General features: G+C 43.7%; 1 long non-coding RNA gene across 1 annotated transcript; it reads right to left on the reverse strand.

Annotated features, from left to right (window-relative positions):
* Window positions 1-6,644: 6,644 nt before the first annotated feature.
* On the reverse strand, window positions 6,645-12,730 carry LOC120401922. Its single transcript, XR_005596844.1, has 3 exons — window positions 12,650-12,730; window positions 10,059-10,158; window positions 6,645-6,748 (listed from the first exon to the last, which is right to left on the reverse strand). It is a non-coding gene; the product is annotated as an uncharacterized LOC120401922 (long non-coding RNA).
* Between the last annotated feature and the right edge of the window lie 59,359 nt (window positions 12,731-72,089).

Consider the following 72,089-nt stretch of genomic DNA (forward strand, 5'->3'; position numbering starts at 1 on the left):
CGTGGTGAAATTCTATGAATTGTGTAATACAAAAGGTCAGACTAGATGATTACAATGGTCCCTTATGGCCTTAAAATCTATGAATGCCATGGGACCTACTGGAGGTGTGCATCCCACCTGAATTCCACACATGTGAAATCGTACTGAGAATCCAAGGAAAGAACACCATTCAGGGGTAACCACATAATGCCTATTTTGCTGCCAATCCATTCCCTCAGATCTATACATGACTCATCCCCATTGGCACTTGGGGATAATGTAAGGATGATTAACAGCTCACATGACTGCATGAGCACACATCCACCATTAGAATATCCCATCTGACAACTGTCATCCAGGAGTGCAGTGTCAGGCCAATACTGCCGAAGGACAACTTTCATGGTGCCTGGAAGGGAGACCTTTCTCTGCCCCTAGAAGATCAATCCAACCCACCCTCTACTCCTGCCAACATATAATTATATTTTACTTCACATAAGGTTAGGGACTTTCCCCTCTGTCTTTTCCCATGGCTGCAGCACAAGGTTAATGCCACCTTAGAAATGGAGAGATCTCCATGTTCCCAGAAGAGCAGAGGAAAGGATCCAGGATCTGCTATCAGTGTGGTGCAGAGATTGTATCCATGAGTTCTCCATCCACCTCCCACAGCCCCCTTCTTAACAATTCTGCATGTAGAGCACCTGCAGATTCCCAAAGTTGGTTGGCTAAAGTTGGTCAGAAAATACTTCCCCCTCCCCCTAAAAATGTCAACAAAATCATGTTTTCATTTTAATCAAAGTGCTCTGCAGGAAATCTTGACTTTTCAGTGAAATATCAAGGAACCCAAATACTCTGGCTATAATCCAGAATATTTAGATTTAAAAGGGTGCTGTAGCACCTCATGGAAGTTGTAGTTTGGGTGCCTTATGCTCCCATTCTCATCTATGGGCCAGGTTCTATTTGTAGACTTCATCCATCTCCCAGCGTTCACATCACTTAGCCAAGCTATAAATGTTTAGCACTTTTGGGGCCCACTTCTCAGTTATCCAAAGGCCACTATACAATGCTATGGCAGTGTGAAGGGCATAAATTACAATTACACCGTCTTTACATTGCTAGAATGTTGTAAAGTGGCATTAGTGTAACTGAGAATCAGGGCCATTATCTTTTCTCTTAGTTCAATCCCTCCAGCTACCTAACCCTTCGTGTTGCTCTGCTCTGAATTTCCTACAATTTCTGAATACTGTATCATTCTAGCAATGAAACGTCCCAAACTAAACACAGAACTCAAGTGGCAGTCACATCTTGAAATATAAAATGAAAACAACTACTACCACTCTGCTCCATAAAGTAATGGCATAGCTAAGTAGCCCAAAATTGCATGGCTTTTTTTCAAACTCACTTCCACTCTGCTTCTCATTTTAACTGTCACTGCTTTCAGGGTTCTCCATCCAATTACATATCTATGTTTCAGATTATTATTTTCCAAGAGGTATGGGCTTGTATTCGTGTTACATTGTCATGACTTGATGTTACATCCCAATGTCACATGATGACACACTATAACCTCACAGTAATAAGCAAACAGCACAATGGAATGCTACAATATCATGATACCATAATTTTGTCCCAAGCTAAAAATGAAGAAAGGGGACAGTTTTAGCTCAAAGGCATGGATGCTAAAGTGAATCATAGGGGACCACAGCCAGATTGGGGTTTCTGCAGTGCAGTACGGAATATGCCTGTCTTCGAATGGTCTAGTAGCCACCTAAGAGATACAGGAATTTAAAAAATATACCAGGCACCTACTAGCCACAATATGAAAGACATCGGCCATGATGATACAAAAGATCTGTTATTACAGGGGAAAAATCTGTTGCTAAGCTTCCCCTCATTGAAGGGGCTGCAGGGTCTATTGTAGATTCAGTGTGGTATTGGCAACTGCAAACAAGCTTTGCAGTTTGAATGGGGAAGAATTCCTTCCCACTGTACAATCACCCCAGTGCTCAGCCCAGGAACTCAGGCTCGGTGCTCGTTAATAGATTTGCCCCCCAGGCTGCAGCCTGAAATGTTATTTTCAACCCCAGAGCTGAGCAAGAGATGAGTCAGAACCAAAATCCTAGATCCAAACACCATGTACCTCAGGAAAGTTCAGATTTGGCATTTGGGGGACATCTCCCCTGGACACAATCCAAATAGCCAAGACAGCAAGAGCTGTTTAATACTCCTTGCTGTCCATGCTAGCCTATTGTTTGGGGACCAGAAACTAATGAGTGGTTATCTATCTTAGCTTCCTATATAGACCCCATCAGCATAGCATCTGAACATCCAACAGGATCCCTGTGAGGCAGGATCTGTGTTATTATCCCCATTTTTCAGATGGGGAACTGAGGCACAGAAAGGCTAAGTGACTTGACCAAGGTCAAATGAAGTTTGTGGCAGAGCAGAGAACTAAACCTGGGATTCCCCAGTCCCAGGCTGGCACCCAGTTGGCCATCCTTCCTCTCTAGTGATTAGCTGAGTCAGGGTCATATGCTACAAAAGAAAAAAGCTGAAGCAGAGGAATTAACTAGCTGCTAGCCAAAGGAATGCTTAATTGCTCAGATATCAAACTGGGAAAAAATAAATAAAAATACACATAAGCAAAACACTGTTTTAATCAGTCTTATGGTAGGAGCAATGGGCTTGTACCCAAATATATTCTGAATGAAAACAAAGGGTTATAATTTGAAATTCTTATTCACATTGGGCTATTGATTTCAATAGGACTGTGTTTAGAGTAAGGTGCTACAGAACATGAATAAGACTGGCAGAATCTGGCCCCAAAGGACCACGTGTCTCCAGTGATTACTGCTGTCACAGATATAGCTTTGTCTGTAGGTTGAAAGAATCATTTGTCCCTATGAGTTTAAACAGGACAGCCTAAATAGAGAGTAAGTGAAACTGCAGAATATTTAGGGCAAAAATACATAAATACATAATAATGATACACATGCTAGAATTTTTACTTCACAGAGTAAACCACAGTATTTTCATTTGGGTTGAAAACATGACCTCTAGTAAGAAAAATGTCTTCAGCATTATAGATTAATGCATGCAGCTCTGGGTCAAGATTTTTCAAAGTGACTTGTGATTTGGGATGCCCCAATCTGTAGGTGCCCAATTTAAGACACCATTAAGGAGCCTAATTTTTAGAGGGTGGGTACTAATCACTTTTAGAAAATCAGGCCTCTTTAAATGAATTTACTTGAAGTTGAGCACCCAAAAATGGAAGTAGTCAAAGTCACTTGTCATTTCTGAAAATCTTGGCCTTGGACGTTAGAGCCCAGATTTCAGAAATGGCTTCTAATATTACAGACCAAATTTTGGCAAATATTTGTAGCTAAACATCTAAGTTCCTATGAATTTTTGATATGGGTCTCAGCAATTAATCGACCAAAAACATGAATCACCAAAAGAGCTAAAATGTTTAAATCTGCGGGACAGATTTGCAGAAAGGCAGTAGAGTAAGAGGGCCAGGTGAGAAGTGGGAGGCACTCCTGGCTAGGGGTCATGGAGCTAAGCAGTGATTCCAGTCTAAGGGAGAGGAATTGGTGGTGGTTTCACTGGGGTAGGGATGACATAAAGAAGAGGTTTTTACTCTGGTTTATAACCATTTTTGATACAGCTGAAATTTTATTAAAGCTGTTATCATTGATAGACCAATACTGCCCCCCTCCAATCACAGGGATATAGAAACTGCCAAATCGGATCAGACTCATGGTCTACGTACTCCAGTGTCCTGTCTATAACAGTAGTCAGCACCAGAAGCTTCAATGGAGGGTGTAAGAAACCTCACAATAGAAAGGGGTGAAATAATATGCCCCTCATGAAGGTATCATCCTAGTCTTTAATAGTTAGAGATTGGCTTAAAGCGCCCTGATGCATGAGGTTTTATATCCCTCCCAGAACTCTGTTTTGCATGGAAAATTATAACTCTACCACCATAACCCTTTCAAAACATGGCTACTAAAGTCCCATTCCCTCATTATTCTGAACACATCCTCCCCACTCTGCTTCTTTGAATCCCTCCACTGGCTCCCCCTGTATCACCATATCAAATTCAAGCTTCTTGTCATCTCCTTGATGGCCCTTCACAACTCTGTCCCTGCTTGCTTATCTGTAGTCATCTCTTATTGCATCACCTGTTGCCGCCACAATTTTGACTCTACGCCAGCTCCTGGGTTGATCCGTAGGACCACTACCCTCTCCTTCAAATCCCTCCTCAAGATCCGTTTTTGCCACAACACTTGTAAGAAATCACCTACGATAATTAATTATGATTATGTTGAAGAGCAGATGGGGTTAACTGGGGATATTACTTCATCTAATATTTTAATATTTTTAAATGCAATGTATATTTAAGTGGTCTCCTACAACACGTGTGAACCCCTTATACTTAACAATCTGTCCAAACATCTTAGACACTCTGGTTGCCTTCCCAATTCTGAAGAGCTCTGTGAAGCTTGAAAATTTGTCCTTTCCACCAACAGAAGTTAGTCCAATAAAAGATATTACCTCACCTACCATGTTTCTCTCATATCCTGAGACCCACATGGTGGCAACAAAACTGCAAACATATAAAAATGAATACATCTAATTGAATCCCTCTTCACACACCATTTGTTTATCACTTGTCTTCTTGCACTGCAAATAGAGCAGAGCAGGAACTGATTCTTCATGTGTGTTTATACTATACCTAACACAATGGAGCCCTAATCCTGATCCACAACGCTGGGCATTACTGCAGTAATAAATTAAAAATTATAAAGGTAATAACAATGTATAGATAGCATACAGAGGAATATATAGAGATACAAAAGTATAGATGTGTGTATATACAAAATTCATACATTCACACGATCTATACATAATATGCACATATACATTATATATGAGATTGCATGAGGGAATATTACTATTATTATACATGAGAGAAAGTATATAATATGTCTTTTGTATGTGGTTGTGTGCATATTTTATTTTCTTCTGTTAAAGTGACGCATGACTAGCTATGACACTTGTCCATATAGCAATTTCTCTAATAAGCATAAAACAAAATACATACTACCCCTTTAAGGCATGTTTTTCATTCATTCCATAGGACTGGAATGTGTTTGAATGCTTCTGAGGGGTTTTAATAAATATGCGTGTGTATGAAATACTGCTGATTCAATTACTAAATCACTTGCAACAGCTGTGGGGCTATGATCTGTTTTGAAATGAATTATGTCATGGTGATTACCTAAAAGGATAGGTGCATTTCTTGTATGATATTGTATGACGCATTACAGATGAAATAAGGTAGGTACTGTATATTTTATTCTACAGCATGCATTTGGTAGAAGTGCTTGGAATATATATTACAGAGATATACAGGTCTCTTCTATGATACTGTTTGTGTATATATACATAAAAGACACATGTACTCCTCTTTGAATCCTAAACTAAAAATGCTCATTTCATCCATCAACTTTTCCTTTTCTTAGGACTAAACACAGCTTTGAGTAAAATCAGAGTTTTACTCTTTCTGTTTCACCCAGTGCATTATCATCATAACATAAATCTTTCCGGAATGGATTTCATTTTTATCTTGTTTCATTTAGTGGCAGTATAAAAATATATAAATGCACTGTGAGTTTCCAAAGCAATATTAGCATCTAACATTAATAAAGTAATAAATAAAGCTCTTGTTCCAAATAAACTTAGCAAATCTATAACATCAGATTCAGAGAAAGGGTTGCAACACAAAAAATACATTTATTTTTGCATAAATGGAACGTTTTCAGCAGGCATGTACTTTATGCTAACAGGATTAAACGGTGTTGTGTGTAGGTAGGAACAATGAATAATTTCCTTCCAAGTAATCCATTATTATTTATGTGCATTAGAAAGGAGATATTCCAAAGGTTTGAGAAAATGAAGAGTCACCAACACTAGCTATTTGAGTGCTATGCAAAAGTACCAAGCAAAAGTGACAAAAGCATCTTTTCTAAAAAGAACTAGAAAAAATATTAAAGGAAGAATTAAGGGAGAGGAAATAACTTCACTAAAAGTGCTCCTCTAGGGGTTTCTTTAACAGTTATGGGGCAAATGTTAAAGAATTTGAACAATATAAAAATGATCTTTTTAATATTACAAGCACACTTTTCAAACCAGCTGTTAAACTTTCCAAACACTGACACAAAACTTTTATCAAGTTTATGTCTTAAAAATGAGACTTTTGTGGCAGGCCTCTGCAGATCAGTATAAATTCAATCCAATTTAAAGCACAGTAACGATGTGGGCAGTCTCAGACTATTACTTTCAATGGGATTGAGTCCCTAAGGATGACATAGACTTAGTCCCATTGAAAGTAATGGGGTAAGCAATCACATGCCATTACTTTCAAGGAGACTCAGTCTATACTATCCATAATAACATGGTAATATAAATCTGCACTGACTCATCAGCATGAAGAATGAAAATGTAAAAGAATGGCAAAGCGTCAAATGTGCACCCTGAGACAAAAAACAGGCCCCTGGTTTCTTCACATCCATAACTCATCAACGTTGAAAGTTTATTACAGGAGAGCTAAAAAGGAATGAACACAAGGTGAGACATTAAAACAAAAATGAGGTTTCTATGTTTTACCGTAATGTTGGTCCTTTCCCTCTGTTTTCTTTTAGGGCTACACAAATGCCACAATATTTGGTTCTTAGAGCCATTAGTATCTGTTTCTGTGCCCCAAATCCTAAAATATGATATAACACAATTATTAATGGAGAATTTCTTTGTCTCATAAAAACATCTGCATTTTGGCTTCTTCTCCAGGACTAATATAGACAGCTACAAAGATTCCTGGAACCTTTCCCACTGCAATCAGACACATTTATTAATACATTAAAGGGGTGGATAACTCAGAACAGATGGACAGACGCTATGATTGATCCATTACTGTGGAGATACCTGATAATGGTGTGTGAAGACTGATACATCCAAAACAAAGAGGTAACAAATACCTGTCATTTTTCCCCTTTTCTATTTGTGATTGGTAGGAGCGTATGGAGTAGTGGAGGAGGTTAACTCTACCCTTCTTGATCTTAACCAGTTTCCAGGTCTCAAAAGCGTAAAAGCTAATGGGAAAAGAAAAGGTAAAAAAAAAGATCCTGTCTAAACTGTGTTATTGGGGTGTCCAGCGTGACTTATTTTGGTTATAAGATTGTTGCACTGTTATGATATCCCAAAAAAGCATGACTGTTATACGCATACTGCATTGTATGTCCCTCTGCTGACCTATCAACACCTTTATAAAATGCATCCTAAGAATGGTGACTAGTTCAGATATAGCCCAAATTTTTTTCAGCCTTCCAGAAAAGGAAATTGGAATATTTCTTCTTCGACAATCAAGAGATGGAGGAGATTTTATAACCAGTAAAAAGGAATATTGAGAGGACTCCTGACATAAATGGAGGATTGGAATCTTTGCCTCATGTAGCCGGGCTAAAGGCCACAACCATAACAAATCACAAGTGATCTCAAAATTAAAGGACTGATTCATCACCATGTTACTCATTTTACACCAGTGTAACACCATTGATTTCAACAGAATTACACCACTGTAAAACTGGAGTCATAACATGGTGAATCAGGCTCTAGTATCAGTATGTTCATAAGTTATAATTATTAAGGGAAGACAGACCAACGTATATGACCCTAAGGTTATTGATGCAGAACTGAACTCCAATTCATCTTCGGTCTGGATTTTATTCTGATCCACAGGAAAGCTGGATGAGATATATGCCAAAGACTGAACAGTTGTCTTGGATAACACTAACTGAAAACTACCACATAATAAAAATATAATATAAAGTTGTTCTGTATTGTTTACCCTTCTACTTCATTTGATGATGAGCTAAATTCAGAGGATTCAAGTCCAGTAGGTTTTACACACATAAAACTCTCATAGGCTACAATGGAAGTAGTGTTTGCATCAAAACTGCAGGACTGGATCCTAAAATTTGCCTGCCACTACAGCTTGTTTTTCTATTTGACTATATTTCAGAGCGGCCAAATGTCCACCTCACAGTTGTCCCCTACCTGCGGCAAGCCTTAACAGAAGGGCAAAGAAATGAAGGGGCATGAAAAGGGGCACTTCTGAGGTGGTCTCTCTGGAACATAGCTGAAGCACAGTTCAAAATTCTGCACACACCTTTTTTTGGGTGCTCAGCTCATTATATGTTGGCCGTCATATATCAAGACAACCAGAACTGATGGACATTTGAAAATTATTATTAGGGCAGTGTGTGGAAGATTGCACTACTACTATCTATACTGTACCTTTCCTGAGATAAATAAGGTGGAATACACATTAGTCTCCACAACAGTCAATACAGCAAACTTTCACAAGCACATCAAAACAAAAGGAAAACATTCATATTGTGTAGCTGCTTTCCCTTTGATCATGTTGCATCTTTGAAAATGGTCTCTGAAAATGCTGCTTTCTCTAAAAATCCCAAATCCTTGTTCTTGATTCGGATCTCATACCAATGTTATTGTATTCATTTCCATGGAGTTACACTCCACACATTTTCACTTGTTTATGTAAGCATGGAATCAGGCCTATTATGTGTGAGGAAGGCATCATTTAATGAACCTAATTGTAGAAATATCACAGATTTGTTTTTCTGATGTTTATATTGTAAACATTTTTTATGCAAACCAGCTTTTCTGCTTTGAACAATGGTCAAAAAGAGACGCTGTTCTGTGTATTTCTTTATTACCTGTTTAATTCTAAAATTCTGACCAATTGTTCTCTTTATATGAAACTTTCTCAGGACAGTGGCTAATTTTCATAGGTAAGCAATAGATATGAAATAAGAAGGGACGGATTTAAACAAACAATCTTGATGAAGTAAAAACTGATGAATTTGAACAATGAAATGTGCAAAAGGAAAGCCTTTTCTTACAGAGAAATACAAGAGGGAAGAGGACCATGATTCTTACAAGTACTTTAGCACTGCTACTATAAGGAATATGCTATCACAACATGTAAAGTATTTAAAATAGATTATGTAAAAAATTGCTTGACTAACTGGATATTTATCAAGCAGGAAATGGATAAATAATCATTTGTCAGTAAGATCCTCCCCCAATCAATTATCAGACTATCCTTTTTAGTGTGTGTAGATATACATATTCTATAAACGTGTTTATTTTTCAGTGTAACCATGTGCATTTCTGAAAATATTTCTTAAATAGATAAATGTACCCCAATAGATAAAGTACCTTTCAACCTACAGAAACCTTTTACAAAGGTGATTTGTACAGAAGAAAAGCACATGTAGCAAATATCATACTGAAGAAGACAAAACTATGTGCAATCCCTTGTTAGAGATTCTAGTTCTGAGAAATTTATAGAGAATTTGAAATATTTGTTTTGAGTAGGCAAGAATTACAAATAATGGAGAAGGAAATAAAGATGCCAAATGCAGACTTCTGATCAGCAGAAAGTTCAGTCTTTGGTTCTGACCTATTTCGGTCTGTTAGTTACTAAGTTAGTATAGCACCGTCCACTGTTCAGTTTTACATTCTGCATCGTGCAGTGGCTGTACATTAAAGTACTGGAATGTTCTCAAGGTCTGATCTGAATTTTTTTTTTAAGATCCAAATAATTCTGTACAAAGACATGAGGGAGAATACTGCATTTTTTAAAGTGGGGTGGCAGGAGGCGTGAACATAAAGTGTTAGGATAATGTGCGTTCGTCTCTGTTATTGTTTTGATAATTTACATTCTCAAATGTATGTCTTATTCAAAGGGTGGCTATGGTACTTATATTTTTATAGTTGAGTATTTGCTTGATTCTCATCTAAGTGTAGGGCGTGATCCTGCACGGAGATAGATGGACATACATACCAGTAAGCACTGGTGTTTCTTGTAATATTGTGCTCATATAGAGTAGCTGATTTTATGACACACAAAAGGCAGCGTGCCCAAGTATATGAAGACAGGATTGAGTCTTTAGACCTGTTTTGCACCTGCTAACGACACATTCTGCACTCACCCCCTTGCTGCACATTTATAGTGGTTTGTATAGTGATGATACCAGTCCTTGTCATGTATCTTTTCTACAGAAATCTAAATTCCTTTCATTTTTGGTAGATCTGAAATATAGTGATAATAAGAGAGTTTTTATGGTTTGCATATTTTAATATTGCAAATAAAATATAGTCAGTAAATAAATCATTCATACATTAAGAATGATTACCAATGTGTAAAGTGGAATGCTGAATTACCTTAGATATATTACCCACAATGCTTTTCAAGACAGCAGCTAATTAGCAGCAGAAAGGTCATGCAAAAAAATAATGTGATTAGAAGAGGTTGAAAGAAAAAAATAGCCACATATTTGGACATAGACCAAATTTCCTTTTTGCCACTGTAACTGAAAACCATTGCTTCAATATTTAATGAAATGCTTATGTTGCAGCACCTGGTCACATTGTCAGCACTGCCTAACCACTGCTTCCCCTGTGGGTCATTACTGCAGCCATCTGAAAGGGGGCAAACTGTTCATCGACTACAATAATGCCAGTCTTTAAGAATCTACAGCTACAAAACAGCAGGAGACAGAGTTACTTTGGCTCTGATCTTGGGAAAAATGGCTGGGGGCAAAATGCTGTTTCCTACCATCAGAGACTATACAGTTAGCAATAACTCTGTAAGTCAAAGCCCATGCAAGAGACCCAGCTTGGCTGCCCTGCTTTGCTTCTCTCCCTTTGCAGAAAGCTAGCAGCTCCTGGTGAGAGATCCTTGTCAACAGGAAAACAGTAGTTTATGCTACCCTGCTAATGATCCAATGCATCAATAGCTCCAACAATCACAACAAGCAGATGTCCTAAGTTAATATAGACTTTCCTGGGATTTTACTTGTGAAACATGGCTTTAAAAGGCATTAGTCTTTTGTCCTCACTAGAAATCTGCTAAATCCTGGCACCAATTCCTTGGGTACGTGAACCCCAGCCTAATGGAATTTAATTACTTTAGTGGTATTAATCATCTGTACAGTAGAGCAAAGAGTATTTTATTACCACTTTTAAGGGTTATCGGCACATTTATTTCAAATGAACTGTCAAACTACATTACGTGTAAAGCATGCCAGGTTTGAATTCTGCAGCACAGGTGAAAAGAAATTTGCAGCTTAAAACTCTTCTGACATACTAAAGATGCCTACGTGTAATGTGGATGTAGTATATTTAAAATGAAAAAAAAATAGCATTAATTTTAATGAGCTATTTTTAGTATATTTCTTATTTCTCCCATTTTTACTTCTAGCCAGTAAAAGAACTGCTCTATGGTGAGAAGACCAGAAACACCAATTGGCACCAAATAAACTGTGACACTTCTAGAGGATTTGGTACACAAGAGCAATGTCAATCTTGTCCATTGTCTAGCAACAAACACTGGCTCAATAACACAAGATTTCTCTAATTCGCTTAAATGCATTAAATCCTTTGTGTTGTCATAAGTGGCGGGAGGGGAAAGAGCTATTTTAAATTGTTGCCATTTTTAAGAACAACCCAGAGATGTTAGTCAAACCATCAATATCAGATGTATACCTAGCTATACCAGATGTATACCTAGCTATACCATTCAAACCATCAGTATCAGATGTATACCTAGCTATACCATTCCTGAACTTAAATCTCAAAGATCCTGAAAGAGAAAAGTTCGTCTGGTAGTATTCATTTCAGCTTTCTGTGCATGTTGCAATGCACTTTACACCTACATCTAGAATCTGTCAATAATTAATACACACTGAAAGTCCCTTTATCTTTCACATGTTAGAGAGTTTGATTTCCATACCACCTTTGCTTTGTTTGCTGCAAGGATCCCTTGTAGGTTTTAGATCTGTTCTACACCTGGTTAAAGCATATCATTTTGCACTCATCATCTCTCACACATTTTACACTGAGAAGCAAATGAGAGCAATTTGTGACATGAGATACTACGACACGTGGAAAAGACACATAATTAGTGTCAAAATGGATGCATTTGCTTTTTAAAGCCTATTTGTCCTAGAATTTCAAATGAATCTAGCTGCTATGTCTCCCGCAACAACTCCATAATACTATATAATGAATTAAAAGCTAATGTTGTGAAATTGTGTAAGCTCAAGGAATAAAATGACAATTGTACATGTCTCAAAAGTAGGGATGAGAGAACTTTAAAAGATGCTAAATTCCAAGGTAGTTTTAAAGCTCTTCAGAAATGATCCCATTTTCCTAAACAGAAATTTCTAAAATGAAACCACCATTTTTCTTGACAGATTACAAAGTTACTTTGACTCTGTTGCACTAAAAGGAAAAAATCTCACTTAGCCCTTCTTGATTTTAATGCATTCCCCAGGTCTGAACCCTTTAGTGCTCTGCATGAAGCTCTCACAATGACATCTCTCACCGTTCCATATATGATCTGAGGGCAATATGGATCTCTACCCTCTCTCTTTCAACCTCTCTTTCCCTTCCTCCCCCTGTCCAAATAACTTTCTCAATTCCCCATGGCCTCCCTCCCTCTGTAAACTGAACAAATATGCCAAGAAATTACTATCCACAGAAAATATACTGCATGGTCACTGGCAGTACAAGCTCCTACCTCCTGTTCTGCCAATGTCCCTCCAAAGACCGGAGGGACTGCCCATCCCTGTGGATAAGAGTACACTTCAGTCTCCATACCCATTTGCTTCTTTGCCTCTCAGCTGAGACTGTCAACAAAACTATGAATTGTGACACTGTGTGACAGGGCAGCCCCACCCAGCACTAGCCCCAGCAGCGTCAGACCAGTAGCTCTGACAGAGGAAGTCCCGCCCCGTTCGTACTGGGCATGCTCCATGTGCTATAGGTGTATAAAAGGAGGGAATTCAACCCAGTCTGGGTGGGTAGCTGCAGGGGAAGGACCTACCTGGGAAGTGCCTGTGAATAACTAGCCAGCACCCTTGAACTCGCTGGGATCTGAAGATTCCCTTGGCCAGAACGAACCCCTGCTGTGGGAGGAGCCTGAGGAGGCAACAGACCCAGAGACATGTGGAGAACCTGGAGATTTGTGGGAGACTCCAACTCTCAAAATGGTAGGAAGCTACTTGGGGGTGGGGGGATGGAGTGGTACCTTGCCCCCAGTAAGCCTCAGTGTGTTTTGGTAGGATCTCCCTACTGAGCCAGTGTCAAGGCACTATGGTGCTGTAACCAGGGGCAATCCTATGGACTATGGCCACTAGGCTGTGCTGCCTGGTAACCAGGGGCAATTCTATGGACTCTGGCCACTAAGCTGTGCTGCCCTGCAATGAGGGCCACTTCTATGGACTCTGGCCATTAGGCCATGCTGCCCTGCAACAAGGGGTCCAGGAACCCTCACACATGGACATAGGCACCATAGGATGTGGGCCCTCACTGTCAATTTCCTGTGTTTTTGGAAGGGGAATGAATTATCAAGTATAGCTGACCAGGGATAGAATTGAACCAGCAATCTAAAGAGGCTCTCTTTGCATTTAGTTGTCCTTATCTGGCTGTTTTCAGACCCTGGTCATGCTCTTCTCATGAAAATATTTATGTATCATTGTGGAATTGTATATAACATCTTTAGAGAGGAGACTTGAGTAATATAAATGCTGGGAACTGTTATGTGCTTCAAAGGACTATTTGAAACAATGTGCTAGACAAACAAAGGTAAGAGGCATTCTTAGGAAATACTTGGGAAGAGGGGAAGGCAACTCCTCACTTCTGGACCCACCCTTTTGAAGCTGTGACCTGAGGAGAGAGCCTCTGGCTGCTGATCATCTGTTACATGAGGACCAGACCAGATAAAAGGGTGACTCACAGATTCATGGGGTTGCTTCTTTTGAGCCAAGGAGATGATGAACTTTTAACCACAGGAAAAACTCTTGTGTGGGGGAGATGGGGGAGAGTTAAATGGCTGTTCATGGGCCAGAGCCCTTGCTTGAGTCAGGGGGTGATCTCTGGGTAAGCTTATTAGCTTGTGCATAGTTTCTTTTATTCATTTTAATAGGTTTTGTCTGTAATGCTTTTACCTTAAGAATAAAAGTACTTGCTTAGAAAGAGCTGAGTGGTAACATATAATGGTGGCAATTACACTGTCTATAGTCTCAGAAGAAGGCCTCAGCAGGTCTGCTTTGATTTCCATCTATCCTACTGGGGAACTCAGCATAGGCAGGGAACTGTGTGGCCTGGAAATACCCCAGTCAGGACGTAGAGAGATACAGGTCTCCACCCAAGAGAGAGGATGGCTGGGAGTTGAAAGCCCAAGAGTAGATGGTCTTCCTGGACCCTGGAGGGGGAATACAGGTGCAGTTGCCCTGAAGTGGGACACACCGTCCCTTCATTCCACTTGTAAAGGGTCTATCCTTTTATCTCTGTTTCCCTCCTAGTGTCCCATCTCTTCCATTTTTGTATTTTAAGGAATCTATCTCTCACTCTGATTTCAGAGCCCCATCGCTTCCTCTCCCCAGGTGTGAGAACAGGAATCATAGGGTTTGCCATTCCAGACCAGAGAGAACATTGGCTCATGAAGTCTGGTGTCCTGACTCTAGCAGTGGCAAACACTTTTTTCTGCAAAGAAAGGTGGAATCCCATTATAATGCACTATCTAACTGTATAATGCTGCTTATGGGGGGAGGAAGGATTGCTTCCTGGCCTCAGCAGCCTTATGCCTAAAGCATGTGATTTGATGGCCCTTATTGTAGCTTGCGTATACTAATAACTATGCAATTATCTCTCACCTTCAAAATTCTATCCCTGATATTTGACCCAGGGACATAAGAACATAAGAACGGCCATACTGGGTCAGACCAAAGGTCCATGTAGCCCAGTATCCTGTCTTCCGACAGTGGCCAATGCCAGGTGCCCCAGAGGGAATTAACAGAACAGGTAATCATCCAGTGATGCATCCTGTTGCCTATTCCCAGCTTCTGGCAAACAGATGCTAGGGACACCATCCCTGTCCATCCTGGCTAATAGTCATTGATGGATCTATCCTCTGAGCTTATCTAGTTCTTTTTTTTGAACCCTGTTATATACTTGGCCTTCACAACATCCTCTGGCAAGGAGTTCCACAGGTTGACTGTGCATTGTGTGAAAAAAATATTTCCTTTTTTTTGTTTTAAGTCTGCTGCCTATTTCATTTGGTGACCCCTAGTTCTTGTGTTATGAGAAGGAGTAAATAACACTTCCTTATTTACTTTCTCCACATCAGTCATGATTTTATAAACCTCTATCATATCTCCCCTTAGTCGTCTCTTTTCCAAGCTGAAAAGTCCCAGTCTTATTAATCTCTCCTCATATGGCAGCCATTCCATACCTTTTATAATTTTTGTTGCCCTTTTCTGAACCTTTTCCAATTCCAATATATCTTTTTTGAGATGGGGCAACCATATCTGCAGGCACTATTCAAGATGTGGGCATACTATGGATTTATATAGAGGCAATATGATATTTTCTGTCTTATTATCTATCCCTTTCTTAATGATTCCCAATATTATGTTTGCTTTTTTGACTCTCACTGCACACTGAGTGAATGTTTTCAGAGAACTATTCAGAATGACTCCAAGATCTTTGAGTGATAACAGCTAATTTAGACCCCATCACTTTATATGTATAGTTGAGATTGTTTTCCAATGTGCATTACTTTGCATTTATCAACACTGAATTTCATCTGCCATTTTGTTGTCCAGTCACCCAGTTTTGAGAGATACTTTTGTAGTTAAGTCCTAGGCAGATTGCAAAGAGCTATCTTCAGTCATTGTATATCTGCAAATTTTGCCACCTCACTGTTTACCCCTTTTTCCAGATAATTTATGAATATGCTGAATAGGAGTGGGCCGAGTACAGACCCCTGGGGTCTCCATTCTGAATAGTGACCACTTATTCCTACCCTTTGTTTCCTATCTTTTAACCAGTTACCACTCCATAAGAGGACCTTCCCTATTATCCCTCGACAGCTTACTTTGCTTAAGAGCCTTGTCAAAGGCTTTCTGAAAATCTAAGTACACTATAATCCACTGGTTCCCCCTTGTCCACATGCTTGTTGATCCCCCTCAAAGAATTATAGTAGATTGGTGAGGCATGATTTCCCTTTATAAAAGCTATGTTGACTCTTCCCCAACAAATTATGTTCATCTATAGATCTGACAATTTTGTTCTTTACTATAGTTTCAACCAGTTTGCCCAGTACTGAAGTCAGGCTTATTGGCCTGTAATTGCTGGGATCACCTCTAGAGCACTTTTTTAACAATTGGAGTCATATTAGCTATCCTCCAGTCATTTGGTACAGAAGCTGATTTAAATGATAGGTTACAGACTACAGTTAGTACTTCTGCAATTTCACATTTGAGTTCCTTCAGAACCCTTGGGTAAATACCATCTGGTCCTGGTGGCCCATTACTATTTAGTTGATCAATTTGTTCCAAATGCTCCTCTAATGACACCTCAATCTGAGACAGTTCCTCAGATTTGTCACCTAAAAAGAATAGCTCAGGTTTGAGAATCACCCTCACATCCTTGGCATGAAAATTGATGCAATGAATTCATTTAGTTTCTCCACAATGGCCTTATCCTTGAGTGCTCCTTTAGCATCTCGATCATCCAGTGGCCCAATGGTTGTTTAGCAGGCTCCCTGCTTCTGATGTACTTAAACATTTTTGCTATTACTTTTTTAGTCTTTGGCTAGCTGTTCTTTAAATTCTTTTTTGGCTTTCCTTACTACATTTTTACACCATTTGCCAGAGCTTATTCTCCTTTCTAATTTTCTCACTAGGATTTAACTTCCACTTTTTAAAGAATGCCTTTTTGCCTCGCCTGGCTTCTTTTACTTTATTGTTTAGCCACAGTGGCACTTTGTTCTCTTACTATGTTTTTTAATTTGGGGTACACATTTAAGTTGAGCGTCTATTATGGTGTCTTGTAGTTTCCATGCAGTTTGCAAGGATTTCACTTTTTGCACTGAAATTTTTAATTTCTGTTTAACTTCCTCACTTTTGTGTAACCCCCCTTTCTGAAATTAGTGTTAAATTGCTGTGGTGTTTCCCCCCCACAGGGATGTTAAATTTAATTATATTATGGTCACTATTACCAAGCAGTCCAGCTATAGTCACCTGTTGGACCAGATCCTGTGCTCCACTTATGACTAAATCAAAAATTGCCTCTCCTCTTGTGGGTTCCAGGACTAGCTGCTACAAGAAGCAGTTATTTAAGGTGTCAAGAAACTTTATCTCTGCATCCCATCCCGAGGTGACACGTATCCAGTCAATACGGGGACAGTTGAAATCACCTGTTCAGGTTTTTTTATTTTAATAGCCTCTCTAATCTCCCTGAGCATTTCACAGTCACTGTCACCATTCTAGTCAGGTGGTCAGTAATATATCCCTACTGCTTATGTCATCCTGAAGCAGTACATTCCACAGATGATTGACTATACAGAGTGTGAAGTCATTAATTTTGAATGAGCCTTTGCTTCTATATTATAGGAGGGTAGAAAGAAGGTACTGATCAGTTTTCACCATCCCCAATGTACTTTCTAATAACTCAGTCAAGTCTTCTCTAATTTCTTCTGACTTCTGTGATCAAAAATCCTAATCTTTTAAACCTCTAACCTTATGTAAATCATCACATACCTTTAGCCATTTCTGTTGCCCTCTAGGACCTTTTCACCCTGGACTAGGTTTTCCTCAGTGTGAGGTGATCAAAACTGGATGCAGCTCTCCAGTGACCATTCCTGTACTGTATAGGAATGGGTAATATCCCTTTAAATATTCTGTGAGCCCTCTAGTGCTGCTCACTGTCTTGTTTAGAAGCCTACCAGAGCAGCAGGGCTGCTAGGCCTTGCAAGTTGTGTATGGTTAGTATACACACTCATTGGGATGCCACTGTGCCCATATGGTTCCTTCCATGTTACATTTGTTGTGCAAAGAGCAAAAGAGACAACTGTGCCTTTATCTGAAATAATGTTATACTATTTTCTGAATTATTTATTACTTTTTAATACACTCAGAATTATGGGCAAACATTTCCATTGAGGTATCCATGATGACTCTCAAATCATTTAAACAGCTGAACCTTTTCAAACAAGGCTATTTTCATAGGTAATGTTTTCTTTTTAATAGCTGAACTGTGCTTTTTTTCTAAGCTGGCTCTTTTTATATGTTAAATGTTTTTGATTCAATAAGTAATACAGTACCCTAAGATATGAAATTGTAATGTTCTTAATTGCATCTACAATATTCCAAAATATTTAATTTTTGTAAAAGCCTCTCCATGTTAAGGGTGTAAACAGATTCCATTATTAATCTCTACGTTAGGCCCTGAATAAAAGCCCATTAAAATCAATGGGAGTTCTTCCAATGACATCAGTGAGCTTTGGATCAGATATATTAGTTCCTCCCTCCTCCTATTATTTTAGAGTGGAAAACTGTAGTAGCCTCAGAATTGCTAGATTAACTCTGAAGGTGAAGAAGAATACTATCACAAAGTATGAAGAAAACTAGTCAAGTATTTTGCTAAAAAAAACCCTACTTTTAACTGATACATACATTAAGTTATAGTATTTCCAGCAACAATATCCTTTAAATGAAAATAAGTAAATACCAATATTCTTAAATGCCTTGGGATTATTGTGTTGTAATGAAATATGTACTATAAGCTTTACAATAATCATGGGCTCAATACTCAGATGCTCCAAGTGTGTGCTAAGTGCTATTGAGTGAATGAGAAGACTGGGAAAAGGTGACGGCGTATTATCGCCAAGGCCAACAAGGCCTAGGCCTATGGCAGCAAATTGGCAGGGACGACAAATTTATAATAGCAGCATTTTTGTAATCGCGGCATTAGTGACGCTGAGATTCTACCAATCATAGCGTGGATTGAAACCACCAATGATGGTGCGACGCCATTTAGTAAACATACTCGCAAGAGTCCTAAACTGCACCGGACCCCCGCTTGAACGCGGGGTTTTGGATCCATGCATGGTCTCACTCTATAAGCAAAGCTGCACTATACAGAAACGTGTTCAAGCGAGGGTCCGCTGTAATTGTAATTTTATTTATAATAAAACTTGTAAATGTTCAATTATTTTAATTATATTTAGATTCATTTTAGTTCAAATGAATTTGTAAAAAAACAAGTTAATATGGGGCTGGGGGGTGGCAATTATTTCAGGGCCTAGTGGCTGCAAAATTAATACGCCACTGGTCTAAGCGCAGCCTCTCTCCCATTATCCTGGGGAAGCGGGTAGTATAGAGCTGATACAGGATTTCTCTATGCCAGGGGAATGCTGAGCTGTCCCTTTAGAGCACCTTTTTGGGTGCTTTGCACTCTCAAGGCAGCACAAAGCAGCCAGATCCAGGGCCAAGAATTGAACACCATATGGTTATTATATGGACAGCATACGATTTATGATCTATTTAGCTATTCATTTCCTTGCTTATAAGTGCTCAGGTTTTGTAAGTATATTGTTGTTAATTAGCAAATGTATGTAAGGTAGTTATTTATTTTGGGGGTGGGGGTGGTTGGAATATTTGTAAAATACCTTTATGCTTCTATCTTGTATTTGTCATAATCATTCTTGCCTCTTCCCTAACTGTCAAGAATATTTACATTTTGACAAATATCCCATTATCAACTGTCCTTTCCCCCCCTATGTTATATGATCCTGAGGCATAGTTTAATACCAGATTTGACAAGTGAGGCATTCTCATGGTAACAGGCTGTGATGTCAGTCAGAGGACTATGGTTTTCCTATTGGAGGAAGACTTGTCTGCTCTAATTCATACACAAGGATCTTACACCAGGGATGAGTAAACTTTTTGGCCTGAGGGCCACATCTGGGTATGGAAATTGAATGCTCACAAAATTGGAGGTTGGAGTATGGGAGTGAGTGAGGGCTCCGGCTCGGTGTGCGGGCTCTGGGGTGGGGCCAGGAATGAGGGGTTTGGGGTACAGCAGGGGGCTCTGTGTGTGGGAGGGGGTATGGGCTCTGGACTGTGGGTGCAGGTTCCAGGGTAGGGCCAGAAATGAGGGGTTCAGGGTGCAGAAGGGGGCTCTGGGCTGGGGCGGGGGGTAGGGGCACAGGAGGAGGGCAGGAGTGCAGGCTCCTGGTACTTAACTCAATTAGCTCCTGGAAGCTGTGGCATGTCATCCCCCCCCCCACTCCAGCTCCTGCACAGAGGTACGGCCAGGTGGCTCTGCACACTGCCCCATCTGCAGGTGCTGCCCCTGCAGCTGCCATTAGTCAGTTCCCAGCCAATGGGAGCTGCAGAGCCTGCGCTTCAGGTGGGGACAGTGTGCAGAGCCCCCTGGTTGCCCCTACATGTAGGAGCCAGAGGGGGGCACATGCCACTGCTTCTGGGAGCCACGCAGAGCCAAAGTGCACACGGAGCAGGGCAAGCCCCCGACCCCACTCCCTGGCTGGAGTGCCAGAGCAGGGCAAGCCCCCAACCCTGCTGCTTGACAGGAGCTTGAGGGCCAGATTAAAAGGTCTGATGGACTGGATGCGGCCTGCAGGCCATAGTTTGCCCACTCCGTCTTACACCATATGGGCCCTGATAGTGCAAAGAATACATGAGCATACCCCTTCACCCCACTGGAATCAAAAGTCTCGCCATCAATCCCAAGGTCTTTTGCAGGACTGGGGCTTAAAAAGAGAAATTTAGAACAGTACTGGCAAAATATTTGTTAAGCATTCTTTTCTCCATGAATTTATTCCAGCAGAACCTTTTCTTTTTTTTTAGGAGCCTATATTCTGATTTATTTTTTTTGCCTAGTCCTGCAGTCCCTATTATGCATTACCCCCACACAATGGGAGCATTCTGTGCAGAGCTTTGTAAGATTAATAGCTATAAGCAATGATATCAGTGATGAAGTTTTAGGTGTTATATGGGGTGAAAAATAACATCCTATACCCCAAAGAGAGCCTGAATAAATGAACTGTGGACAGAATAATACCACCCTGGTGGCAGGGGAACAGTCAGGGAACAGGGCAACTCTGCAATTGGCCCATAGCTACTGGGGGCCAACATACAGCCTGTTTGATCCCACATGTTCCTATGGAAAAGCGCTTTTCAGCTAGACAGCATGCATTGCACAGCATTTCCAGCAGCTCCCCAGCATTTTGGCCCTTCCACAGCTGCAGAGGTGCTGAGTGGATTTCACACACACAGACAGCTGCATGTGTGGCCAGATGACCTAATGAGCTAATAAGAAAGCACAATTTTAAATGCCATTTTATGATTAGATAATAAAACACAAACAAACATATGTTAGTGTGAGATAAATGTCTCAAGTGCATTGTGAGATACCAGGCACTGCCAGATGCCTTCAATGACCCTAAAAGAGTGTTATCTTAATGTAATGTACACCTTAGAGTGTCTTCTTGTGACTACTGCATAAAATGGCCTGAAACAGTTTTGGTGTATTCCACATGATAGGTTCAATACAAGATTAGTACGCGCTACATTTAAATAATTATAAAAATACTGCTGGAGTATGTACTAAATTACAGACCATATTTTACTACCCTAGCTGAAGCTTTCTTTTTATCACCGCTCAGGCACCAAGGACTGGACCCTGTTGCAGTCCTTGCACCAGCAACTCTCCAAGCGATGTCAATGGAAATTTTGCTTGAATAAGGAGTACAGCATCAGAGTCAGTTACTATAGTACAGGGGTAGGCAACCTATGGCACAGGTGCTGAAGGCGGCACGCAAGCTGATTTTCAGTGGCACTCACACTGCCTGGGTCCTGGCCACCGGTCCGGGGGGGCTCCGCATTTTAATTTAATTTTAAATAAAGCTTCTTAAACATTTTAAAAGCCTTATTTGCTTTACAAACAACAATAGTTTAGTTATATATTGTAGACTTATAGAAAGACCTTCTAAAAATGTTAAAATGTATTATTGGCACGTGAAACCTTAAATTAGAGTGAATAAATGAAGATTCGGCACACCACTTCTGAAAGGTTGCCGATCCCTGCTATAGTATTTCATGTACCAGGGGCAACATTCTTTGATTTTTTTAAAGTCATGATTCATTTAAAAAGAGCATAAACCACCCCACATCAGTGAAATATGAAGAACCCGTGGGCTTTTAAATCACAACATATGCCCAATTGTGGTCCCATTGAAGCCAATAGGAGTTTTGTACAAACACACCAGAACTGGGCCCTATCTCTACTTTTCTCATTATGATTTACTATTTTTTTTTAAAAGCCCAATTTTTCAGAGAAAAAACACATGTACTACCCAATTCTTGGCAGTCCGTCTCCTCTCCAGTATGTCTGTAGCCACCCTTCTGTGGCACTTGGGGGGCTGCACAACCCATAAACAGAGCAGTCTAATCATGAAGCTGACACATGGCTCAACTAGCTTTCAAAGGAAGTGTTAAAAGCATGTATGTAATGCCCTGATCCTGCCAAGACTACATACAGGCTTAACTTTACAAAAAATGAGGAGTCCGCTGGGACTACTTACAGTGCATAAAGTTAAGCACATGCATAACTCTTTGGAGGGTGGGGGTCTGAGTCGGAAACATCCCTTATTACTTTGTATTGCTCTGTGCGCTCACAGCAGTTCTACTCATTACACAGGCAGAGGCATCCATTAAATAAAATTCCAGACTGCCAACCAAAGCCTCATGTTGCATGTTTTAGCTCTGATCTACAGAACACTTTCATAATGAAACCCACGCTACTACAGCAAGCAACATTTTGCTGTTTGAAAGCACATTTTTCTAATGTGTAAGCACATCCGTTGTAGTTTCCAATCTTAGCCTTTCCAAAACAGTTTCTCTACACAATTTTTGTTTTTACTTGTTTGAATTACTATTTATTGTTCCATGTTTTCTATTCAGCAGTAAGTTAAAGCATAGTGCTTCTCTGGCTTGCAAAGTTCCACTGAATATCATCATTGTCATCTTACTGCAATTATTTGAATAGCACCATAGGCGTGCCTGCTATGGCTATTAGATTATTTTCTGTACAGTGATCTGAGTTCTCTGGAATAAGCGACTCAAATTAAAAGCATGACAATTATTCATTATAGTTACGGCATGCTAGCATTACATTTGTTAGGACACCTTATTAGGTTAATTTGTCATTTTGTTCCTACATTTTCTTAAATGCACCCACAGATGTAGTATTGACAAATTAAAATTACTGGGCCTGCCTGACAATGGAGGTCAACAGCATCACACACAGTGGGGCATGAATCTCCATTCCTGGAACCTTGCAGAAGCTCCTCTTCTGGTGATGTGCCAGGTCTGGGCTCTACAGGGCATCGGGGGAAGCTAAAGCTTTAGCATTTGATATTAATCACCCATGAACTCCAGCAGCATTAGCTTCAAGCCTGCAATCCACGTCAGAGAGGGAGCTTTTGTGCAGACACCAAGCTGGTGGCCAACAGGAGTGTAGCTCTGCAGGAGCGATTGTTCCTTGGGCCAGAGGGCACTTTAGGGATCTGTTTGGAGGCACTGGGTCTCTGAGGATGTGCTGAGGTACACACACACCTTGGGAATCTATTACAGGGCTAAAGTCTTTGCCTGTTCCCCCGAGCTCCATGTCTCCTGCACAGACTGCCTCTCCCCTACAATAACATCTGGCCCAACATTAATATCAATTAAATGGGCAAGAAAGGTACATCTTCAAGATGAAAGTGTAATACAAGTAAGCCAAAAGCTTTCCCTGTCCTCCTTAATCTGAACTGCTAGCAGTTCTAGCTATGAAACTGTTTCCTAGGCAAAAATATAAGCTATTAGTCATTAAGCTTGCCTCAGCACTGTGGGGTGGACTAGATCAGTGGTTCTCAAAGCCACTTGTTCAAGGAAAGCCCCTGGCGGGGTGGGCCAGTTTGTTTACCTGCCACATCCACAGGTTCAGCCGAGCACAGCTCCCACTGGCCGCGGTTCGCCGCTCCAGGCCAGTGGGGGCTGCGGGAAGAGCGGCCTGCACATCCCTCTGCCCACACTGCTTCCTGCAGCCCCCATTGTCCTGGAGCAGCGAACCGCAGCCAGTGGGAGCTGTGATCAGCCGAACCTATGGACGTGGCAGGTAAACAAACTGGCCCGGCCCGCCAGGGGATTTCCCTGAACAAGCGGTGGACCAACTTTGAGAACCACTGGACTAGATGACTTCAAGGTACCTTGCAGGCCTATATTTCTATGATTCTATAAGCAGAAAAAAAGAACCAAAATTTTAAAATTGTTCTAGTAAAGCACTGGGTGTGAATACAGCCATGCTGTACCGGTTATCATGGTTATAAAGGAACAATTCTTAAGAGGCGCTGAGCATGTGAAACTCCTATAGGAAGTTGCAAGTATTTAGCAGGAGTTCAGCTCCACTTAGATCTGATCCAAAACTTACTGATGTCAACTACTGCTCTTATCAAATGAGTTCTTTAAATGGTTCTAGATAAGATACTAGAGAGAAGATTTACTTTAAGACTGATAGCATGAAAACACAATCACTTTACAATAAAAATAACTGGCCAAATACTGAGGAGTGCTCCAGGCACTGAACAGGTTTCTGGATTTGGCCCATTAGTTTTAATTAGAAAATGATCAATAATATGAGTACACAACCTTGCAATAGCAACCCTGCCATACCTTTCACAGAACTGTGAATCATTCTACCTTTCTACAGCTCAAGCAAATCTTAGTGTCTCAGACAGAATGATGCATTATCAAAAATTATTAATTTTGTTAGATGATTTGTAATGAATAATCACAGCCATATAGTAAGTAAATCCCTAACTGGACAAAATTCTACACAAGTTTTATTTGGATTGGATTTATAGTCCCCTTTGTAGATTTGGTTTTCAAATAATTTAGAAAGGGAAAGTGTAGACTACAGTTCTCCCAAGTTCAACTTTCTTTTCTTTTTCTGTGGTGGAAAGGGCAGGGTGTAATCAAAATTTAAAAGTTCAATGAACAAATCTCAAAAAAATCTAAATTAAAAATGTCAGTTATTTTACTAGTGAGCTACAAATCTCTACTTTTTTCTTTTCAGCATAATAAACAGATTTTTTTAATGAATCTGCATGTCCTTCTAGGAATGGATCACCCTGTAGCACATGGTTATAGTTTCTCTTTCTCAGGGCCTGATCCAAAACCCACTGAAGACAGTGGAAGTGTTCTTACTGATGGGCTTTGGATCAGGGCCTCAATTCTCAGCTCTCAAACCCTGTTAGTCACTTAAATGCTGTCTTGAAATTCTGCTGAGATTCCTTTCATGATAGCACATTATCAGGCCCTGTAACAGGGCAGTCTGACCTAATGGTCAGGGCCAGAGTGACACCAAAAGTCAAAGCCAGAGTCAGTCACTGGAATTAGTGCAAGGAAGCAGAAACAGGGATCAAACCAGAAACCAGATGTGGGAACCAGGCAAGGAACTTGGTATCAGGGGTCTGATCAGCAGCAGGCCTAACAACTAGTTACTCAAACAAGAGATGGGACAGAGACAGAAAGCTTGAAGCCCAGTGTTGTCCAATCAGCCATCTGCTGCTAGTCACCTGACCCAGCTGAGTCAGTGAGTGTAGCCTCTGGCTGTGGGATGTTAGCTGCAGGTCCCTCATCTGACCTTGCAGTGTGGTGGTGCACAGGGTGAGATGCTCGCTGAACAATCCCATGAGCCTGGGTTTGGGATCCACAGCATCTGACACCACCCTCCCTCCCAGGGCAATCCCCAGGGGCCAGCCTTCTCAGGATGATTCCTGTGGAAGGCCTGTACTTTTCAGGGGCATGCACATGTCAAACCAGTTCCCAAGTGTGTTCTTTGGGCCCACAGCCCTCCCAATTGATCAGATAGTACCGAGTCTCTCTAAGCATTTGGGAGTCCAGAATGTTGAGGACCATGTAGTCCTCATGGCCTTGTAACTGAATCAGGAGTGCAGGTGGCGCATGTTGACTGGGGAATGGATTGCCAAGGAAAGGTTTCAGGAGGGAGATATAAAATATTGAATGGACCCTCCAGTATCAAGAACGCTGTAATACAAACACCATCAGATTAATCTGCTGTGTAATGGTGAAAGGGCCTGCATACTGATGATCTGCTTTGTGTGCAGATTGGTCATTCTGTAGGTGTTTTGTGGACAACCACAACTTTGTGTGTACCTTTAGAGGAGAGGTTTGTTGGTGGCGTTTATCATAGTGTTTGTCGGCCATCTTGGCTTTTTCCAAGCACTTCTTTAGGTTGGCTTCATTCATGGTCTGTACCAGATCAGAGGCAGCAGGAACCACTGTTGACAAGGGAACGGAGGGATAGAGAGGTGGATGAAAACCACACTTGACATAGAAGGGACTGGATTGGGTAGAGGTGTGCTGTGTATTGCTGTAAGTGAATTCAGCTAGTGGGAGTAACACAACCCCACTATCTAACAGTGGTTCAGGAGCAGCGCAGGTATTGTCTGAGAACCTGGGTGACTCATTCCGACTGGCCATCCATCTGAGGGTGATGTGCATGGATGCATGGGGCTGAATATTCAGGACAAGGACCTCCTTCAGGAACCTGGATATAAACTGGGAGCCATGATCTGTGGTAAGATGGTCAGAGAGGCGATGCAGATGGAAGACATGTAGAAGTAGAAGGTGTGCAGTAGTTTCCACAGTTGAGAGAGGTGTATCATACAAAATAGGCCATTTTAGTCAGCTGGTCCATGACAGTCAATATGGTATTGTGGCCTTCTGATTTAGGTAGTTCCACTACAAAAATCAAGTGTTATCCGAGACAAGGGCCAGGAAGGTGTCTTGGATGACATTAGACGCCCAAGTGGCCTGCTCCATTCAAACACTGGCGTCATAGGACCTGACATCGTCCTGCAGTTGTGGTCACCAGAACAAGTGGGCAGCAGTGCACAAAGTTTTGGATTGTCCAAAGGGACCTGCACTCAGCTTGTTATGGTGTATGCACAGTACCTCCAGTGTTGGGGAACCACTGGGAACGTACAGGCAACTGTTGACATGGAAGATGTCATTGACCCAGGAATAGTGGCATAGGGTGGTACTAGGAAGACCCTGCTTGGATAATGTTACAAGTTTAACGAAAGGGCCATTAGGGAGGACCGCTGGAAACATGATGAGAAAAATCCATGGATATGGACCCATAAACAAAATGATGTTTTTAATATTCCACATGGTGATTCTTGGAGGCTAGCAGTTCTGGATATTCTGGATAGTATTCCCCTTTTCATGAAAGGGCATCAGCTTTGTCAATCTTGTTGCCTGGATAGTACATGACTGTGAAATCAAATCTTGAGAAGAACAGGGCCCAATGTAATTGCCACTGACTCAGCAGCTTGGTAGATTGTAGGTATTCTAGATTCTTATGGTCTGTTAAGACTAAGATGGGGTGTTTGGCCCCTTCAAGATAGTATTACCGTGTCTCAAATCTGGCCTTGATGGCAAGTAACTGCTTGTCCGCTATTTCATAATTACATTTGACTGGAGTAAGTTTTCATTAAAAATATGTACATGGGTGCATCTCTCGCTGGGGCCCTGTACTTTGGGATAGTACTGCCCCAATGGCTACATCAGAGGCATTAGCCTCAAGAATATAGGGCTTGTCAATATTAGGGTGACTAGTGCTGGGGCAGATATGACAGCTATCTTCAGACATTGGAAGGCATGGAGAACCTCTAGGGACCAGTGAAACTTTGAAGGTTTATGGAGGATGGCAGTTACTGGGGCTGTGGCCTTTCAGAAGTCTGAAATAAACCTGATGTAAAAATTGGCAAACCCTGTGAACCTTTGTATGTCTACACTCTGGGGTTCTGCCCACCGCTGAATTGCCGAGAGTCCATCCATAGTCCATGGGTTCATTGAGTCCAAAGGGCATTACTAAATATTCTGAATCCATACCTACTTCTAAAGGCTGTCTTCCACTCACCCCTGATCTTGACTCAGACTAGTTTACAAACTCCTCTAAGATCCAGCTGGTGAATACCCGAGCTAACTGTACTCAACCCAAGAACTCCTAGATTAATGGTAAATAGTTCTGGTTCTGTAGAGTTATGTGATTAGTCTATGCAAAGCCTCAGACAGCCTTCTTTTATACAAAAAGTACTAGGGCGCCTGTGGGGGAGGTAGAGCGGCAGATGAAACCTTTATCTAAGTTTTCCTGAAAGTACTCTCTTAATGCTACTAGCTCTGATTTAGACACAGGATATATATGCCTAAATGGAACTGTGGATTTGGGCTGTAGGTCAATGGAGAAATCATACACAGTGAGGGGGTAGCAAATCTGCATTGAGGTTTTTTTAAGACATCCCAATGGTCTTGGTATTTCACAGGAGGAAATGGTTCATCATGTGGAAGTGCCATTTCCAGGTCTGATAGGGTTGCCACCATTTGGGGGAACATCTGGATTCTTGGAGTGGGATCCTCTGGCTTGGTTTTTAGGGGTCTAAGTCTGGAATGGGAAGGCAGTTTTTCCTACAGAAGCTCAACTATAAGGATATTGCACATTGGGACCATAGAATACAGTATCATGACAGACTAGCCAGGGAAACCCTAAAATCAAGGTAAAATGCAGGGATGAAATAAGCTTAAACTATAGGATTTCCTGGTGTTTCCCAGTCACCACTTCCAGCAGATGTGTAACTGGACCCAAAGCCAGTGGGGACCTGTCTACTGTTTCTACCAGAACTGTAGTAACCTTGGGTCATACTGGAAGACCGAGGACCTGGACCATGGGAAAATCCATAAAATTATCCTCTGCTCCTGAATCAATCAAGTCTCATTGTATGGGAAAAGCCTCCTTGACCTGCAGAATCCACCATTGCAGAGGAATCTGTAGAAGGGGAGATTGATGAACTCCTGGTTTAACATAATCTTGGGTTTTCTCCCTGGTGATACCCAGACTAAGGACCTCTACCAAGTGTGGGGGTAGTCCTTTCCCTGTCATCAGGTTAGCAGGGGTTTTGACAGGATACATGGATACTGTATGCCCAGCTCCTCCACAATAGAAGCAGAGGTTCTCCTGTCTTCCACACTCACTTGCCCAGAAATAGCTGAGGCTGTACTAGTTCAGGCATGGGCACAGGCTTGGGCAAGGCCAACCTTGCTTGGGCCTGAGGGCTGAGCCTTGGGTAAGTTCAGGAGGGAGGCAGGGCCCTGCTACATTCCAGTTGCTGTTTATGCAGTCTGCTGTGTATCCATACACAAAGATCCATAAAGGATTCTAAAGTGGCATTCACCCATGCCAGCTCATCTTTTAGTTCTTCATAAAGAGTGTACCAAAACTGATGGAGTGCAGCATTGTTCCAGGCAGTGTCTATAGTCAAATGTCTCAACTGGGGAACATAAAAAGAGGCTGACCTCATGTGGGCTTTGCGAGGATTATTGAAGTCTTATGAGAATGAGTCCCAGTTGATCAACGCTGGGTGATCCTGCTCTACAAAGGGAGAGGCCCACAGCAGGGCTTCTGAGGTAAGCAGGCTCAGTATTAGTCTCACCTTAACTCAATATGTGATGTATTCCTGGAACTGGAGCACAAACAGGAGTCTGCATTGAAAAAGGAAACCACTAAACTTACTGCAGGTGTCATCATATCTCTCCAGCAGAGGGACTCGGGGGATAGTCACCCAAGCTATACCTTGCTCCTGTGAGGAGCAATTTTTCATCTGGAGCTGTAGTGCTTGAGCCCTCAAATTCTTGTTTTCCACCTGGAGGGCAAAGATCTGCTCCTATGGAGTCATGGGCTCCTGGGGTGACAGCAGGGTGAGAACTCTGGCAATGTCCATATTTAGTCCAGAGGTTCAGCAAGAAGTCCCAGATGAGACCAAGAGGGTCTGAACAAGCTGTTAGGTGGGGCCCTCCTATGTTCCTACATAATGGGGCGGTCTGACCTACCAGTAAGAGCTGGGGCAGAGGAGGGTCACTGTTGGAAATCATACCAAGGGTCAATCCAGAGTCAGTCAGGAGCCACGCCAAAGGTCAGTGCCAGGTTTGGCCACTGGGATTAGGATCAGGAAGCAGGAACAAGGTAAGGAGGCAGGAACTTGTTCTCAGAGATCTGGTCAGCAGCACACCTAACAACTAGTTGCTCAGACAAAGGGTGGGACAGAAACAGGAAGCTTCATGCCAAGTGGTGTCCAGTCAGCTGCTAATCACCCGACAAGTTGAATCAGTGGTTGTAGGCTCTGATAGTGCCATATTAGCTGCAGTTCCCTCATCTGCCATTGCAATGCAATGGCACCCAGGGTAAGGTTCTAGCTCACAAACCCAGGCCCACAGAGTTGAAGATCTGTGGCACCTGACGCCCACTGCAAGAGGAAGGTATCTGGCTCAGTCTTTCCCCATTTCTTGATAGACAGTTATGAGACTAGGTAATTTTTAAATAGTATGCCAAAAAGGTACAGCCTGCCAGTAATAGGTGAATGTGAATGAGTTATCTTTAAGAAGCTGGGGGATGGATATTAAAATGTACCCAGAATCCCAAGATGGTCCTAGTTCCTGAAAAGAGCTTATATAGCCTTTGAACAAATGAGGGTCAAAGAAAGAGGGGGGGGGGAAAAACAATTGGCACAGAGAGAGAAAATCACTATCACTACAAGAAGTGAGAAGTTGATTGTATCCACGCCTAGACTTTGGAAGACCTACAGAAATTTCAGCAAACATCCACATTGAGGATTTCTAGTGTAAAAGACTTTCATACACTTAACAAACTTCATTACATAGGTATTTATGTCATCCCTCACAGAGATGGTTATGTGCAGACTACGTGAAAAAATATATATAGTATATGTGAATGATTAAGTGTCTTACCGTGTACAGCACAGTTAAAGGTAAGTAAAATTATTCTTTGGGTCCAAATCAATGTGTATATACTGAAGGGTTTCACCTCAGATGATCATTAATGATCTGGAGGATGGCGTGGACTGCACTCTCAGCAAGTTTGCAGATGACACTAAACTTGGAGTAGTAGATACACTGGAGGGTAGGGATAGGATACAGAGGAACCTAGACAAATTAGAGGACTGGGCCAAAAGAAACCTGATGAGGTTCAACAAGGACAAGTGCAGAGTCCTGCACTTAAGAAGGAAGAATCCCATGCACTGCTACAGACTAGGGATCGAATGGCTAGGAAGCAATTCTGCAGAAAAGGACCTAGGGGTTACAGTGGACGAGAAGCTGGATATGAGTCAACAGTGTGCCCTTGTTGCCAAGAAGGCTAATGGCATTTTGGGCTGTATAAGTAGGGGCATTTCCAGCAGACTGAGGGATGTGATCATTCCCCTCTATTCAACATTAGTGAGGCCTCATCTGGAGTACTGTGTCCAGTTTTGGGCCCCACACTACAAGAAGGATGTGGATAAATTGGAAAGAGTCCAGCGGAGGGCAACAAAAAATGATTAGGGGGCTGGAGCACATGACTTATGAGGAGAGGCTGAGGGAACTGGGATTGTTTAGTCTGCAGAAGAGAAGGATGAGGGGGGATTTGATAGCTGCTTTCAACGACCTGAAAGGGGGTTCCAAAGAGGATGGATCTAGACTGTTCTCAGTGGTAGCAGATGACCGAACAAGGAGTAATGGTCTCAAGTTGCAGTGGGGGAGGTTTAGGTTGGATATTAGGAAAAACTTTTTCACTAGGAGGGTAGTGAAGCACTGGAATGGGTTACCTAGGGAGGTGGTGGAATCTCCTTCCTTAGAGGTTTTTAAGGTCAGGCTTGACAAAGCCCTGGCTGGGGTGATTTAGTTAGGAATTGGTCCTCCTTTGAGCAGGGGATTGGACTAGATGACCTCCTGAGGTCCCTTCCAACCCTGATATTCTATGATACAGAGTCTGAAAGTGCCTGTTCTTACAAACCTGACAGATGTGAACTGACAAGCTATAATTTTCCTTTAAGGGCTCCTGTCAATAGTATATTAAGTTAGGCTCTAAGAACCCCAATTCATGTATTTCACTATTCTGTCGAACATAGCTCACTTCAAACCATAACACCATGGGAGTCTCATTCCATATACAGTCATACAGAGAAGCATACCTTCATGCTCTTTTACAGTCCTGTGGGTGTAGCCAAAGGAGAGATGCAGCTGAGTAAGATATTTTTCCCCTCTGAATCAGGGTATGATTTTATTGGTGAAAATGTAAATAGCTGTGGAGATTGCATTTCTGCACAATAGATTCCTAAGTTATTTTTAATGCATTCAAATTGTTTGGTGAAAAATATTACATACAAACACACTACAAAATACATACAATTACTTATAACAAAACCAAACCATGACAGTAAAAGTAAGCTAGCAGTGGAACAGATTTTGGAATCATTTAGTGTGTGATAACCTACCCAAAATTCTCAATTACTGAGGGTCAATCTTCACTCATTGATATATTTGCTTTCCACAACCACCACTCTGTATAACTTTTCATGAGTAATGTACCTGAATAATTGGAGGCTAATATCTAAACTGAATATCTAAATTTGTTCACCTAAATTTGGGTTATTGCTGATTATGTACTATGTATATCTTATGACTTTTAAAACAAACTTTGTATTTGTGGATAATCTAAGCACTATATCCAGATGTACAGACACTTTTTTCTTAACCCATGCAGTATATAATTTTTTCACATTAGCTTTAATATTTTTATATCTTTGTCCTGTGAGTGTCAGAGAATGAATGTCAATAGTTATATGAAACTAAAGTCTTAATATAATCATCTAGAGGAAGGAGAGTTCAAAATCCATGGTTGGAAATCTTCAGATAAGAAAGAGAATAAGAACACCCACATAGGAAGGATCGTCTTGTTGTTGTTATGAGTCTGGACTAGAATTAAAGAAGTTGCATTCTGTTTCCAGCTGTGCAGCAGACTTTCTGTATAACCTGGGTCAAAATTTTCATTAGTGGCCACTGATTCTGGATGCCTCCAATTTTGGTAGCCCAATTTGGGACAACTTAAAGGGGACGGATTTTATTGAAGTGTTGAGTACCCCAAACTTCATATGAAGTCACTGGCTGTGGGTGCTCAGCACCTCTGAAAATCAGACTCATTTAAAGGTGTTTCAAGTTGGGCATCAAGAAGAGAGGAACCCCAATTCACCAATCATTTTTGAAAATGTAGGAAAATGTCTGTTCAAAGACAAGTTGGGGAGAAGCCTAAGTGGGATGAAACACCAGCTGTTGGCCATTTTTCTCATCAAATATCTTCATGATTTTGGACCTAGGAAGTAGAAGGCCTATTTGATTGATAGTCAAGTGAGAGTTATCGTTCCAATATTGAATTTTTTTCAAGGAAGATTTTAACAATTTTATTAATGTACCAAATATCCACATACCACCAAAGCCAGGATTTAAAATATCAGAGCACAGGAGTAGCATTGCCACTGACACCATTTTTAAGAATACAGCATGCCCTCCCTCCTCTGAGGTTAATGCCGCAATAAGTAGAGAGGTTTTGAAAGCCACAAGCCCATCCCTCCCTTTCCACTTCAGAGACTCATGTGCTAGTGGAGGTACTAAACTTGGACAGGTTTTATGCTTTCTGAATGCAGAGAGTAGGAGTCCCTGGAGGGGGGCGGGGACTCAAGAGTGAAAGAAGGATGCTTTTGCTCTTTCTTCTCTCAGTGCTTGTGCATCATTGCAAGGCTGGACACAGTCTGTCCCAAAGTGATTGTGTTGTGAAAGTAAATTTGAAAAGACAAACCATAAAAGTAAAGCAGCCTGTCTGTGATCTGTTATCAATGATCTAATTGAAATTGCTGATACAAGCAGAATATTATATTGTATTAGAAACTCCACTATTAATGAAAATCAATAATAATTCAATAGAATTAAAGTTAAGTATGCACTCAAGTGGCAGTGTAGCAGGAATTCTAGAGTAAAGCAAAATGTTCTTGTCAACTTTCATCCCTGGATACTGTGCAAAGTGTAAACCTACATCAAAGTGTTGGGCTTTGATTTTTTTTAATTGTGCTTGGGGGGAAAATACCCCACCACATATAAACTAGAAACATGGACATCTAGTTATTGAGTTAGAAATGTCTACAGATAATTAGCATCTTGAATTTCTCCATAACAAACTTGTATGACTCTGCCTTACATGTAATATCTGGGCTTTTCTTGTTATTTAAACGAGATAAATGCTCAAATTATGCTAAGCAAGGATATCTCCTTTGTAAAATCAGCTCACATCTCAAAACCTGCAGATTCTGCTCTGGGGTGGGAAATCATAAAAAAGGCATCAAGGACAGAGGGAAATGAGAAACACAGCCAAACACACAAGATTACTGTTATTTCAGCAGTAAACTTTTAAATATCCACATAAAACATATGTAAAAGCTGACTTATATTTAACATATGCTGTGACATTGCTTATGTCACACTTGTAACATATGCTAGCAATTTCCCTACCTCCTTCCATTGTTCTGTGTTTACATAATCCAATTCTCTCCCCCTTCACACGACACAATCTGTGTATAATCCTCAATTCTGAAAAGTGTTGCTATGAAGAGTGAGATCCTGTAGAAAAATTAAAAAAAACGGTTATTGCATTTTTGTAATTGTTGTTCTTCAAGATGTGTTGCCCATGTCCATTCCATTCTAGCTGTGTGTGCACCCAGGTGCATAGTTGTCAGATTTTTGCCTTGGCTGTAGCACCCCTTTGAATGCCACGCTCATGCGTTGGTATATTAAGCACTGCCAACACTACATCCTCTCAGTTCCTTCTTGGTGGCATCTCCAACAAAGGGGTAGGAGGGCAGGTAATAGAATTGACATGAGCAACACATCTCAAAGAACAACAGTTACGAAAAGATAGGTAACCATTTTTTCTTTGAGTGCTTGCTCATGTCGATTCCATTGTAGGTGACTCACAAGCAATATCCTCAGAGGTGGGCTCGGAGTTTACAGTCGAGCGGCTTGCAGCACTGCTCTACCAAAGCCAGCATCATCCCAGGTCTGCTGCGTAAGTGTGTAATGGGATGTGAACATGTGGATGGATGACCTGGTGGCTGCCCTACAGATGTCCTGGATAGGCACTTGGGCTAGGAAAGCTGCCAAAGAGGCTTGCACCCTGGTTGAATGGGAAGTTACAATCACCGGAGATGGCATCCCTATCTGATCGGAACAGCAGTGATCCAAGAAGATATTCTTTGAGCAGACACTGGACGATCTTTCATCCTGTCAGCCACCACAATGAACAATTGCGTTGAACTGTGGAATGTCTTGGTCCTTTCAATATAGAAGGCTAGCGCCCTCCTGATGTCTAGGGAATGCAACCTATGCTCCTCCTCTGACTTATGCAATTTTGGAAAAAAGACAGATAAGAAAATGTCCAGGCTCATATGAAATTGTGAGACCATCTTGGGCAGGAAAGCTGGGTGCGGCTGCAGCTGGATCTTGTCTTTGTGGAAGACCAGATAAGGTGGTTCCGAGGTAAATGCCCTAATCTCAGAGACCCAGCGGGTGGATGTTATCGCAACTAGGAATGTGACCTTCCAAGACAGGAGGAGAGAGCAGGAAACTGGAGGCTTGAAGGGGGTCCCATGTGCTGTGACAGTACAAGATTCAGGTTCCCTGGTGGAACGGGGTCCCCAGTGAGTGGGAACAGGTGCTCAAGACCCTTGAGGAACCTGGCAGTCATGTCCTGGGCAAAAACCAATCTACCCTCGAGCAGTGGACGGAAGACCAAAATAGCAGCCAAGTGGACCCTGATAGATGAAAGGACCAGACCTTGGAGCTTGAGATGCAGAAGATAGTCCACGATCGACTGCAGTGAGGCCTGCTCAGGCTGAATACCTTTATCTGAGGTCCAACAAGTGAACCACTTCCATTTGGCCAGGTAAGTCACTCTGGAGGGCTTTCTGCTGCCCAACAGGACCTGCTGGACAGTGGCCGAGCACTCCAGCTCCTCCAGTTTTAACCATGCAGCAGCCAAGCCGTCAGGTGCAGCACCACCAGGTTCGGATGCAGAAGACTTCCATGGTTTTGGAACAGCAGGTCTGGCCTGAGCGGCAGCTGTAACAGAGCCACCACCGAGGTCCAGCAGCATGCCAAACCAGTGCTGACATGGCCAAGACAGCACTATGAGGATCACCTTTACCCTGTCCTGCTTGATTTTCATAAGTACTCTGTGAATCAACGACACTGGAGGGAAGGCAACAGAGCCCCCAGTCATGGGAGCAGGAAAGCATCCAAGCCTCTGTTGACCCCCTGAATCGAGCAGAAAACATGGTATTTCCTGTTTACCTGGATGTGAACAGGTCCACCTGGGGAGTCCCCTCCGCTGGAAGGTGAAGCTGACCACTTCCAGATGGAGGGACCACTCATGGCGAGACAAGAAGATTCTGCTGAGGTGATCTGCCAAAGCGTTCCTGGTCACGGGGAGTGTGTGGCTATGAGATGAATGCCGTGTTGGACACAGTAGTTCCAGAGCCTGAGGGCTTCCTGGCAAAGGGCAGAAGATCTGGCTCCACCCTACTTGTTGATATAGAACATAGCTGCTGCATTGTCCAGCAGGCCAGGCAATCACTCTGAGCTCCCTGACAGTGATGTGGACGGAGCGATCGCAACTCAGTCAATGACCTCGCATGCTGAGATCACCCAGGTGGGCTCTCCACCACAGGTCCTCAGCATCAGAGATGAGGGTCACCGACGGGGATGGAGCCACAAAGGGAACCCACTCCAACACTGATGTAGGACTCTGCCACCAGATAAGTGACAACAGTATGTGGTCCGGGACTTCCATGCTGTGTCTGTTGGGGATGTAGACCGATACCAGCCATGCCTGCAAGGGCCTGAGGCGGAGCAGCATGTGTCACACCAGATAAGTGTAGGCCACCATGTGTCCCAACAATCGCAAGCACAATCGTGTGAGTGGTGGTGAGAGGGTTGGCTTGCATGCACAAGATGAGGTCGGCCATGGCTTGGAACCGAACCTCGGAGAGGAAGGCTCTGGCCTAAGTAGAGTCGAGGACCACTCCAATGAACTCTATGCATTACATCAATATTAAGGTTGACTTTTTCTCACTTATGAACAGCCCCAGGTCACGAAATGTGGAACAAACCAGATTGAGATGCTGCCGCACCTGATCCTGGGACCGACCCTTTATTAGCAAGTCATCCAGGTACAGGTAAATTGGAACACCCCAGCACCTCAGGTAAGCGGCCACCGATGCAATGCACTTCGTGAACTCTCTTGGGGCTGATGAGAAACTGAATGGCAATTCTGTGAATTGGTGACCATCCCAGCCATTGATTCAAGGGCCCCCCTTACCACCACTGTGTCTTCATCCACAAAAGCGATGAACTCTAGGGCTCAGTCCTTTAGGAACTTGTTAAGGGAGTCCCAGTCTTTTGGCATCTTTGCTTTTTGGCATGCCACTGACTTGGCCCTGCCTGTCCCTTTCATTAAGAGTGGACACATCCAGTGATGCCACTGGAGGGTGTGTGTATACAGATATTTGAACCATTTTGTCAGGATATTATAATTTCTTTTCCACCTTCTTAGAAGTAGGCGGAATCGAAGAGGGGGTTTGCCACAGTGATTTGGCAATCTTAAGGACCCCTGGGTGGCAGGTAGCGCGATCCAAACTGGAGTGGAGGAGGATATCATGCTCCTCAATTTTTAGGTTCAAGTTGGTAGCCACCCTTTCAAGGAGAGCCTGGTGTTCCTTGAAGTCAGCGGGGGGCTGCCTGCTCAGGAGGGACCCGCCACCACTTTGTCAAGGGACAGTAACGACAACTGCACTGCCTGAGGAGGAGTAGGTTCCCCTTTCTTCTCCGAGGACAGCTCCTTAGGTGTGGGAGTCTTATGGGCTGCCCCCACGTTGGATTTGGTACCATGCTTCGAATCCAGTGCCAGCAGTACTGGGGGGCGGTTTGTCTGAGGCAGCCAAGGAATTTAAAATGGTGGGAATATGGGACTGGTATTACGGGCATGCACCACAGGTCCCAGTACGGCCATTGAGTGGGCGACTGTCCCTGCTGCCATGCCGTCACTGCAGGTGCTGCACTGGTTTTGTGGGTCAGCAGTGAATCAGGCCTCCTGGCAAGGGGCTGAACTCCCAGTCCGACTCTGACCATTGCCATTCCAGCAACCAAGGCAGAGCCATCAAGGTTGTGCCTGTGTCTGTCGACTGACCCTGGTTGGCGACCGGCAAGGTGAGAGCAAGGATAGGTGCCTGTCCAACAAGCAGTACTGGGGGGGATGAAGAGCTTATAGGGAGTGATCCCACCCCAGAGGGGACCGATGTCTGGCAGACCATCTGGTTGAGGGTGACCTGCACCATGGTGATCCTTGGCAGAAAGCTCGCCAGTAGCAGTGGTATGAGGATTGGTGCTTCGACTCCGGTGTCCCATGTCTCATAGCAGAAGAGCGCGGCACTGGGAACTGGGTCTTCTGACCGGAGATGCACAATGAGGTGATGGGGTCCTAGGCTGCGGAGATGGGGATATACACCTGTGGTCTGGGGACCAGGGTGCTCCACTGCCCTATGGGGAGGTCCCATGATTGGCTTGCACTTAGGTGTGGGGGCCTTAGCCGAATCTGGCGCATGATGCAGCATCTGCAGTGCTGGTCGGTCTGCTTGTTCTTTAGCTGCCAGGGCCACTTTGGGCAGCGAGGGCCCTTGGAGAAGCTGGAGTCCCCTGCCACTGCCAGGAGTCAGAGGCAGATCTCAGCAGTACCCCCATGAAGCCCCAGGGTGGGCACATGGCCTGACATCAGTCTTTTGCCCAAGGCCCTTTCTCTTCCGGTGCTGGGGACTCTTCTTCTTTTGCCGCTTCTTCGGCACCGGCGAGGGGAAACGGTGCCAGGTGGAGCCAGGTGCCCATGGTGCACTCAGCAGCGATGCTGAGATGCTCAGCATGGGATCCAAGCAGGAGGGCTCAGATACAAGATGAAGCGCAGCATCCCTGAGGAGGGCCCCCAAGTAGATATCACGTATCTTTTGGGTTCTAGGGCAAAAGTTCTTACAGATTCTGCACTTGTCTTTCCTATGGAACTCCCTCATGCACTTCAAACAGCTGTCGTGGGGGGTCACTAATAGGCATTCACCTGTTACATGATGAGCATGGTTTGAAGCCGGGAGAGTGGGGCATGCCCTGCTCCAGGATTCTAACTACCAGACTAACCTAATGCTCAATTTAATGGCTAACTACAACTATATACAAAGAAGACAGACAATAGCTGTGAAGAACCGCTAATGCTCTTGCAATGCAAGACAAGGCACTCCAACTACCCATCACAGGCAGTAAGAAGGAACCAAGAAAGCGTAGGGTCGACAGCGCCTAATATACCAATGCATGAGCACAGCACTCAAGGGGGTGCCACAGCTGACCTTATGGATACCACTAAGGCAAAAATCTCCAACTGTGCACATGGGCACACACACAAGAATGGAATTGACATGAGCAAGCACTCAAAGAAAAATAATTTTTTTAGTCATGGATGGATGAAGCGGTTCTGATAAAATAAGAATTGACTCTCTTTGTTGCCTGTCCCTTGGATTTTACTCAAACCAAACCTCTTCTGATGATTGAAAAAGCTTAGTTTACTTTTTCACTTAAATTGTGTGTGCCTCTGCACTTCCTGCCTAGACATGAAGGAGAAGCAATGAAATACCTCCCTACAGTTCTCATGATATTACTGCCTGATCAGGAATAGCAAGAAACAGAAATCTTGCAAAAAAGCCTATTCTCTCATTATTTCCAGCCATGATTTGGAGACTCAAAAGTTTTGGATAGACTTGTAAAGATTTCAAAAAATAACCAGTCTTGTGCTGGGCTTGGCTAGAAGCCTTGTTCTCCACTGCATTGTTCTTTGTTTGGTTATTGACACAGGTGCAAAATGGGTGTATTCTGAGTCAGTAACGTTTTACACCCTCTTAGCATGGGAGTAAAGAGCTACTTAAGGTTGCAAGGAAGACATGGAATCAAGCCCCTTACTATGGAAGAACAAACTCTGAACTGCCACCACCTGTGAAGTCTATGGTGAGTATTTTATATGCTGTGTAAAGAGTATGATATTCATGCAAAAAAAAACAAGAACCACTTGAGACTAACAGAGATTAGCGAGAAATTTAGCTCAGCTGAGCTCACTGTTCTCTATGCATTCCAAGCAGTGATTCTATGCATCACGAAAGCTCTCAGCAAAAATAAAAAACTTCTGTTAGTCTCTAAGGTGCCACAAGTACTCCTGTTTTTTTTGCGGATACAGACTAACACGGCTGCTACTCTGAAACAAGATATTCATGCAGTTCCTTATAACCCCAATGTTTGTTTTATTCAAGCTGGCACGATTTTTCTGCTCTTTTCCATCCCTAGCATCTGACGAATCCATGCTTGAAGGAGGGAAGCTCAGTTTCATTTCATTATTGATCTATCAGACAAGAACTTAATCAATCTTCTTTATAAGCTATTAAAGCAGAGCAAGAGAAATGAACTCACCTGATACATTCAACATTGATTGCTTCTTTCTAAGAACTGAATGTCAGTCTTATCTACTACTACAGCTGTGATTCAATTTTTCAGAAACAAGTTTTTCCCTCATTAATTTCCCAGAAATAGTGCAATTAAAAACGTATTTTAGAAAAAATAAAGAATATAATCAAAATTAAATGCACAATACTTTCTCTTAAATTTCATTAGCTAAGTGACCTCTTGAGAGCATTGAGACCGTAAGCCCAAATCCAGTGAAGGAGAACCAATACAAAGCATAACTTGCATTCAGTGCAGTGCACTAAAGATCTAATTCCACAGCTACTCTGCCAGTAATGTTGGTGGGAATTATACATGCAGAGCAGTTGTGAATTATTACTGGTGGGGTATTTTTCCACCAATGGAAAATGTAGCTTCTGCAAAATCAAAATTTTTCAAGGGATTTTTGATTTCTGGAAATCTGGAACAACTGAAATAAAATATTTCATTTTGGATTGGATTGACCTGAACTGAAATATTTTGGTTTCTTAAATTGAACCAAAACATTTTGTTTTGAATCAATGCAGCATTACATTGCATGCACTTACTGATGATGCTGTGGTGTCTCATGCCCCCATTCTTTCCTATGGGCTGGGCTACATATCCCATGATGCAACAGTCTCCCCTCTGAGCTTCATATGAGTCACATGATTGCAGGTACATCATGGGGAAATGCAGTCTGCTCAGGGAGCCTGACCCAGAGGGGCGAAAGGGGCCAAGAGGCACCTGAACTACAACTCCCATGAGGCAATGCAACAACATAAGGAGATAAAGTTTAATGTTGAATTGATTCAAAATGATACATTTTTCTATCCCAGAATGTGAAAATATTTTGTTTTGATCAGAAAGGCTGGCCCAGAAAGGGTGAGGCATTGTTTCCATCTCCTCCCTGAGACCTAAGGCAATGTGTGTTCCCAGTTGTGTGCAAAATACACCAATCCTATGCTCCCCTTCACACAGTGACTGCAATTCTGACAGGCTCTTGTGAGGAGCATTCACAGTGAGGAGAAACCTCTGTGCATGCTCCCCACCCCTTCCCTACACACCTACACAAGGAGTTATCAGAATCTGGTCCTAAATGATTATGTAAAACCAGACAATTGACATATTGCTAAGCAATTTTTTAAGTATACAGAGATGGAGATAGCGATGGAGGGTTGCAAAGAGCTTCTTCTGGAGCTTCTCAATGTTGCTTTGTAATTGAGCAAAGGAGTAATTATAGAGCAACACAAGGCTCTCCTTAGTGTGAATTAGCAGCTCGGGCACTAGAGTGAGATTCAGGAGTCCTAGATTCTAGTCCTGACTCTGCTACTGGCTAACCCATGCGCAAATCACTCCAGTGCGCTCTGCCTCCGTTTCCCCATTTGGGAAATGATGATAATACTGACCTTCTTTTAAAGTGCTTTGCGATCTACTGATGAATAGCACAATATAAGAGCAAGGTATTATTACTGAGTGCTATATCTACAGCTCACAGAGCAAGAGACCAAAGAACATCGGCGTATCAAACTTGGGTCTCACAGAATTGCCAGGTAGCAGACACCTCCATGCTGCTACCCAGTGGCAGCTATAACCAGCTTGTACTCCATCACCCACTGTGACACTCTGTACCTCAAAGCAGCACCCTGGAATCCCAATATTCACCACTGTGATATGATCATGATATGTTTTGTACAAAGTATGCTTTGTGAGGTATCATTTGAGAAGTCATGATCTGTTGAACATTATGTTCAATTATGTGAGTTACCATTGTATCTGAAGTTATGAAGTACTTCTGTGTGTGTTCCTGAAATATGTTGTGAGTTGGGAGCAACTAACACTGGCCAGATAAGCATTTATGGCCCATTAAGAAGAATCCACTCTCCCAATGGACCTCCCAGAGACTCCTTAGCAAGGGCACGTACGCAATGGGGACTGCCTAACCCGCACATCACAGCAAGGATCTTTCTAGTAGCTAGAAGAAAATATAAAAGAGGGACAGTGACACCATCACTTGGCCTCTCTCCTCCCCTCACCCATCTCAACCCCTGGAAGATTGTCTGGAAAACAAAGACTTTTGAACTAGGGAGATTGGTCCGAGGATGAAAGGGAATTCAGTCTGTGTATTAAGAACTATGAGCTTCCTGTAACATCTATTAGGGTGAGAACCAGCTTATGTCAAATCTACTTAGTCTGTAGAATTTAGACTGCAAATTTATTTTTATTTCTTATGTGATCAACTTTGATCTCAATGTCTGCTTATAATCATTTAAAATATTTCTGTCGTTAATAAATGTTTTATATTTTACCTAAAGCAGTGTGGTTTTGGTTGAAGTGCTTGGGGAATCTGAGCTCAGGTTAACAAGAGCTGTTGCACATCCACTACCCTTTGCTGAAGTGGCAAACGAATTAATGAGCTTGCACTGTCTAAGGGAGTCTTGAGCACTGTAAGATGGTATATTTCTGGGGTGCAAAGCTGGGGGCTGGGTGCCTCTCTCTATACCGGTGGTGGCCCTTCAGGGTAAAGTGCTGGCAGGCTGCCAGAAAGTTTGTTTACATTTGCACGGCTGCCCGCAGCTCCCAGTGGCTGCAGTTTGGCGTTCCCGGCCAATGGGAGCTGTGGGCGGCCATGCAAATGTAAACACACTGTCTGGCACCCCACCAGTGGATTACCCTGGCAGACAGCAGGTTGCCCACCATTGCTCTATACAGTTCAGGAGTGGCTTGGAGAGCCTTCATGCAATTTAGCTGGGTGTGGGTCTCCATATGCTGATGGCTGAGTGATTACAGCATACGGAGAGGTTTTCTGTTCTCACTGGCATAGCACTGTGAGAGACAGTCCAGGCTAGAGAGTTAAAGGGGCACCGCAGTCCCACAGTTCCAGGTTGTATCCCAGGGATCTTGTCACATCCAGGACCTGCTGTGGCTACAGACCACAGGAAGTCCCACCTCAAAGGGTCTGACAGGCAGCAGCCTCAGGTCTCCTGACTGGCTCCCCACCATATAAAAACCAAAAGGGGAATTCCAGGAAATGACAAGGCAAGTGGGGATTTCCTGTAGCTGACCATTCCTGCTCCCTGCACTTGCACTCCTGCCTTCGATCTTGCCTCTATTTGATCCATAGGCGCCGACTCAATGGGTGCTCCAGGGTTGGGCAAAAAATGGTGGGTGCTGAGCACTCACCGGCAGCCCCCCTATCAGCTTCCCCAGAACTCGGCAGGAAGAGGAGGGGCGGGGGTGGAGCGGGGACAGGAAGAGGTGAGGTGGGGGAAGGAAGAAGCAGGGTGTGGGTGGAGTCTTGGCGGAAGGGGTGGAGTTGGGGACAGGGCCTGGGGTAGAGCCAGGGGTCGAGCGTCCCCTGGCACATTAGACAGTCAGCGCCATTGATTTGGACCTCGCCTTCTGACCTAGGCCTTGAAACCTGACTTGGACTCTGATCTTTGGTATCAACCCCAGACTGGAATTTGACTTTGTTACCCTCAGCCTCAGGTTTGACCCTGCTCTAGCCCTTGGTCCTAACTGCCCTTGTCAGGATCCTTACAGACAGGGACTGATTCTCCAATGCCTTGCAGTCAGTGCAGTTGTTTCCACCTGTGACAAGTGAATGCAAAGCAGGTGTAAAATGCTAGTATTCTGATCAGAGAGAATGTTACTCACTTTGCACAGGCGTACATAGCTACACAAAATGCAAAGCAGTGGGGAATCTTGCCATGGCAAGGCAGTGTTTAACTAGATGAAACATCTAATCCTCCTCAAAAACCACAATGGACTTCCTGGCTCATCTTTCTTTATTCAAGGACAAAATAACCTCAATTCTTCTTTTTCTCTTTTTGTACTATTTGAAAAGACATTACGGCTGTATCGTAGGCTGCAAAGTCTGTACACCCATTAGTAATCCTAATGAGACTGGTTTAGAGCACTCCCAAAACATAGTCCCTTCTCACCATTATTTGTAATAATCCATATAATGACAGGTGTTATAGGTGGATGGGAGCAGAGAAAGGCAGAAAATCTAGGGCAACATTCCATATTGGCAAACCTTTAACGTTTTCTGGAAATTCAACTGATACAGAGTAGGAATGGATTCTGCTTAATCAAACTATGGAGCCACATAAAAAGGCTGCAGTTGAGCTCCTTTGTTTTGTTTTGTTTTTTTCTTTTTTTTTTAATTTTACTAGATGGACTCCCATAATATTAAACATGTACATTTTCATAGAAATTCCCTCCATTTGCAAATCCACATATTATGTTTAAATATCTCCCGCAGGAAGATACAATCATGTATTAGGCCTTGTGTTTATTTATTGCAAAACTCAAGAATAGCTAGAAGTCCATTATGGAAATGTTTCAGTAAATTAAATTAATTTGTAATTAATTTTCACTGGTATTTATGAGAGAAAACTTTAATCAGAATAATTTAGACTCTGAAAATTACAATATTAACTAATAATTAAATAATAATTTATTAATTTCAATGGTTTTAATTATCTTTTGATTAAATTACCTGTTAGTCAATTCCACACAGCTTTTGATATTAATTAGCTAACTTAAGCATGATCTACAAAACTAATCTCCTGAGGATAATCCATATTGTCTAAACAGGTCAACAAGAACTACTTCAAAATGTCAATTTGGCTGTAATGTTTTGAAAATTGATTTTTAAGATACTGGTTTTTAAAAATTCCAGTGCAAGTCCTTAGAGAAATGGCATTGGGATATGCAGGCCTTAATTCTGAGGCTTATCACTCTTCTCATTCCCCTTCTGTCTCTACTCAGCGCTACCCTCTTCTGATAGCAGAGTTAGTGTGAATCTATTCATCATTCAACTAGCAATGCCAGAGAAAAATGAAGTTACAATATACATTAGTCCTCTGCTTCATCTCCACAGTATGCCAACCCCAAGCATTTAAAAATCATGAGTCAGACCTCCCAACAAAATCATAAAATTGGCCCCCAAATCATGAGATTTTTTAAAACTCATAAATTCCGAGTCTCTGCCTTCAGATTTGTGAGCCTTTAGGGTCTGTGTTTTCTACATTTTCTCCACAAGAGCAAGAAACTTACTTTTAATTGTAAATAAAAGAAAAAATACCAAATATCATGATTCAATGAAATCAAGAAATTGTAATGAAAGTTGTCAGTCTCCAGAATATCTCAAGTAACCAACAAACCTGGATACTGAATACCTGGAAGGAGCCTGATTTTCAGAGGGTAGCTGCTCAACACTTTCTGAAAATCTTTAGTTGGGTCTGAGGTTGGGGGCTGAAAATCATGAGTCACTTTTGAAAATGCTGGGCATTATATTTTGCTGGTAACCCTAACTTTGTCCCCAGTTAGAATTTTGACAGATTAGTTCAGAGTAAGGCTTTTCTAGATATAGAAAGCAGGATATAGAAATATTTTCAAGTTTAAAAATGAGCATTTCTCAATAGGCACAGCATATGTCCAAAGGAAAACACAAGTGGAGAGCCAAATATTGCAAACCTTACTACTTTTGTGACTCCAATGGAACTACTCAAGGATGAGTCAAGTGCGTGAGGGCCAGATTTTCAAAGGCATTTAGGCAACTAATGAAATTTTCAAAATCACCTAACCCTAAGTGTTGCATGATCAGCTCCATACTACTGTATGTCATAATGGATATAAACTGTTATGCATGATATTTTAGAAGGAAAACATTAAAAAACATTAAAACCTCTGACCTCTTAAACAGAAACCATGCCTGGTGCTGGGGTCAGATTGGCAGTTACAGAGTTAAATTAGCTAATTCTACAACAAAGGAAACAATATTAGCATTGCTATCAGTGTAAATGACATTGGTAGCAAGACAATTATCTTCTGAATTATTTTATTCCAATTATATTTTGATATAATTCAAGGTCCAGTGATTTTTTTAATGTTTGCCATCCTGTAGTTTAATACCGTAAAAGCAATCAGTCATTTGCTTGTCAGACACCAAGTGGTTAGAATAGTCTTTCCATCTATGTGAAAAATATACAATCCATATTTGCCTTTAAGACTATGTTAGATGACTATTGTAAGTGATTTGTAATTATTTTTAAATTGTTGAACATACTTTAATACTATACTTGCAGCTATATAGTTATTTAAATGCCCATTTTATAAGCAATTTTTATTGACACAAATTATTCATTCATCTCTTGATTTTCAAAAAGGGGATTGGAAAAAAGAGAAAATATGATAATATGCACTTCTTACAGATGTATTGTTTACTTATATTTGCTTCACACAGAAGAAATATTCATTTAAATAAAAAACCTCAAAATATGAGAAGTTATAAAAGCTCAGGGACCCAATCCTATTTCTACTGAAGTCAAACACAAAATTGTCATTGAATTCAGCAGGGTTGGGTTTGGGACCTAGACTAAATGCTTCAAAACAGGATTTCCAGAAGTATTCGTCAAAAATAAAGACTAGTGGAGACTGCTCACCCCATCCTATTTCTTAAAGTGACAGCTCCTCTGATGAACATAGGGCTTCTCTAGATGCATATTGCACCAGTTTAACTAAAGGACTGATTTTTAAACCAATTCAGTTAAACCAGTGCAAGAAGTGGACACTTATTTTGGTTTATCTTAAGGAAGAGGTTTAAGCTAAATCAAAATAAGTGTCCACATAAGGGTCTGCAGTGTTTAACTAAACTGGTGCAACTTTGAGTGTAAATAGGTCTGGTTTTACTGTGAAGTACTCAGTAACATCATGGGCTGGCAGAATTGCAGACCATGGCCCAATTACTACAGAAGTCCCAACAAGCAGCAATTGTTACTCTTGTGCGGAATATCAGTAGAACTAAAGATTCATGCTATCAGATCCTATGCCAGGTTCAGGGCCTGTAGCTTTAAAACAAATATATTCACTACTGGGTATAAAATATATCATCCTGTAGTCTAGAAATTATTTCAGCAACAGGAAACTACTACAGGTCCTTCACAGTGAGGTCCAAAACAATATTCAAATCCAGAACTATACATATATCCCAAACACATATATTTCGTATGTTACAAAAAGGTTAAGGATGAATAGTTAAACACTCAAAAGTCAGAGATGAAGAATGGCTTTGTGCATATGGCCTATGATACAGCCTTTAATCACCATGATCACCATTATGCTTCTCAAATAATACAATATAACATCAGACACTCTAAACGCTCGCATTCACATGAGCAGCATCTTTAGACATTGCTTCTCAGTGTGTAATTTTCACATGGATGGGTTCTGAGTGTCTGGCATAGACGATACAACACTTGTACTTGAAGATGTATGAAATTATATCCCATTATCTGAATGGGGTTCATCTAGTTAAAGATTAGTGTGGGCATAAGTGCAAGGGGGCATGTGATCTCTTGTGATAGCACCTTTAAATATCTCCATACTTCTTACATGCACCCCCTCAACACCTACTACTGCTATCATCATATATAATATTAATATGATATACCTCAGTAAAGCCTAAAGGCCCCAACTGAACTGGGGACCCCATAGTGTGAGGTGCTGTGCAAACATATAGCAAGAGATAATCCCTGTCTTGAAGAGCTTACAATCAAAACAAGACTACAAAGAAGAGCCAGTGAGAGACTCCACCTGGTAGGCCAGAAGCAGTCACAGCAGGGACTGCTGCAATGGGAGGGAAGAGATAAAATGTGGCTCAGCCAAGGCCATTCCTCCTCCACCGTAATCCATTGGACCTAGAACTGTGCAAGGGAGACTCCTTCCTCCCTGACTATAGTGTGGGGGCACTAGGACCCAGTTGGTGCCTCCCACCCCACCAACCTCATGGGCTGCTGCCGAGAGAGGCCAGCCAGAGACTCCCGCTGGTAGGAGAAGGAACAGCCAAAGCAGAGAGGGACCTCTGGAAACTCCAGTCAATACTATAGAATGTTCTCGGACTTGCTCTGCCTTGAGCTGATTGGCTGTTTGCTCCAACCCTTCCCCTCCCTTCTCACAGTCTCTTCACCTCAGCATCACACCATACCTGCCCCCTTTACCTTCTCCTCCCTTGCCCTGCCTCCCTCATCTCCCTTCTAGCTAAACCCACCCACCTCCCTTGCTCCCCCCAAAAAACAAACACGGAACTAACATAATCTTTGCCACCATCACCCTGCTTGTATATTAGATCCCCCATCCTGTGTCTTTCTGATCTATTTAGACAAGACTGTCTCATTGTTTCCTTGTACTCCCTCAGCTGTCTGTATCCAGCTGTTATCTTATACGCAGATTGTAAGCACTTTGGGGGCAGGAGCTGCTAGACACCGCTGCTATACAATTTTTTTTTAAATAAAAGATAGGCAGGGGATTGAAGGGAACCAGAGGCACAGAGAAGTGACTTGCCCAAGCAGGCTAGTGGTCAAGTCAGAAATGGAACTCAGGTCCCTTGCTTTCCACTCAGTGCCTTGTCCATTAGGTCACAAAAGGCACTTCCACTCCCTAGGGACTCCCACAGAGGTGAAACTAGAAGTTGAAAAAAATATATAAGCCAAAAAAGTTAGGAAAATCCTTGAAAAGTGAATGCCTGGTACACTTCTGATCCTTGTTTCTTCAAAACCAGAGTTGTAAGGGAACCTGAATTTCTGTCACACAGCAAATTTTGCATTTTAAAAAAATTAATTCTAAATTGAAACAAAGTTGCAAATGCAAATTCTCCATGGAATGCAAATGTTCAAAACATTCCATTTTGGAAAAAAACAAAACAGATTTTTTTGAAAAATTTCAGCTATCAGCAGCACCCCTGCCTAGGAGGCAGCCCACAATGTTTCGATCCGATCAAATCAGCATTTTTCAATGAAAACCCATTATGTTGGGAAATTTTTGACCAGTTCCAGTCAAAATCTTTGAAGTTTCCAGGGGATAATATTGGGCATTTAAAATTTCAGGTACTGTGATTTGGATTTGTTGAAGTTTAGGGATGTGTTGGAATTTGGCCTTTAACTGAGAGATAATCTCAACCTTAACTAGAGAGGGTACAGAGCCCATCCTGGATGTGTGTGTGTGTCCACACACATAGACGCGCACACACACACACACACACACACACACACGTAATGGTCAAAATACTTATAAACGCCTTTACAATTAATTATCAAAGTACTAGTGTAGCTCAAGAATATCAGAAATATTGCAGTAATATTTATATATTTGCAAAGGCAACATGGTAAAAACTTTAGTGGCAAACTCTATGCATACAAATATTTTCCTTATATGCACATGTACATACATGCACATCTCTTTCAGGGATGCTGCATTGGTTTTATCTTTCTTTAGGCAAATATATCTGAGGGGCCTAAGGAAATTGATAGTGGTCATTCCTTTGAGCAAATTATTAGGCTAAATTCTGTCCCCGTTTACACTGGTGCAGCTCCTAGTACTGGAAGTATTCAGTGTCCAATTAATAAATGTATTATTAATATCATGACTCCCGTGATAGTCGTCTTAGTATACCAATCCTTGACAGAGTAGACCTAAAGTGGTATCACACACATTGTACCACACACATTCATTTAGACAGGCAGCTTTTGCAACCATAACTAATGTGCACAAATGACAAAATTTACATAAACAAAACTCATTTGTCCATGGAAACTGAGCACAAATCAATTGTGAGTAGGCTTTGGAAATGCAAATTCTATCTCACAGGTAAAAACTGATTTCTATACTAAACTGCTGAGCTCCACACAAATGGAGGCTGAAATGAGACTGCTTTGAAAATTTGGCCCTAATCACCCTGCGGTGTCAACAATTGTTTAGAAGTAAGTGCTCAAAGTGCTACACGGTGTTTTATTCACAAACTCCAACTCATTTTACTGGGAAGATCACAGAGCACTTTGCAAATCTACCCCTTGAAGACTCTTCATTATGTGTATTCACCTGTAGACTCCTTTGGATCTACTGCAAACATTAAGACCTTGAGTCTGTAGCCCTTCCACATGAAAAATAACAAGCTCCATGCTTCTGTGTCATTATTTGTAGCACTGTTCCTTGATGGATGGAATGAAATACCTGTTGTGGTGTGTGGCATTATGATGTTATCTGTTGGCTGGACTATTGTGCATATAAGCACTATTACTGGGAGCTGCACTGGTTGCTCAGAACTGACCCTCTGATACTGTGTTAGCTGCATCAGGGTCTTCTAGTCCTTCAATCCATGTTAATGTAAGGGGACTGTTGCCCCCTTACTAATATTCAGTGGGGGTGTTTTGGTTGCTAGCTCCCAGCACTAAAAGGGGAGGGATCGATGGCAAATCAGGACCCTGAGACTGACAGTCCCCAGGAACAATGGCAAGAGGCCAATGCTCCAGGTCAGCCTGATTGACAGGGCAGGCCGGCTAATCAGGGAGACAGAAGGCCAGGGTGGGTCCCGTCCTCCGTGTGAGCAGGAATGTGCCGGAGGCAGACGGAGTGGGGCCGAGCTAAGGAGGAAGCAGGGGCCCAAGCTGAGCTGGAGAACAGAGCCAGGCCAGATCCAGAGGGGCCAGAGCTGCAGCCAGAGAGCCAGAGGCACATCCCAGGGAGAGCAGATCCTGTGCTGGGAGCAGAGCTGCAGCCAGAGAGCCAGAGTGTGGTGAGCAACTGGGGCCAGCCAAGGGGGGAACCTTGGTAAAAGGGCCCAGCGCAGAAAGACACCCCAGCCAAGGGTCCATGCAGGCCAGGCTGGGAGGGGGATCTTAACCTGACTGGGGGGCTGGCACTGGGAAGAAGGGTCCCACCACCCAAAGCCTGGAGGTGTGCGGTCACCATTGCAAGTGTCTAACCGGCAGCATAACTGCAGCACAGCCAGGGCCGGAGAAGGCGGCCTGGGACCTACGAGGAACAGACTGCAAAGTGCTTTGATGTCCAGAGACACTGTTTGTAATGTTCCCTGCCACAGAGCAGGGTGATGTGTTTTCCTGTAACCTTTTCCATTTTTTCTTATTCTTTTCTTTAAATTAATCGTTAATTAAACAACTTGTATTTGCTTTAAATTGTATGGAATAATCAGTGGGTCAGGGAGGTGCCCAGTGCAGAGAGGGTACCCCGGAGTGGGGACACCTTAGCCCCTGTCCTAGGTGGCCACAGCAGGGTTGGGGGTTGAGCCCCCCAGGAATCCTGGGCCCAGCCTTGCTGGGGTTACGAAAACTCTGCCAGACAGGAGAGTCCTCAAGGGCAGGGAGGCCTCTGGGTAAAGGAAGTGGGAGCGAGGACTCAGATCCTTTCGCTAGCCCACTTCACCGGGGTAGCGCAGAAGCCAGGAAAGTTCCCCACAATAGCGGGACCATTCCCCCGCTTACATTAAGGAGATGAATCAGCCCAGAATGGTTGAAGGGATTAGCTGGTGGAGATGGCATAATTTAGATCAGCTCCTATAACTGATGGCGTTTGCTCACCTATATTCGCTCAGAGTCATGTCTCAGGGGTACTGCTTCATGAGCAAGGTCTTCTAGATAACCAGCTAGCAGCAGTGGCCAAAAATACTTTTTCCATTTCTACTTATAATAGATTATTGGAACATGCTCTATTTCAGACTACATGAAAAAAACACTCTAAAATTGCAGAAGGCCCCAATTCAGGGAAACACATAAGAACCTGGTGAGTTTTCCTGAATCAGTATGGGCTTAAGTGCATGCTAAATAGAGCTGTTTTCCTTAATCAGAGTCCTAGTGCAGTATGTGGCTGCCAGCTTTCTTAGCAATACTTCACACTGGGAATACTTTGCAGCGGTACTTCATAGTCTGCACTGGCCTTTGACTGGTTACCAGGTAGATGTTCTTGACCTATGCAGTCCAGCTACCTCAGACATTGGCTCTCTTCTCATGTCATCATATGGCAATTAATATCAACTGATGCATGAACTCCTAGTTTAAATGACAAGGGGCTGATAGCAGGACATTTCTAATGAAGGGTTTTTAACGCTCATATTTTCTTTCCCATTGGGTATGACAAAGCCCAAGTTTATTGACTTTCAGGGCCATTTGCAAGGCTTACCTGTTATATGAGGTGTTTGAGGAAGGGGCGGCTTGGTGGGATTGAGCAAAGGTTATCATCATCATCTAATAGGCATTTGGTGGCCTATATTAAGTGAGGTTGGTGGTCAAAGTCCAGCTCCTAATAAGCAGGTATGCACACATCACAAAAGAGATCACCATATCTGGCACTCTTTTTACTAGCTCTAACCATAGAGAGGGCAATGTCTGAATGGACATAGAGAATGAACAATTTTGTGACCCCTGACTGTGGTCCTTCTGCTCAGGGCTGAGGCACATTAGCAATCCAGCACAGGGAATCTTGGACTCCAGTCTCTAGGATTGTCAATTTGGCACGTCTCGAGAGTCCTACCTTCCTATGAAAATTTGCTTAAAATATCTTGACATATACATGCAGAGTGATTAAGGCTGTACACACATCAGAAGATGCTGATGACATCATACACCACTCAAGCTTCATTCTCACATTTATATTGATATATGTCTATAGCCCTGCAGTCATTACCTGCGTAGTATCCCCTGTCTTTCTTTGTCTATATGTTTAGAAACTATTTACATATACTCATTAACATACTGCGCTACTCATATGCATATATTTGATCCTAACACTGAATTCAGATATAACCTTATGCAAGATTCTAAGGAGTATATTGAGATAATGAAGTCACCCAAAAGGTCATTCACTTAAGCAATAAGCACCCTCAGAATTATGATCAGTTAAACTATCAACTCGAGGTAACAATTATCCTCTTTTTTCTTTTGTGCCCTTCTTTTTTCCTTAAAGAGCTGGCAGACAACCACAAGGTGACTGTGGCTGGCCCTGGCATGCATATGCATTAGGGCATAAGGATCCTCTTCCCTTTAGGTGCCCCACGCAGTTCCAAAATACATTCATGCTACCTGCACTTAGTTCTGGAGAACAGGCTATGCACATTCAGAGGAGCAGCAGGCTGCTCTCAGAAGCACATTCCGTTTCACGCACTTCCACCTTGTACCCAAGTCTAGCCACAGCCCTCATAGCATAATTTGGCCTGTATGGGACAAGCCAGTGACTGAATAAGCAGTAACAATACAGGCCACCACCTCGGAGTCTTGAGGCTGGAAGTAGAACTGTGTGCTGCTCGTGTTTTTATATTCTCTGTCTTTGCCTATTGAGAGACAACTAACATTTGTCTGGATTGATGCAATGATCTGTGAATTTGTTCAGGAGCAAAAACATTAGTATTTCTCCTGGCTGGTAGTTAAGCTTTTGAATTTTCAGAGGGCAAAATTCTTACCTTGAAGTTGTCCTTCCTGAAGTAGGGCAATATCACACCAAGCTGAAAACAGACTCCTTTCTCCCCTACATAGCTGAGCTAGCCAGTCCAGGAGTTCTTCCATCTTTTTTTTTTTTTAAAGATTTCGTGGGAGGGATGTGATGTTGTTTTGTACCATTTTTTTAAGGCTTTGCTTTTTTGGGGCTTAAAAAAAAAAAAACAAAAAAAAAATCATCTAGGAAGCGCCCTGGTGCTGTTTGTACACAAAAACATCGCTATTTTGCTCCTGTAAAGTTTGCATTGCCTCTTTAATCTCTGTATAAAACAAGAAGCATTTGTCTTCTTACAGAGCGAAAGAGTGGCATCTTGCATAGCTAGTTGGGAGGTTGATGTGACAAATGTATAAAAAGCATAATATTTTCCCTTAACAAAATTCAATATATCATCTGTAGTATTGCTGATCAAGCACAAGAGGAAACTGAAGGAAAATTTAATTGGAATTTTTTTAATATTAAAACTTCATTGAAACTTTGCAATTATTTCAAAATGCAATATAATAGTTAGTAAACATTGTTTGATTTGGGTGGCTGCTAAGAAACAAGTATTTTTAGCCCAGCTCATGACAGAAGTTAGTGAAATCTTCCCAGTTGTGTCTCACAGAGTTTCTGTTCTATTTTAAGTACTTAGATACATGCACTAGTATACAGTTGGTCTAGAGCAGTGTTGGGCAACCTGGGGCCCGTCAGGGTAATCCACTGGCGGGCTGCGAGACACTGTTTACATTGACCATCCGCAAGCACGGCCGCCTGCAGCTCCCTGTAGCTGCAGTTTGCCATTCCCAACCAATAGGAGATGCGGGAAGCAGCAACCAGCATGTCCCTGTGGCCCATGCCACTTCCTGTAGCTCCCATTGGCCGGGAACAGCGAACTGCAACCACTGGGAGCTGTGGGTGACCGTGCCTATGGACAGTCAATGTAAACACTGTCTCACGGCCCGCCAGTGGATCACCCTGAGGGGCTGCAGTTTGCCCACCACTGGTCTAGAGACTATAGTGAAGTTAGGAGACTTGTTTTCCTCTTTGGGCCTTGGGCACTACCATTACTTGGGAGGATACTGGTAGTATATTCATTGTCAAAGGAGAAAGGCATAAGAAGTGACTGAGGAGGATGGATATCTGTGGCAGAATTAGCAGCCCAGCAGAAAGGTTAAGAGATTGCTTTAATTGTATCACTATAAACACTCTACAGCAAACAGCTCCAGACACAGACACGTGAATTAGATCTTTGTTGATGTAACCTTCAACGTTGTCCCCCCAGCTTTGTAGCTATACAAACCAGAAAGATTCTAGAAATATTTCATCATCAGAACCAGTAAAAATGCCTGTTAACAAATTAAATATTTTGTCTAAAGAGGTGTAGTATTGGCCTGCCATTTATTGGGTTAAAAGTCTAGGCAATGCACGTCCTTTGTTTACATACAAATGCATTATCGATTTATGGTAGCTCATTCATTTGCTTGAAAAAGTCTGGATCTAAAATTGATCCTCAGTTTTAAGCCATGCATACTGTGAACCTGACAGACTAGAATGTACTTAAAAGGGTGTGCCTTGCACAAAGGCAAAAAAGAAAAATGCAAAGCTCCGCATTGCAGAAAACTGAGGAGATATTTAACAATGTAAATTAAACATAAAAATCTGTATGTGTCAATTAGATTTTTACCAGTTTTCAAAGTAGGACTCCTATGGAATGTGTCATGTTTCAGCAACTCTGTAGACTTTTTGTCATGCCACCACATTTTTCCATCTGGAGACAAATTATTCATCTTTATTTTGAGACAAGTGAATCTAAACCTGGAGTCCTATGTGTGTTACAACTTCATGTGTTTAAATTCCTACTAACATGAATGTTTTAAAAAAAAATTAAGAAAAGGTTCTTAAATTTAACAGATGAAGTCAAGGAGGCTAAAGAAACCTACCGTATATATTTAAATATTCAAAACAATAATTTAGTGCCCAATTCTCTTTCTGGGTACTCCAGAGAAGCCACAGCCAGCTAGGGAATAGCGGAAAATAACTATTGCCCTGTGTTCCTTGATCACTGTAAATCTCCAATGTTCACCTCCTATAGACATAGCACAAGGAGCCAAGAAGTGGTCATCAGGGTGGATCTTTCAGAGTCACGGCACATGATCCTTGTGTTTTAGTGCCTGCTTCATAACCACTTGGCACCTTCCTCTACCTGGATTACCTACGTTTCTACGAAGAGTAATGTGCACAGGCTACTATGCCGGAATTTTGCAGGCACTCATTGATCAGTGAATTGGGAGTATATTTATACCTGGTTTAAATTCTTTGAGAATTGGTTTGGGCCTTTATGTCATGTCTATGGCCTAAATTCAGCAACAACAACAAAAACAAACATGTGTCTGACGAAGTGGGTATTCACCCATGAAAGCTTATGCTCCAATACTGTCTATAGATGCCACAGGACTCTTTGTCACTTTTTAACAAAAACAAAGTATATCTTCCACAAGCCAGGACAAGAAAGCATACTACTAATATCGACCCAGATGTTCATTTTGATGCATTAAGCTCTACATGTACAGTAGCTAAACAGGTTTTATGGATGTCCACCTGACTGCAAAAAAGGATAATACTGCACCTTTTCCCCCCTCAAACTATGTAACCAAGCCCAGGCTGAAATTCCATCATCAACTACTTCCTTTGTTCTTATTACAAGTGTTGCTAGATATTTGACTTTTAAAATGTATTATAGACATTTCTATCTGCACGTCTCACTCTGCTAGTACTTTACATCAGTAAAAGCTGATTATAAATGAAATATAACATACCCACCCCTCTTTTGCTTACTTAAAAATCCTCGGTCCCTAATGCTATTCCTAAAGGTCATCAGAAAGCTTGATCAATTACATAAACTGGTAGAGCTGCACTGTGCAATTAAACTCCCCAAGTCCCCAGTCCTGCATGGAAAGCTCTGAGCTTGCATGGTGCCTCAGTGAAGTCAATGGAACATTGCACAGACGCAAAGGTCCTCCGTGCAGATCTGGGAGTGGGATCCTGAGTCATGGGCCCACCACCAGTGAGAATGCATCAGGAACCAACAACAACACCAGGCTGATACTCCAGCCAAGTGTCAGAGGGAGAGAGCTGGTCTCTCAGATAATGGAATGATAGACTAATTTGTGTTTTATAGAGAAGAACCAACAGCTAGGACTGTAACAAAAACAGTAAAGATGGGTCTCATGCTGCAGTTATGTAAGAGACTATATAACTGACATTATTGTACGTAGTGTAGCTGCAGCCATGCTTGTCCCAGGATATTAGAGAGACAAGGTGGGTGAGGTAGTATCTTTTATTGAACCAACTTCTGTTTGTGAGAGTGAGACAGAGGGATAAGCTTTCGAGCCACACAGAGCTCTTCTTCAGGCCTGGGAAACGTACTCTCAGCATCACAGCAAAATGCAAGTCGTTAGCACATACTGTAAGGGACCATTCAAGGTAGAGTGTTAATATCTTGTTAAATCTCAGGGTGTGCCGAGTATGAACTGGACATTTCCAGAAGTTTGAGCAGTCTCAGTTAGAGTTGGATACTGGAGCACTTAAAGAAAGTGATGTATCTAATTGCTGAAGCAATCTGCTGCTTGAATACTTACTAAGCTTTAAAAGTAGCAAACAATTAGCCCGGACAGAACAAGTGGTATATGCTCATAACAGCTCAAACCTAGAGAATAACTTCCTTTCTATCCAAGCTGAACTTAAGCCAGTTTGCTCTCATACACTTCTGCCAGACACTGGGCGAGCACAAATGCTGCACAGTCTTGGGTCGACCAAGAAATAGGTATGTGAGTGTCATCATGATCACACTGTAGGCCAAAATGGCTCAGCTGTCTCTTCTGCCATGATGGATGACAAAAATACACCATTATTACACTTTGGGGTCTCTCATAGGGAAAGAAACTACCCCAATCAAAAGCTTTCTGGTCCATTCCTGAAAGAATTCTCAAGTGAATTAACAAAACCAGTATGGACATTTAACCAGTCTCCATATAGAGCGCAACCACCGCCAGAGATGAAAATGCTGTCTCTGTGCTAAATCTATGCCTCTGAGATAAAATGGCAAATGTGATATAGAAATGTTGCAAAACTTGGACCCAATGGGAACCAATAAGGATAAAGCCTCATCCTCAACTCTGAGTTTCAGACTAGTTTACATTAGATTTATATAGATAAATTATTTAAAAGGTCGTGTGGCAGTTTTTTGTCATGCAACATCCACTGGCTTTGAACACACATTCCCATTGATCTTAGTGAGAGTCACACCATCAATGTGTTTCACAACTTTCAGAATAATTAGGCCCGGATTTTCAAAGGAACCTGAGGGTATGAGAACTAACATGTAGGAAAGCTTTTGGGTCATATTGTAGACTTGGTTTGACTTTGGATCATATTACAGACTTCAGTGGCTCATTAGGGATGACATAACATACTAAGTGGTGTCTGTGAAGTTCTCTTCACTGCAACAGTTAGCTCAAGTTAATACATTCAAGTCACTCCACTTGAGCTAACCTGTGAAACACTGGAGCTATGCAGAGTGATTTGAGTTGCAGCACAAAGTGAACAGATTAGCAACTGATGAGTTAACTCCAGCTGCTGCATCTACACTGCATTATTAGCTCTAGCACAGGGATTGGCAATCTTTCAGAAGTAGTGTGCCGAATCTTCATTTATTCACTCTAATTTAAGGTTTCGCATGCCAATAATACATTTTAACATTTTTAGAAGGTCTCTTTCTATAAGTCTACAATATATAACTAAACTATTGTTGTATGTAAAGTAAATAAGATTTTAAAAATGTTTAAGAAGCTTCATTTAAAATTAAATTAAAATGCAAAACCCCCGGGACCAGTGGCTGGGACCCGGGCAGTGTGAGTGCCACTGAAAATAAGCTCACATGCTGCCTTCGGCACCCATGCCATAGGTTGCCTACCCCTGCTCTAGCAAATCAGAAACTTAGGGTACGCCCATACTACCCGCCCGGGTCGGCGGGTAGCGATCGACTTCTCGGAGTTCGATATATCGCGTCTCATCTAGACGCGAAATATCGAACTCCGAACGCGCTCCTGTCGACTCCGGAACTCCACCACCGCGAACAGCGGTGGCGGAGTCGACGGGGGAGCTGCGGACTTCGATCCCGTGCTGTCAGGACGGGTAAGTAGTTCGAACTAAGGTACGCAAGTTCAGCTGAACTCAAACTACCTTAGTTCGAACACCCCCCTTAGTGTAGACCAGGCCTTAGGCACATCAATTCTATCATCTGCAGCCATAGTTGTTTGTGTCCACAAAATTGCAACTGCAAGCATTAGTGCAAAATGATAGACTCTTTGAAAATGGCACAAAGTGTATTCATTAAACTAAGGCACTTTTACACAGCTTTGGCTATGTAAAGGACCGCTCTATCCACTTTAAGGCTTTTCTACACTGCCAGAGCAGAGAAAAGGGGGTCTTAGTGTAAATGCGAATTAAGGTATGTGTCTGTGCTTTTTTTTCTTTAAGTTACTCAAAAGACAGAGACCTTTGTATACCCAGGGTAAAATTCTGGCCCCATTGAAGTCAATGGTAAAAAACTCATTGACTTTAATGGGGCCAGAATTTCACCACAAACTTCAGCCTAGAACAGTTTCTCAAACTGGGGCCACTGCTTGTGTAGGGAAAGCCCCTGATGGGCCGGGCCAGTTTGTTTACCTGCCCCGTCTGCAGGTCCGGCCGATCTTGGCTCCCTCTGGCTGCGTTTCGCTGCTCCAGGCCAACGGGAGCTGCTGGAAGCGACGGACAGTATGTCCCTCAGCCCACGCCACTTCCCACAGCTCCCATTGGCCTGGAGCGGCAAACCGCGCCCAGTGAGAGCCGCAATTGGCCGGACCTGCAGGTGGGGTTGGTAAACAAACTGGCCCGGCCCGCTAGGGGCTTTCCCTACACAAGCGGCAGCCCCATTTTGAGAAACACTGGCCTAGAAAGAATATGTATGTCTGAATTATAAAGTGCTCTAAATTGATTTTTTTTAAATGGGAAATTGACACCATGCTAACTTCCATAGAGAACCGTTACTAGGCACTATTTTATAACATACTGCCAGTTTCATTTTACTTCCAATTTTCACATATCAAACAATTTTTATAAAGAAAGTCCAAGAGACAACCACTTCAGATTGTTCTAGAGGTTCCTTTCCTTTAGGGGTTGAGAAATTGGTGTGCATATAGAAAGGGGCCCAATATACTTAGGGCCAAAGCACTGAAACAAGTGATGCACTTCATCTGGTGTTTTGTATGGGTCTTTGTTTTGTTTTTGTTTTTTAATAAGAGGGAAAATAGCTTGTATGGAAATAAAAGTGCTTCTTAACAATAAGTTTCTGAAAAGCATTGAACAAGACATTAATAACAAAGTGAAATGATAAGCAGAATGGAAGTCTGTGAAAAATTCTATATTTGTATTATACAGGCATTGTTTTCATTCTTGGCACCTTATTTTTCATGTACATAAAGAGAACGCGAGCTACAGCAGGGTGAGACAAAGATCAATGCTGAATGTATTACTTGGCACTGGTCAGACTCAGTTTAATAAGAAAAGAATTGATCCATTAAGCTAAACCTAATTCTTGGCCGAAAATGGCTGAAATCTCTTCTTTATATTGCTAGCTTCATAAAGACCTATAATATCTGGAAGAAACAACTCAGAGCTGAGTTTAATAAGATTAAATGTATTGCAAATATACTTAACAAGAATCTATCTAGTTGTTAATGATTGCTATTAATATCAAACAACTTTTGTATAGAATTTTTTATTAGAGTAGTTGTAAAATATAGCCATGTGAAATGCAATATAAAAAGGGGTTTAGGTAATTTGTAACAGCTACAATTGCAGAACCAAAATTTTAACCTACAAGATATAGTAATTTATTTTATAAATCTAGTTTTTCACACAAGTGCAATTCAATTTGTAAAGTATTTAAGTACCAGTCATTAAAACTGTATAGCAAAGTGCAGAAGGACAGAATCTACTGTATATGATTGTGTTATTATATGTGAATATACTGAAATTGTTTTTTCTTTCAGCAAGCTTTGAGATCTGTTGTTTAAAAAAAACACATTGCATTTTAACTTTAATATTTCTATGAACTTCTCCAGAGAGAGTTTTGACATGACATAGTAACTAAAAACAAGTACTGGTACTTTATGTCCCTTTGTGTACTGTAGGATATCATTACAGTATTTAGCATGAATTTGCTTCTGTAACTGCTTCCTGGGGGAATAATTTCCTGTTCCAGGTCAACAGATGACTACATCACCTTTGTCTCCTAGGTTGAAAAGCCCTCTATTATCAAACTTCTGTTCCCCATTGTGGCCAAATGCACCCCCATAGTCACACCCTATGCACAACTGTAATAATCTTTGTACAAAATATGCTTGTGAGGTATTATTTGAAAACTAATAATTCACTGGTCAATAATATCATGATGAAAAAAACGGTTACTCACCTTTTTGTAACTGTTGTTCTTCGAGATGTGTTGCTCATATCTATTCCAGTTAGGTGTGTGCGCGTGCCGCAGGCACGGAAGTCAGAAAACTTTTCCTTAGCAGCTACCCGTCAGGCCAGCTGTGGAGCCCCCTGGAGTGGCACCAATATGGTGCTCTATATAAAACCCTGCCGGCCCAATCCCCCTTCAGTTCCTTCTTGCCGGCTACTCTGACAGAGGGGAAGGTGGGGGGAAATGGAATAGATATGAGCAACACATCTCGATGAACAACAGTTATAAAAAGGTGAGTAACCGTTTTTTCTTTGAGTGCTTGCTCATATCAGTTCCAGTTAGGTGACTCCCAAGCCTTACCTCGGAGGTGAGGTCAGAGTCAAGGTAGTGCGGACTGAAGAATAGCCCTGCCGAAGGCCGCATCATTGCGGAATTGCTGGACTATGGAGTAGTACGATGTGAAGGTATGCTCTGAGGCCCATGTGGCAGCCCTGCAGATGTCCTGAAGGGGCACATTTGCCAGAAAGGCCATAGACGATGCCTGAGCCCTTGTGGAGTGAGCCGTAACATGCAGTAATCCATGAAGATATCCACTGGGCTGAGACCGGAGCACCCTTCATCCGTTCTGCAATGGTGACGAACAGCTGGGTTGTCCTACAGAATGACCTTGTGTGGTCTATATAGAAGGCGAGGACTCTTCTAACATCCAGTGAATGAAGACGCTGCTCCTGAAGGTTGGCATGTGGTTTTGGGTAGAAAACTGGCAGGAAAATGGCCTGGCTTACATGGAAATGGCGGAAGGCTGGGTGAGGCCTCAGCTGAACTTTCTCCTTGTGGAAATGGTATAAGGTGGCTCACATGTGAGAGCTCGTAGCTTGGAAACCTGGTATGCCAAAGTAATGGCCACTAGGAAGGCTACCTTCCAGGAAAGGTACAGGAGTGAACAGGAAGCCAGTGGCGCGAAGGAGGACCCAACAGACAGGAAAGAACCAAGTTCAGATCCCAAGCCGGCACGGGAGGTTTTGTCCGGGGTGGATCTTTTCCAAACCTTTCAGGAAGCGCCGCACGACCGAGTGTGCGAACACTGAGCGTCCCACCGCTCCTGGATGGAATGCTGAAATGGCCGCGAGGTGAACCTTAAGGGAACTGAAGGCAAGATGTTGGTCTTTCAAGTGCATTAAGTAGTCCAGGATGCAGGGTATTGGAGCTTGGAGCGCGGATACCTGCCGCTTGGCGCACCAGGTGGAAAATCTTTTCCATTTAGCTTCGTAAGTGAGTCTGGTATAGGGTTTATGGCTTTCTAGGAGTACACGCTGTACCAAGTCTGAGCAGGCATGCTCAGTCCGGTTTAACCATGGATCCTCCAGGCCGTAAGATGGAGCAACTGAAGGAGACAGTCCGTGGTTCTGCGGTAGGAGATGACCGTGGTTCTGAGAGATGATGTCGGGACTGAGAGGAAGATGTTGGGGCGCCTGTATCGATAGATCCAACAGGGTGGGATACCAGCACTGGCGGGCCCAGGCAGGGGCCATCAGTATGACATCCACCTTGTCCCTGTAGACCTTGAGAAGTACTTTGTGGAGTAGCTGGCCCGACCCCGAGATCAGGAAAGCGTCCGCGATCAAGCCCGGACTGTGACCCCTGAAGGAGCAGAACACTGGGCACTTCCTGTTGGTAAGCGAAGCGAACAGGTCGATACGGGGAAACCCCCAGGTGTGGAAGATCAAGTAGATGACGTCCGGGTGAATCAACCATTCATGCATGAGGAAGCGTCTGCTCAAGCTGTCCGCCAGCATGTTCTGAACACCCAGCAGGTATGAAGCTTGGAGAGTGATGGAGTGGGCTAAACAGAATTCCCACAGAAGAAGGGCTTCGTGGCAGAGCAGTGATGACCGGGCTCCGCCTTGTTTGTTCAGATAAAACATGGCCGTGGTGTTGTCTGTCAGAACTTCTACACAACGGTCTCGTAGGTGGGGGAGGAATGCTTGGCATGCAAGGCAGATAACCCTGAGTTCCTTGATATTGATATGGAGAGTTAGCTAGTTCTCCTGCCACAGACCCTGCGTTGTCAGGTCTTTGGGGTGAGCCCCCCATCCCAACGTGGATGCATCCGTGACCAGGGTCAGGGTGGGTTGGGGAGGATGAAACGGGACCCCAGCACCTACTGTTTGAGGGTCCAGCCACCAATGCAGGGAGTTGAGCGTGGGGCTCGGGACCATAAGCACTATATCTAGGTTGTCACAGTCCGGTTGATATACAGACGCCAACCACATCTGTAGGCATAGGCGGCAGGTTTGTATAATTTTTGGTGGGGCCCAAAATGGTGGTGCCCCCCGCTCCCGCCCTGTAAGCCGATATAAAATGAAGCTACAACGCGTCAGTGCCACAAGATTACAAGGTTGGAGAAGGGGTAGGGGGTTCCAGGGGCCAGTCAAGGGACAAGGAGCAGGGGGGGTTGGATGGGGCAAAGGTTCAGAGGGGCAGTCAGGGGACAGGCAGCAATTGGATAGGCATGGGAGTCCAGGGGGTTTATCAGGGGACAGGTAGGGGGTGGGGTCCTGGGGAAGTTGGGTGGGGTCTCAGAAGGGGCAGTTGGGGACAAGGAGAAGGGAGGCTTAGATAGGGGCTGGAGTCCCAAGGGGCAGTTAGGGGCAGTTGTCTCGGGAGTGGGTAATCGGGGGACAACCAGTGGTGCTTAGATAGGGGGTGGGGGTCCTGGGAGGCAGTTGGGGCAGGGGTCTGGGGAGGGGGCAATCAGCGGCCAGGGGCTGGGATTCAATGGCTCTGAGCTGCTGGCAGCCGCGGGGAGCCCTGAGCCCTTTAAATCCCAGCCGCCGCGGCTGGCATTCAAAGGACTCTGTGCTCTCTGCCCCTGCGGGCAGCCCAGAGCCCTCTGATTCCTGGCCGCGGCTGGGATTTAAAGGGCTCTGGGCTCCCCGCAGTTGCAGGCAGCCCAGAGCCCTCTGATTCCCGGCCGCAGCTGGGATTTAAAGGGCTCTGGGCTCCCCGCGGTTCCAGGCAGCCCAGAGCCCTCTGATTCCCAGCTGCGGCTGGGATTTAAAAGGCTCTGGGCTCCCCGCTGCTGCCGGCAGCCCAGAGCCCTCTGATTCCCAGCCGCGGCTGGGATTTAAAGGGCTCTGGGCTCCCCGCCGCAGCGGGCAGCCCAGAGCCCTCTGATTCCCGGCCGCGGCTGGGATTTAAAGGGCTCTGGGCTCCCCGTGGTTGCAGGCAGCCCAGAGCCCTCTGATTCCCAGCTGCGGCTGGGATTTAAAGGGCTCTGGGCTCCCCGTGGTTGCAGGCAGCCCAGAGCACTCTGATTCCCAGCTGCGGCTGGGATTTAAAAGGCTCTGAGCTCCCCGCAGCAGCGGGCAGCCCAGAGCCCTCTGATTCCCAGCCGCGGTTGGGATTTAAAGGGCTCTGGGCTCCCCGCGGTTGCAGGTAGCCCAGAGCCCTCTGATTCCCAGCCGCGGCTGGGATTTAAAAGGCTCTGGGCTCCCCGCTGCTGCCGGCAGCCCAGAGCCCTCTGATTCCCAGCCGCGGCTGGGATTTAAAGGGCTCTGGGCTCCCTGCCGCAGCGGGCAGCCCAGAGCCCTCTGATTCCCAGCCGCGGCTGAGATTTAAAGGGCTCTGGGCTCCCTGCGGTTGCAGGCAGCCCAGAGCCCTCTGATTCCCGGCTGCAGCTGGGATTTAAAGGGGCGAAACCTAGCTCCAAATATTGGTGGAGCAGAGCCCCTGATTGTGAATATTCCTGGGGCTTTAGCTCCACGAGCCCATATAAGTTGGCGCCCATGTCTGTAGGGGTCTGAGACGTAGTCTGGCATGTTGCACTACATAGGCGCAGGACGTCATGTGACCCAGCAGCTTGAGACACTGCCTCGCTATGGTGGTGGGGAACCTGCAGAGGTTGGTGATTATGTTTGTTAGAGCTAGACGCCGGGCCTCTGGGAGGAAAACCCAAGCTTGGGTCGCATCTAAGATTGCTCTGATAAACTCTATCATCTGTGTCGGTGAGAGTATGGACTTGCTGGTGTTCAGCATGATGCCCAAGCGATTGAATGTGTCCATGACCAACCGCACCTCAGACTGGAGTTGGTGGCGAGATCGACCCCTAATAAGCCAGTCATCAAGGTACGGGAACATATGAACATGATGACAGCGAAGAAAAGTTGCCACGACTGCCATGCACTTCGTGAAGACGTGAGAGGCTGTGCACAAGCCGAACGGGAGGGCCGTGAACTGGTAGTGCATCTTCTGCACCACAAACCAGAGAAAACATCTGTGGGATGGAGGGGTTGAGATGTGAAAGTTGGCGTCTTTCATATCAGGGGCGACATACCAGTCTCCCAGGTCCAGGGAGGGGATGATCGTGGCCAAGGAGGCCACGCGGAACTTCAGGTTGATGATGTGCTTGTTGAGCTCCCTGAGGTCCAGAATGGGCCTTAAGCCTCCTTTTGCCTTGGGAACAAGGAAGTAGCGTGAGTAGAAACCCCTGCCCCTGAGCTCTTGAGGCACATCCTCCACTGCCCCTAGGGCGAGGAGTGTGTACCTCCTGGATGAGAAGTTGCTCGTGAGAGGGGTCCCTGAAGAGGGATGGGGAAGGAGGGTGGGAGAGGGGGGTAGACCAGAGGTGGATAGACTATCCCGCCTCTATTGTGCGAAGGACCCAACTGTCTGATGTAATAAGGGACCAGGCACGGTAGAAATGGGATAGACAATTCAGGAAGGGATAGCTGGCTGGGTTTTGCACTGGTAGTCTGTCCTCGAGTGCACCTTCAAAATGGGCGCTTAGGGCCGGGGAGCGGGGAGGGGGCTTGGATTGGCCATGGCTCTGTGGTTACCTGCTTCTCCTATGAGAGAATTCCTGCCTAAGTCTGGGTGGGAAGGCATGCTGTTGCGGGGGCTGAGGCTTAAACGGCTTTCTTTGAGTTGCTGGGGTATGCATGCCCAAGGATTTTATGGTGTTCCTTGTGTCTTTCAGGGTATGCAGGCAAGAGTCAGTTTGCTCAGCAAACAGGCCCTGGCCGTCAAACGGAAGATCCTGAATGGTGTGTTGCACTTCAGGTGGGAGGCTGGATGACTGGAGCCATGAGTTCCGATGCATGGCAATGCCAGAGGCCAGAGTGCGAGCTGCCACGTCTACGGCGTCAAGGGAGCCCTGCAGGGAGGTTCGAGCTACCAGATTGCTATCCTCAGCGATGGCCCCCAGTTCCATGTGGGACTCAGATGGGAGGAGTTCCTGGAACTTAAGGATTGTGGACCATGAATTATAACTGTATCTGCTGAGAATCGCAAGTTGGCTCATGATTCGAAGTGAGAGGCCCCCCGTAGAATAAATTTTTCTGCCAAATAGGTCCATGTGTTTCGCCTCCTTTGATTTTGGGGTGCGCCCCTGTTGGCCCTGTCTCTCCTTTTCATTAACCACATCCACCACAAGAGAACATGAGGCAGGGTGAGTGAAGAGATATTCGTATCCCTTGGTGGGGACAAGATACTTTCTCTCCACCCCCTTGGCTGTAGGGAGGATGGAGGATGGGGTTTGCCAAAGTGCTTTGGCATTAGATTCAATGGTCTTGTTCATTGGGAGGGCCACCCTGTAAGGACCGTCTTGACCCAAGATGTCTACCACTTGGAGGTTCATGTTTAGAGCTACGTGCCTGAGTAGCTCTTGTAAGACCCTAAAGTCCATGGGAGGTGGGCCAGCCGCAGACGTGCCAGTTACGGCCTCGTCAGGGGAAGAGGAGGACGACGCCACCGGGAGAGCTGGGTCTGACGTGGCCCCTTGATCCATCATGACCGGGTCTTCTTGGGCGCGTGAGGTAGCCTCTACCACAGGAGGAGCTGACTCCAAGGGTTGGGGCTGGTCTGCAGGCGGGCGGCTGAGGGTTGCCTTGGCGGGTTGGTCACCTGAGCGTGACGACGGGTGGGCGGCAGGTGGGGCACCTTGGGCCTGGCGGTATGCTCAAGGGGTCAAAAATTGCCACTGAGGTTGCCAGTGTGGTGCTGAGGGATCCTGTCCCAGGCTTCCCGGGCCTGACTGAGGGATGTCCGAGGCCCCTGGTGGTGCAACGATGATGAGCAGTGCTGTGCTGCGCAGGGGATCAGTGCACAGATCGGTGCCGGTTCAAACAGTGCCATGGGGTCGCCAAATGCGATCTGGACCTCGAGCGGGACCATGTCCTGGCAGTCGACGACAACTTCAAGAATGAACGGCTCCAAAGGTCAGGGCTGCGAGACCAGCGCTGTGAGTCGGACTGGTGCACGGTGAAGTGCCGGGACTCCAAACGACACCGGGATTCAGAATGGCGTGGGGAAGCTGGTCTGGGAACGAGCGGCCCAAACATTTCTGGTTTACCCCTCGACAGTACCAAGAGTCGTGTCGAGGGCGGCGCCGGGATAGGGGACACCGGTGCAGTCATCTCAATAAGCCCTCTAGCAGCCTCAAAGGTGTCTGGGGTGGAGGGCAACATAGCTTCCTCCATATGAAGAGGCCCTTGTTGTGCGGGACTAGTATGAGCAGATGGAGGTCTCGCGGTTTTGTCAGGCTTTGGGGCCTGGTCAGAGCTGTGCTCGGTCGGGGCCGTGGTGACTGCCTCGGGCCTTTTGGAATGTCCTTCCATAGCTTGCTTCTTACGAGCGACCGGGGAGTGGGAGCGGTGCCGAGGTAGATGTCTTTGGGGCCCAGGAGATTGTCGGTCCCAAGGAAGGCGAGAGTCCTTTTGCGGTGCTGTGGGTGGCACTGCTGGGGGAGCACTGCATACCGAGGCGCTCGGGCCCGCATCTTGAAAGGGACACAGTGCAGACTCCATGAGGAGTTGCTTGAGGTGGATTTCCCTCTCTTTCCTCGTGCGGGGCTTGAATGCTTTGCAGATTTTGCACTTGTCCGCCTGATGAGTCTCCCCCAGACACCTAAGGCAGGAGTTGTGGGGGTTGCCCATATGCATGGGCTTGCTGCAAGAACTGCAGGGTTTGAAGCCCTGGGACGGCATGCCCTAAAGCCCCGTAGGGCACTCGTTGAAGGGGAAGCCCCCCCAACCACTATACTACACTTAACACTAAGATAAATACTAATGATTAACTAACAAAGGGAACTATTTACAATGATAAGAGAATGCTAGGTAGTAGCAAGAGACCACTGTTCCAACAACTGCCACGGGTGGTAAGAAAAAACTCAAGGGAGGTCGGGCTGGCAGGGTCTTATATAGATTGCCATATCGGTGCCACTCCAGGGGGCTCCACAGCTGGCCTGACGGGTAGGTGCTAGAGAAAAGTTTTCCAACTTCCGTGCACGCGGCATGTGCACACACCTAACTGGAATTGATATGAGCAAACACTTGAAGAAGAATGTATGTAGCAACATTATATGTAAGATTATGAACATAAGCTGACATCATGACTAAAGGGTGTTTACCAGACAAGTTTGGGGAGTGGGTAAACCTGTTTCTCAAAGACAAAGCATAACTGATGTCTCTAGCCAGCTGTCATCAAAGTTGATGGGCAATCCCCAACCAAATGGCCATTCCTTTGGCAAAGAAAGGAGGCAGGAACAAAACAGATTTGAAGCTTAGCAAACAACAGCATGGAACGTCTTTCACCACCAGATTCCTTGTCTCCGTCCTTGCAGTGGGAATGATGTTTATCTAGGGGTAAACCTCAGGAAAATGTATTTTGAAGGGTGATTGAACTATAAAAGTGAGGGGTAAAAACACTCCAAGTTATCACTCCCTAATCATCTCTTGCTCTTTCACCTAAGATGACAAAAGAAATCATCATTGGACTTTTCTTACATCCTAACATGAAATTTGGTCAGCTCTGTTGCTGGGAGCATATGGTCAGAATCTTATATTGAACCAAGTCTAGTTTGTTAAATTGTAGCACTAGAAAGTGTTTTATCTTTTTCAACCATTTCTGAGTTGAATGCCTTCATAGAATCTCAGGGTTAGAAGGGACCTCAGGAGGTCATCTAGTCCACCCCCCTGCTCAAAGCAGGGAAGCGGCGCAGGCCAAGGGATATGCTGACTGCGGCTTCCCACCGCCCCCATTGGCCCGGAGCAGCGAACCGCGGCCAGTGGGAGCTGCAACTGGCCGAACCTGCGGAGGCGGCAGGTAAACAAACTGGTCTAGCCCACCAAGGTACTTACCCTGGCGAGCCGCGTGCCACAGGTTGCCGACCCCTGGCTTACACAATGTACTGTCTATTGTCCATAAACCGGGGGAGGATAGATGACACAATCAGGCATAAATTTCTTAAGGCAGGAAAAATAAATATTGAAGAAAACTAGTATCACACTGGAATTGTCATTAAGAAATTAGAACATCTGAAGGCTAACATAACTCCAGGGATAGACAGAATTAAATCAGAAGGCAGGGCCGGCCCACAACATTTTGGCACCTGAGGCAGGGAGCTCAAATGATGACCCCATGCCCCCTCACTTGGGTCAAAACTTTGAAAGGTCTCCATTCTGCCTTCTTCATGTTCTACTCCTCTCATGGTACTGCTCTGCTACCTACCCCAATAAAGGAGAACTAACAACTTAAAATGCCTTGTTCAAAAATTTTAAGTAACACAACTTTCAAACGCCTGAACAGCAAATGTAACTTTTCTTGTCTGCATAGTAAACACTGGAATTTGTATCTGTTTGAATAATCAAAGTGGTGCTTTCCGTGCCTTCTTTCTTGCAAAGATTTGAACTGCTTCCTGAAGGTCCACGGTCTGGGCCAGCTCATGCTCTATTGAGATGGTTGCAAGGCCGACCAGCCTCTCCTGTGTCATTGTGGAGCATAGATGTGTTTTTATTAACTTCAGTTTGGAGCAGCTGTGTTCTCCATTGGCAACTGTTACAGGAAGTATTAGAAGTATGCACAGAGCAACAAAAGCATTTGAAAAGAGGGTGGTCTTCTTATTTGTGCACATATATTCCAGAACAGCCTTTGGAGTTGATCCTGCAAAAATGTATCTTGAAAGGGCTGCACGCTTCAGAACATTTTGAAATCCCTCATCTGACCGGTAAGACTGTAGGTATGACTTTGCTTTCTCCAGTTGTTCCATTGCTTCAGATATATCAAGGTCAACACCTTGGAGTCTCTTGCTTACAACATTTATTTTAAACAGTATGTCATGCCATAACACTAAGCCACACAGAAATTTGAAGTTATATATGTTTCTGGTGATTCCATTTCCCTCTGCCACTGTTCTCCCACGAACAGTTCCTGTCATAGCATTATCCTCCATAATGGCAACTATAGCATCATCTATCTGCTTTCAACTACCTGAAAGGAGGTTCCAAAAAGGATGGATCTAGACTGTTCTCAGTGGTAGCGGATGACAGAATAAAGACTAATGGTCTCAAGTTGCAGTGTGGGAGGTTTAGGTTGGATATTAGGAAAAACTTTTTCACTAGGAGGGTGGTGAAGCACTGGAATGGGTTACCTAGGGAGGTGGTGGAATTTCCTTCCTTAGAAGTCTTTAAGGTCAGGCTTGACAAAGCCCTGGCTGGGATGATTTAGTTGGGGATTGGTCCTGCTTTGAGCAGGGGGCTGGACTAGATGACCTCCTGAGGTCCCTTCCAACCCTGATATTCTATGATTCTATGATCTTTCCAATTTGGTGTTTGATAGGCTTTATCACCTCCACTCGACTTTCCCATCGTGTGGCACTCAGTGGTTTCAGTGTCAGAGAGGATGTTCCCAGATGTTGCTTCAAAATTTGCCATTGATGAGTTGATGCAGAGAAAAATACAGAGATGCTTTGAATTACATTAAAAAATTCAGCAGCCACACTAGAAGCTGATGCTGCATCATTGACCACCAAGTTCAATTAATGAGAACTGCATGGGATAAAAAAAGCTCAAAGGTTTAACTAGGTTTAACCGTGTCTGCACTCCTCTGTTCTTTCCTCTCATGTTGGCACCATTATCGTAGCCCTGACCTCTCATGTCATCTATCGCAATTCTGTATCTTCCAGCTTTTTAAGAAGCACATTTGTCATACCAGCTCCTGTAGTACCATCAGTGTTAATAAATTCTAGAAAATGCTCTCTGACAGTCACCATTGCAGGGACATTTTCACTAGGTTCTGTTGTTGTTACAAAACATACCATTAAAGTCATTTGTTCCGTATAGCTGATGTCTGGTGTGCACTCCAGAATAACAGAGTAATATCTTGCTGACATATCTGCCACAATCTTCTGTTTGACTTTTGTTCAGGTCCGGCTCCGGGTTTTCTGCTGCCCCAAATGACAAAAAAAAAAAAAAAAAAAGCCACAGCAGTGCAATCGCGCCACCGCACTCTTCGGTGGCAGTTCGGCGGCGGGTCCTGCATTCTCTCTCTTCCTCTTCAGCGGCACTTCAGCAGCAGCTCAAAGAGGAAGAGAGGGACTGAGGGACTTGCTGCCAAATTCCCGCCAAAGACCCGGACATGCCGCCCCAATAGCGGGCGGAGTGCCGCCCCTTGGTATTGGCCGCCCCAAGCACCTGCTTCTTTAGCTGGTACCTGGAGCTGGCCCTGCTTTTGTTGCCAGTAACTGTATGAGCATAGCACTCCGCCATCTCCATGCATCTAGAGCAGAGAGCTTCTAGAGCAGAGAGAATACATATGCACCAGCTGCAGACACAATTTTCTATACTGTGGGTCCTAGTGGCGCCCTTCCCCTCCCAGTCTGGCACCTGAGGCAGCCACCCCAGTTCACCTCATGGTAAGGCCAGCCCTGTCAGAAGGGTATGTCAGAAGTGATAGGGGAATCATTAGCAAATATATTTAAAACCTGTTTGGAAATATGAGATGGACTGAAAAGAAGAGGACAGTGATACTTACAATGGTGTTAAGATTAAATCCAGCTAGGAAACTACTAACCACTGAGACTGACTTCAGAGCTGTGTAAT

Source organism: Mauremys reevesii, linkage group 3 (genome assembly GCF_016161935.1).
Source record: "Mauremys reevesii isolate NIE-2019 linkage group 3, ASM1616193v1, whole genome shotgun sequence".
Taxonomy (NCBI): domain Eukaryota; kingdom Metazoa; phylum Chordata; order Testudines; family Geoemydidae; genus Mauremys; species Mauremys reevesii.